Genomic DNA, 72,089 nt, shown 5'->3' with positions numbered 1-72,089 from the left:
TAAGCATGCTGAAGAAAATGGAATACTCTAAATATCAAGGTTTCTTTTACATAAACTTAATGGTAACCGTTCAAAAAAATCCAGAACTGAAATATATACTGTAATAAAAGAAGAAACAGAGGGAAAAATCATAGAATACCATCATACAGAAATAATAGACAACAACAAAAAGGTAAAGAAACAATGGAGACACAGTCTTACAAGAAAACTAAAGACAGAATGATAGGAAATCCTCACATATCAATAATCACCATAAATGTAAATGGACTGAACTGACCACTAAGAAGGCACAGAGTAGCAGATTGGATCAAAAATTAAACCCAACCATATGCTGTCTCCAAGAGATACATATTAGCATAGACAAGCATAGACTCAAAGTGAAAGGGTGGAAATTGACACTCTAAGCAAATGGTATCCAGAGAAAATCAGGTGTAGCCATAATGATATCAGATGAAACAGACATCAGCGTGAAAAAGGTAACAAGAGACAAAGATGGACATTTCATAATGGTAAATGGGACTATACAACAAGAAGACATAACAGTCATCAATATTTAAGCCCCCAATCAGGGAGCACAAAAATATACCAAGCAACTACTAACAGAGCTAAAGGGAGAAATTGACCAAAACACAATTATACTATGGGACTTAAATACATCATTGACAGCTATGGATAGATCATCCAAACAGAAAATAAACAGTGAAATAGCAGCCCTAAATGACACATTAGATGAAATGGACATAATTGACATTTATAGAGCACTTCATCCTAAAACATCAGACTATACATTCTTTTCTAGTGTACATGGAACATTCTCAAGGATAGACCATATATTGGGACATAAAACTAGCCTTAGCAAATTTAAGAAGATTGAAATCATACCAAGCATATTCTCTGATCACAAGGCTTTGAAATTGGATATCAACTATAAAAATCAGGAAAAACCACAAATACATGGAGATTAAACAACATACTTTTAAAGAACGACCAGGTCAAAGAAGAAATTAGAGGAGAGATCAAAAGATACATAGAAACAAATGACAATGAAAATACATCCTACCAAAATTTTTGGGATGCAGTGAAAGCAGTTTTAAGAGGGAAATTTATGTCATTATAGGCCTATCTCAAGAAACAAGAAAAATCCCAATTAAACAACCTCATGTTACACCTTAAAGAACTAGAAAAAGAAGAACAAAGGAAACCCAAGGTCAGCAGAAGAAAGGAAATAATAAAAATCAGAGCAGAACTAAATGAAATAGAGAACAAAAAGACCATAGAAAAAATTAATGTGACAAACAGCTGGTTCTTTGAAAAGATTAATAAAATTGACAAACCCTTGGCTAGACTCACTAAGATAAAAAGAGAGAAGACACTAATAAACAAAATCAGAAATGAAAAAGGGGAAGTTATCTCAGATGCCACAGATACAAAAGATCATCCAACAATACTACAAAGATTTATATGCCACCAGATTCAATAACCTAGAATAAATGAACAAGTTCTTAGAAACACTCAACCTTCCTAGGCTGAACCATGAAGAACTGGAAAATCTAAACAGACCAATCACCAGTAACGAAATTGAGTCAGTCATCTAAAACATTACCAAAAGGAAAAGTCCGGGACCAGATGGCTTCACTAGTGAATTCTACCAAACCTTCAAAGAGGATCTAATACCAATCCTGCTCAAACTCTTCCAAAATATTGAAGAAGAGACAGTATTCCCTAACTCACTTATGAGGCCAACATTACCCTGATACCAAAACCTGGTAAAGACAACACAAAAAAAGAAAACTACAGACCAATATCTCTGATGAATACAGATGCAAAAATCCTAAACAAAATTCTAGCAAATCTAATGCAACAATGTATTAAAAAGATTATTCATCACGACCAAGTGCGATTCATCCCAGGGGCACAAGGATGGTTCAACCTATGCAAATCCATCAATGTGATTCATCACATAAACAAAATAAAGGACAAAAATCACATGATTATATCAATTGATGCAGAAATAGCATTTGACAAGATACAACATCCATTTATCACTAAAACACTTAATAAAATAGGAATAGAAGGAAAACACCTTAACATAATAAAGGCCATATATGACAAACACTCAGCTAATCTCATAATTAACAGTGAAAAACTGAAGCCCTTTGCTCTACATTCAGGAACATGACAGGGATGTCCCCTATCACCTCTGCTTTTCAACATAGTGTTGGAAGTCCTTGCCAGAGCAATCAGGTAAGAGAAAGAAATAAAAGGCATTCAAATTGGGAATGAAGAAGTTAAATTGTCACTCTTTGCAGATGACATGATGCTGTATATAGAAAACCCTAAAGACTCCACCAAAAAGCTCTTAGAAACAACCAACGAATACAGTAAAGTTGCTGGCTACAAAATCAACGTACTAAAGTCCATTGCATTCCTATATACTAACAATGAAATCTCAGAAAAAGAAATACAAAAAAAAAAATTCCTTTTGCAATTGCAGCAAAAAGAATAAAATGCCTAGGAATAAACTTAACCAAGGATGTGAGAGACCTATATGCTGGAAACTATAAGACATTTTTGAAAGAAATTGAAGAAGACACAAAGAAATGGAAAGACATTCTGTGCTGATGGATTGGAAGAATCAACATAGTTAAAATGGCCATTATTACCCAAAGCAATATACAGATTTAATGCAATCCCCATCAAAATCCCAATAACATTTTTTAAAGAAATAGAACAAGAAATCATCAGATTTGTTTGGAACCACAAAAGACCCTGAATAGCCAAAGCAATCTTAAGAAAAAAGAGCAATACTGGCGTTATGACACTACCTGACTTTAGCTTGTACTACAGAGCAACAATAATCAAAACAGCATGGTAGTGGCAGAAAAACAGACACATAGACCAATGGAATAGAATTGAGAACCCAAAAATAAAAACCACATAAATATGGACAGATAATTTTTGACAAAGATGCAAAAAACATACAATGGAGAAAAAAGACAGCCTCTTCAATAAATGGTGCTGGCAGAATTGGAAAGTCACGTGCAAAAAATGAAACTGGACTGCTATCTGTCACCATGTACCAAAATTAATTCAAAATGGATCACAGACTTAAGCATAAGACCTGAAACATACACTGCATAGAAGAAAACATAGGTACTAAACTTAATAGATCTTGGGTTCAAAGAGCATTTTATGAATTTGACTCCAAAGGCAAAGGAAGTAAAAGCTAAAATAAATGAATGGGACTTTATCAAACTTAAAAGCTTCTGCACAGCAAAAGAAACCATCAACAATATAAAGAGGCAACTAACTGAATGGGAGAAGATTTTTGCAAACAGTGCCTCTGATAAAGGTCCGATATCCAAAATATACAGGGAACTCATGCAACTCAACAACAAAAAAAGACAAACAACACAATTGAAAAATGGACAGACCACTTGAAGAGACATTTCTCCAAACAGGACATACAAATGGCAAATAGACATATGAAAAAATGTTCAACATCACTAATTATCAGAGAAATGCCAATAAAAACCACAATGAGATATCACCTCACCCCATTCAGAATGGTTATCATCAACAAGATAAATAGTAACAAATGTTGGAGAGGCTGTGGAGAAAAAGGAACCCTCATACACTGTTGGTGGGAATGCAGACTGGTGCAGCCGCTATGGAAGGCAGTTTGGAGGTTCCTCAAGAAATTACGAATAGAATTACTTCATGACCCAGCAATCCTTCTCCTTAGTATCTACCAAAAAAATCTGAAAACATTTATACATAAAGACAAGTGTGCTCCAATGTTCATTGCAGCTTTATTTATGGTGGCTAAGACATGATAACAACCAAAATGCCCTTCGATAGATGAATGGATAATGAAGTTGCGGTATATATACACAATGGAATACTATTTGGTGGTAAGAAAAGATGAAATAGGACCATTTGTGACAATATGGTGGATCTTGAGATTATAATGCTAAGCGAAATAAGTCAGACAGAAAAAGCAGAGAACCATATGATTTCACTGATATGTGGTATATAAACCGAAAACAGCAAAAGAATAAGACAAACAAATGAGAATTAAACACTCATAGACGGACAATAGTTTAGTGGTTACCAGAGGGTCAGGGGGATGGGGGTGGTAGAGGAGGGTAAGCGGGATCAAATATATGGTGATGGAAGGAGAACTGACTCTGGATGGTGAACACAGAATGTGATTTATAGATGATGTAATACAGAATTGTAAACCAGAAATCTATGTAACTTTACTAACAATCGTCACTCCAGTGAACTTTAATTAAAAAAAAAAAAGTTGTACACTTGAGACCTATGTAGTTTTGCTGAACATTGTCGTCCCCGTAAATGTAATAAAAAATGAAATTACTGTTCCGGGGGGGTGGGTGGGAAATGGGAAACGGCTTAAATAGACAGTTTTTTAAAGAAGACATACATATGGCTAACAGGAACACAAAGAAGTGCGTAACATCACTAATCATCAGGAAATACAAATCAAAATTACAATGAGGAATTACCTCATACCAGTTAAAATAACTATTATCAAAAAAGACGAGATAACAAATGTTGATGAAAATGTGGAGGAAAGGGAACCCCGTGCATTTTTGTTGGGCATGTAAACCTGGGCAGCTATTATGGAAAATAGTATGGAGGTTTCACAAAAAATTAAAAATAGAACTACCATGTGATGTAGCAATCCCACTTCTGGGTATATATCCCCCCAAAAAAGATATCCCTATTTCGAAGAGATATTTGTATTACTGCCATATTCGTTGCAGAATTATTCACAGTAGTGAAGGTAGGGAAACAACCTAAGTGTCTATCAATGATGAATGGATAAAGAAAATGTGGTACATATATACAATGGAATATTATTTATACTTTAAAAAGAACGAAACCCTGTCGTTTGCAACATGGATCGACCTTGAGGACATAATGCTAACTAAAATAAGCCAGACAGAAAATGACAAATAGTGTGATATGACTTATATGAGGAATCTAAAAGAAAGGGGGAAAAGTCTAACTTATACAAAAGTAGAATGGTGGTTGCCAGGGCCCAGGGGCTGGGAGAAATAGGGAAAGGCTGATAAAAGCGTACAAACTCAGCTATAAAATAAATAAGGTCTGAGGATCTAATGTATAACATGATGACTATAGTTGATGATATAACTGACATTTGCTAAGTGACTAGGTAATCTCACCAAAAAAAAAAAAAAAAAAAGTGAATAATTGAGGTCTTGGGTGGTGGGAATCCTTTCACAATGTATACCTATATCAAAAATCATCACATTGCACTTTTAAAATATATTACAATTTTATTTGTCCATTATGCCTCAATAAAACCAAAAAAAGTGTTTCTTTGGCGTGGTGAGTGACTAAAGTTTGAAGGCATCATCAAATATTACGTTTGTTTGGCTTCGTTCGAGAGTAAACACAGCTGGCTAGCAGTTAGCTCATCCACTGATTTGTATAATGAATGCTGGAGCTCTTTAAGCAATGAAAGTGTGTAGAGAGACCCTCACTGGGCTGTATTGAGGTCATCAGCAGGTCTTAATCTGGTCCTGCAGATTGTACTGGAGGATTGTAGTGAGGCAGGTAAAATAAAATACTTTTGACAATACCTGTGTGTTCCTCATTTCTCATTAGAACTTAACAAGATAAAAATTATAAGAATGATACAAATTTGTTTTACTCTAGAATTTTCTTTACTTGTGAGATTGAATATAATAATCCTCCATGATCTTTCCCCAATGGTTAATGTTTTGAATTTAACTGAAATTAGCATTTGCATGCTAGAAAAAAACAATTTGTTTATGCTGATAAAAGAGCCCTATAAATGTGATTTGCCATTATAAAAAAATTAGAAATCTCTTGCAGACTTTTTCCAATTTTAATAAAATCAGTCTTAGATCAAGTTTTAGAAATTCATTATGTTCTGCTGTTTAATCTAGAAACTAACCCTGCAATTCAGCAGCTACATATTAATTGGTTGGCTTTTTATCTATGTATCTATCTACTGTATTGATTGTAAATTATAAAACCCTAATTCAATTTCTTTCATGGTTTTGTATATATGGAAGTTTTCTGTTTTTCTTCTTGAGTCACTTTTAGTAAGCAACATTTATATTTCCAAAAACTGTCCATTTTGTCTAAGGTTTCAAGTTAATGGCAGAAAAAAATTTCACAATATTCTTTTATTTTCAAAATCCCTGCAGCACTTGTTATATTCCTTTTTTAAGTTCAAGAGTTTTTATTTTTCCCCATTTAAAAAAATAAAAACCTGTCATGTCAGAATTTTACTTTCTCTCATTTTACTAGTCTTTCTATGCAACCATCTTGATGATAGTAAATAATCAGGAGAAGGAAAAGGAGAGGGAGAAGGAGGAGGAGAAGAGGGAGGAGGAGGAGGAGAAGAATAGAAGAAGGAGGAGGAGGAGGAGGAGGAGGAGGAGGAGGAGGAAGAGGAGGAGAAAAGAAAGAAAGAAAGAAAGAAAGAAAGAAAGAAAGAAAGAAAGAAAGAAAGAAAGAAAATGGGAGTGTTTCTTTCACATATTAGAATGCATTTTATACGTAGTACTGACATAAAAACAGGAATTTCAAATTGTATGACAAAGTGGAAAATCTACATATATTAATTACACAAAAATTTTAATACATAATGAAATGAGTATCATAAACAAGAGATATATGTATGTGCACAGATGTATTAATTATAAAATTAAAAATTGGAAAAATGCTTGAAATGTTCAACAGCAAAGTAAGTGGTTAGGAAAAGCATCATTTATAAATTGGGTTAAATATTGTGTGCTTATTAAAAATAAAAAAATTACATATATATACATATACATATATATATATGTATATATATATAATCTCTAACTCTCATAATTACTTTGCAAGTTAAGTACTTTATATTCTCAGTTCAGAGATTCCAAGTCTGGTGCACCATGAGATTATATCACTTACTCAAGGCAGCACAGCTAGTGAGTGATGGAGCTGGACCTTGATCCCATGCCAGTAGTGTCTGCCACACCTATGGCCCAGTCAAAAGTGAAAGGTCCTCTTCACAATTCCTGCTGAGGTAAAATCTTTGGCAGCCACCTTCTGAACTATGTGATTTCTTTACCACAACTGTCCTTCCTACTACCACCAGGGTTGGGGTCTCATTCAAGGGTAGCAAATCCAAGGTCAGGATAGCAGTTCATGATATGCTCTGCCATAGAATTCTCTGCTAGAGAAGAGAGGAATTATGTAAAGTCTCACTCTTACTGATTTTAAAAATAGTGAGCAAGTCAGGCAGTTTTTTGGAACTGAATCTGGGAGAATGTCAGATAAGTACAGAGGGCATTTAAGAACGCTCTCAAGAGCAAATGCTAAATAGGTGAGATAGAAGTACACTGCTAGATCACCTGTGCCAGAAAGTTTGAGGTGGGCTCAAATGAGGCAGAAAAATAATCAGAATATGAAGTAAAGGGAAACAGTAGTCAACCAGACTAAATTTTGCTAACAGTGTCTATATGTATAAAATCATCCTCATTACATAATCTAGTCCCATCATGATCTTGTCACTTCTCCAGCTTCATCTCTTAACTCCAACTAAGCCAAAAACTTGTGTGTCTACAAGTACACTATGCCAGTTATCAATTTATTGCCTCTCAGCTCCAAATTCACCCTTTGCCTTAACTAGTAAGTATATCTTGCTGTCCCCTTCCCAGAATGCATTTTTTTTTCTCTAGCTTGTTCTCTTGCATCCTCCAAGACTTGGCTCAAGAGAAACTGCCTCTAAGAACTTTCCACAATCTCCTCCATCAGAGTGAAGCCACTGAGCACAACCTCCACAGAGACTCTCTTGACTATAGCAGTATTATATCAGGAGAGGGTATTATGAGTAATGACCAATATGAATTACGCATAAGAAGAAAGGATTAAGTAGCTGCTATCACAGGGACTGACTCAGGAACCAACATTATACCAACCCCTAAATATGCTAGAGGAAAGTCCTCCCTCAAAAGGAAGAGGCAGACATTTTGGTTATATTCACAAATTTTAATTTTACCTCCTGAGTTAAAAAGAGGTATTTTAAAGATTATTAATTATATGTTAATATATGTTGTGGGGACAAAGCCTCAGAGAGCAGTTTCCAGGCTCTCAGCCTCACATAGAAAGGTGCTGGCTCGGTAGTAGATGGTCATCAGCTGTGACTACTTGGCCATCGGCTGTTACCGGTTAGCCATTAGCCACTGATATTAGCCTAAGCTAGTAAGATGGTGGTGTGTGGTGGTGTGGTGTGGTGGTGTGGTGTGGTGTGGCGGAGTGTGGATTGCAGATTGTAGAAAGGCGGATTGCAGTTAGCCAGTGAGGTTGTTTGCCAGAAACAAGTGGATGGCGGTTTGCGGATTGTGTGGCTCCTGCTTCCTGTGTCTCCAACCCAGCCTCCAGTGAGACTATAGTGGTATGACTCCCCTATCTATGGCTCCGTGGGTGTTCCTTTTTGGCCTCGCCATATCCTGCGTTCTTATGCGGGCAGCGGGACTAGAGACCCTGCATGACACCCTGCATGACATGTATATATAACTGAAAGCCTGAAGTGGACAGACTTTTTATCTATTTGTAACTGGAGCAAAACTGATCTGATTCTAAGTTAATGAGAATGACACACTATAGTAGCAATTTGTTTTACAAATGGTTCTTGAGGCAACTATCTGTACTGCACAAATAAATTTGTCTCTGAAACTGCAAGCCAACCTTTTCCCAGAATCCTACAGAGAATCCAGATGCAAATTTGCCTTGCTCACTGCCCTTGCTTTATCCACTTGACTTACCAATCTGTGAGCAAATTGATATATAAAATTTTTAAAGTTGGCTCAGGACTCTACTGTGAGGTGGGAAAATAATAAAAGTAATTTGAATTTATGTAAGTAGAATATTTGTCCTAAATGATCAGATTATTTCAAAATATTCTTTTATTTATACCATATTATGAAAAGCTGAGAAAGTATAAATATTTTTAAAGCATGATTTGGTAAGAAGCATTCCCAGCAGTTTACATTAGTTTGAATCAGAAATGGGTGTTGTGGTTGGCCCAGTGGCTCAGGCAGTTGGAGCCCCGTGCTCCTAATGCCAAAGGCTGCCAGTTCAATTCCCACATGGGCCAGTGAGCGGCGCCCTCTATAGCTAAGATTGTGAACAACAGCTATCCCTGGAGGTGGGCTGCCCTGAGCAGCCAGAGGTGGGTGTGAGCTGCCACAGGCTGCTATGGGCAGCCGTGTGCTACTGTGTGCTGCTGTGAGTAGCGTGAGCAGCCGACAGCTAATGAGAGATGCCGTGAGCTGCTGTGAGCGACCGACCAAGGACCAGTGACCGACTGCCTCAGCTGGGGGGAGCGCAAAGCTCATTATACCAGCGTGGGCCAGGGAGCTGGTCTGTACAACTAGACTGAGAAACAATGGCTTGAACAGGAGTGTGTGGAGGGAGCGGGGGGCATGGTGGAGGGGTGGGAGAAAGGGGGAAAAAATTAAAAAAATAATAAAAATAAAAAAGTGAACAGGAATAAGAGGTTCAAATTTCCAAATATGAAACAAATAAGTCATGGGGGTGTAATGTACAGCATAGGGAATATAGTCAATAATATTGTAATAGCATGGTACAGTGTCAGATGATTGCTGGACTTATCATGGTGATCACTTATTTAGTATAAATATTGAATAACTATAATGTACCTCTGAAACTAATATAATATTGCACTGCAGTGAGAACTGTGTTTCATGAAGAAATGAGGAGACTGCCTCTTTTTCTCACAGTGCTTCTCATTTTGTCACCTGGTCCTAAAGCAACATTGCTTCTATCCTCTAATTCACAGAAGTCTTTATAAAAACTTCTTCAGTTCCTGTGTTCAAACCCATAACATGGGATCACTGTTCCATGTATGGCAATCAGCATGGCCACAAATTTCTTGAAAAATTTATGCACTTTTTTATATGCCATAGAAGATGGTATAGGAAAGTGCTTAGAGTATGAGTTCTGATTTTTGCTTTTAAGATGGAATAAAAGGGACCAGATGTACCCTCCTGCCTGAAAAAAACCAAACACACAAAATGTATCAAAGAATGGCTTTCAAGACACTGGACATCAAGCAGGCAATGAGGGACAGTGTCACCTGAGAAATGAGAAACAAATGAATGAGCCAATGACTGCCCCAGTTTATTGATCTGAGAGAGTTTCTGGGCTGCAAGGGAGGGATAGAGCGCAGTAGACTCCCAGAACTTATGAGACAGAACTGAGAGTAAGGAGAGATCAAGTCAGCTAGAGTTCATGGACAGAGTACGGGGAAGAGAGAGCTACACAGAGAGAGAATCCCAGAGATCTCATGGGTCCTTCAGGTGATATGGACGACTCATTCCTGGGTGAACTGGTGTCATCTGTAAGATGACATTGGTCATATTAAGTACATGCATTCAAGGAAACTACCCAAGGCCTGGGGGAAAAACCATTTAAGAGGATTAGAGGGGACAGGGCCTAACAGTCACACAGGGCCAATCTACCGTGTTTCCCCGAAAATAAGACCTCGCCGGACAATCAGCTCTAATGCGTCTTTTGGAACAAAATTAATGTAAGACCCGGTCTTACATTACTATAAGACCGGGTCTTATATAACACAATGTAATATAAGACTGTGTCTTATATTAATTTTTGCACCAAAAATTAGAGCTGATTTTCTGGCTAAGTCTTATTTTCGGGGAAACATGGTATCTACCAGGCAACTCAGAATTCTTCCTCTACCTCTTATAAGTTGGGTGCCCTTTGGCAAGTTATTTAAATCCTCTGTGCTTCAATTTCTTTGCCTGTAAAATGGACACAAATAAATGCACTTACCTTAAAGTGTTCGTATAAGCACTTAAGAAGTTAATACACATAAAGACTTAGTGCCTGACACTTGTTAAGCCATTAGCTATTATTATTATCCAACATATTTGGGGTTGGTTGGTTAATTGAAAAAGTTAATTAAAGTGGGGAATCACCCAAACTGAAACATATACAGTGGAAGAGTTTGCTTGTTTCCCAATATCTGTTTTTCCATTCTTTCCTGAAGTACTTATGATAGCCTCTAAAATACTGCACAATGATGCCTCCTGGAGCTCAGGCCTTTGTGTAATTCCTTCCCCTTGAATGTGGGCTAGACCTAGTGACTTGCTTCTAACAAACAGAATACAGCAAAAGTGATAGAATGTCCTTCGGATATTAGGTCACAAAAAGATTCTGGCTTCTGTCTTGCTCATTCTCTTGTTTCTCCCTTGAGGGAAGCCAGCTGCCATGTTGTGAGCTGCCATATGGAGAGGCCCACATGGCAAGAAACAAATTTCTTTAGCAATAGCCAATGAAGATGTGACGTGCCAGCCACCACAAATCGAAGAGTACCTGAATGGGGGAGTGGGAATGAAAAAAGACACTCACACAAATGATGATGCGGCCGGTCTTCAGTGATCCTGATGCACCGAGTTTACTTTCCTTTACCAATTTATACCACCTGTGTACGTGCAGCTTAACAATCACGAGTGTGCATTACCTCATTGAAAGTAAAATTTTCAACTTTTACATATAAACTACAGAATCACTGAAACTTCCCCAAAGTCATTTTCTCATGACAAAGCCCACCAATTACCCTGATAATCATCAGTGATCTGTGTCCGGAAACTGGCCGTTCCCACCTCATTCCTCAGCAGCTTGTAAGCACCCTCCAGGTGCAGGCAGAGACAATGCCTTAGGAGCTAAAAGTGAGCCAGTCTGCAAGGCTTCAGAATAACAAGAAATCATGGCTCCCCACATGAAGACTTGATGGCTACCAATGGCCCTGTGGGTAAGCCTGGAAGTGATCCTCCCCAAATATAACCTTCAGGTGACTGCAGCCCTGGCCAATACCTTGACTGTAGCCTTCTGATAGATCCAGGGCTAGAGGACCCAGCTAAGCTAAACCCAGATACCTGACCCACAGAAACCATGAAGTAAATGTTTTTTTGTTTTATGCTTCTGTGTTTTGGGGTAGTTTGTTACAAAGCAATAGATAACTATTACAGTAATAGAAACTCTGATTTTAACTAAACAAATAGTCTACTGTTACGGATACCAGGACTGGAAAGAACCCAAGCGGCACTCAGAGAGTTAGGAGAGCGGCTCAGCGGGATCCTTCCCAAAGACTGAGCCCCTAGCAAGGTTTTGAGCAGGTTTTTATGGGTTGGGACTTCCTTGAGTGGGGGAAGGGCTAGGTGTCGTCTGGTGATTGGCTCGAGATGTGGCTTGGAGGGGGTCATGCAGAAGTGGGCTGGGGTGTAGACTGGGGACTTCTCTTTCCACTTGGGCCACCATTTTAGGTCAGTTCCACATGGCAGGGAACCATTTTAGGTCAGTTTCTCCATCACTACTAGAATAAAGACTATGTTTCTAGACTCCCTAATATTTAGATGTGGCCACGTGACTGAGTTGTAGCCAACAGAATGTGACAGTGATGTGTGAAATTTTCAGATCAAGTCTTTTAAAAGTGGTTATGTATGCTCTTAGTTCTCTAGTTAAGACACAGAAAATTATAATTGTGGAGCTACAACATGGTAAAACCTGAATCACCACATGGAGGACGGATCCCCACTAACCAGGATCATTCATTTGAACAGTTATGTGAGTGAGAAATAAGTTTCTACTGTGTCTGAGTCATTATAATTTGGGGTTTGTTATTGTAACGGTGACCCTATTCCTTCTATTTTGACTCTATTCCTTCTATTTTGAAATTTAAAACTTTGATGTAATTCGATTTGACTAAGGTTTGGCTTGGGACTTCTGAAATCTTTTTTTCTTTGCTTTCCTTCTTTCCCACCAAACCTTAATTATTCTGTTTACTATGTACCTTTACTATGCAATGTACCTTTAGCATGTAAACCAGTTCCAATGATTCTGTTTACTTTGGCCCCATGCCTGGCCCAGTGATTTACTAGAGGTTTTTGCATCTGTTTGGGATTCACTCCAGACCCTGGGGCAGACTAGCCTCCAGGAAGGCTTTTTCCTGGAGTTGCCTGGCCAACTTCTCCCTCCTTCGTTCTGCCCCTCCTTGCATGCCTATAAAACGTTTTGGCGTTATTAAGAGAAGGAAGGGTCTTTGTGACGTGGAGTCTACTGTCTAATGCTGGCATTTTGGAATAAACCTGCTTTTCTTTCCATCAAGCTAACCTCTCGAGTTTTGGCTTTCATGTGGTGAGCAGCCAGACATTTTGCATGGTCACGAATTGGCAACCATGAAGGGATAGGATCAGAACTGACCCAGAACTGGTGAGTTCAGTCCCCTCCACCCCACCACCACAGAGAGGGAGCGGGGACGGAGCACTGCAACCAGTCCAATCCACAGCTGCTTGTGGCAGGCTGGCTCTGGGGAAATGATTGTAGGGATGTCCTAGCAGCTGCCAAAAATTATTTTTATCTCGAGGCTTTTTCCCAGCTCTCCCCTTCCCAGCATTGGCTGCCTATAAATGCTTAAGCTGGTGGAAAGAAAACGGTTGTCTACTTCTGGAAACCATGGGGTAGGGCCTCATTTGAGACACATTTGTGATACTGGTTTGGGGTTTTTATACCATTTGAGGATTTTATGCCATTGGGGGTCTTTTGAGACCCATTTGAAGTCTGGGACTTGTCAGACTGGAGAGTGCACCAGAAATCCTCTTGTAAAGATAAATAGAACCCCTTAAAAGGGATTCTGGGAAACCTTGATCAGGAGACCTCTAAGCCCTGGCCCTAATTACTGCCTATTGCTTGTAGATACTGACCTCAATTCTGTTACTTCCCATCTTAACTTGAGAGGTTGTGGGGACAGAGCCAGGAGTGCAGTTTCCAGGCTCTCGGCCTCACGTGGAAAAGTGCTGGCTCAGGTAGTAAATAGCCATCAACTGTGATTGGATGGCCATAAGCTGTGGCTAGTTGGCTGTCAGCTCTAACCAGTAAGCCATTGGCCACTAATATAACTGCCATGGCTGCGCTAGCAGAAAGTGGGGCTAGTAAGAAGACGGTGGCTGAGCTAGCAAGTGCGGATTGCAGTTAGCAAGGCAGATTGCAGCTAGCAAGTGAGGTTGGTTGGCAGAGAAAAATGGATGGCAGATTGCGGATCATGTGGCTCCTGCTTCCTGTGTCTCCAACCCAGCCACAAGCAAGACTATAGTGGTGTGACTCCCCTATCTATGGCTCCGTGGGTGTTCCTTTTTGGCCTCACCATATCCTGCTTTCCTATGTGGGGGACGGGACCAGAGACTCCACATGACAGCCCGCATGACAGAGGTTTAGCAGGCACTCAGGAAACAGGGACCGCATCTCCCATAGGCCAACCCCTCTACACAGTGCAGCCCCCTAAATTTGGGACCAAGTACTATTAGAGGCCCAGAGTGAGGGGGTGTCTAACAAACCAGTTAGTTCCTACATGGAAGGGACCCTTTGCAATTTTTATGAGGACCCCAACTGTTGCTGGGCTTCAGAGAGTCAGTGGCTGGGTCCATTTCCCTTGAATCAAACCTGTTTTATTTAAGTCTCCGCAGACTCCCCCAGAAAGGAAAGCACCTGTTTCTGTGAACCAAGTGAAGATCTTAAGCTCCAATTCAAACAGGCAAGTCAATCTCCCAGAACTGATAAGCACTAATAACTAACCCCAGACTTCTGGAGCTGTTCTTTATTACCTCTCTCTTAAGAGCTCTTGTTTTCCTCTTTACTTGCACCACACCTGAGACCCCCTTTTCAATCTTAGGGATCCTAGTTGTGGTCCCTTCTCTCACCTTTACTAGTTCCCCACATTATTGTTTGTAGGTTACTTCTATTTGGGCCATGCCTCTTTAACCTGCTGGTTAAAATTTTCTCTTCCAGAATCAAGTCCATTAAATTGCAGATGGTACTCATCTGCCCAGATTTTCTGGGGCCTGGTCTTTCTACCATCTTTGACCAGCAATCTCGTAGTTAGGGACAGCTCTACGCCCCTGCCCAGCTCTGAAGAAATTACAGAAGATGGACCCTCATACCATTTTCCAAAGATTTTTCATTGTCAATCAGAGATGGGGGTATGTTAAGACAGGAGATTGTAATGGTGGCACTAAATCTTCTACTTTAAGATTTGGATCTCTGGTCTCTTTGAAAGCTTTCTTTTCTATCTTTGCCTCTTAATAATTCTGCTTCCTATACATTTACTATGCAGACCAGTTTCAATGTCTCTATTTACTTCAGCCCAGTGCTGGCCCTGTGACTTGGAAAAGGTTTTACATCTGTATGGCATCCACGTCTGGCTTCAACTAAAATCTATATAACACGTGCAAAGTTTGAGATAACCAGCTTAACTGCACCTTCTCTCCCATTCTAATGGACAAAGCTGAACTCAGTAGAAAGTTCCACCACAGGTCAAAGAGATTTACATCCTGGTTAGAAAATATACTGTTAAGCCAGGAGCAGAAACTGCCTTATACCTGGAGACACCACCTGGCATGTGCTGAATAGAAACTATTTTATCTTAGAAGCTATCTTGTCCTACTCCTTGCTTGCTTGTGAGGCATTGAAGAGGAATAACTTGTTTACCTCCCCCTATAAAATTCCATAACTCTCTTACTTGAAGAGGTTATGGTCTTTTCTAACCTGAACTTCTGCAACACTTGTTACTATTTGTCTTGTTGATGATAGCCATTCTGACTGGGGTGAGGTGATATCTCTGTGGTTTTTATTGGCATTTCTCTGATGATTAGTGATGTTGAGCATTTTTTCATATGTCTATTTGCCATTTGTATGTCCTCTTTGGAGAAATGTCTCTTCAGGTCCTCTGCCCATTTTCCAATTGGGTTGTTTGTTTTTTTGTTGTTGAGTTTCATAGGTTCCTTGTATATTTTTGATATTAGCCCCTTATCAGAGGCACTGTTTGCAAAAATCTTCTCCTATTCAGTTGGTTGTCTTTTTATTTTGTTGATAGTTTCTTTTGCTGTGCAGAAGCTTTTAAGTTTCATATAATCCCATTCATTTATTTTAGCCTTTACTTCCATTGCCTTTTGAGTCAAATTCATAAAATGCTCTTTGAACCCAAGTTTAGTACCTATGTTTTGTTCTATGCAGTTTATTGTGTCAGGTCTTATGCTTAAGTCTTTGATCCATTTTGAATTAATTTGGTACATGGTGACAGACAGCAGTCCAGTTTCATTCTTTTGCACGTCGCTATCCAATTCTCCCAGCACCATTTATTAAAGAGGCTGTCTTTTCTCCATTGTATGTTTTTTTCTTCTTTGTCAAAAATTATCTGTCCATATTTATGTGGTTTTATTTCTGGGTTCTCAATTCTATTCCATTGGTCTATGTGTCTGTTTTTCTCCCAATACCATGCTGTTTTGATTATTGTAGCCCTGTAGTACAAGCTAAAGTCAGGGAGTGTGATGCCTGCAGTATTGTTCTTTTTTCTTAAGATTGCTTTGGCTATTAGGGGTCTTTTGTGGTTCCAAACAAATCTGATGATTTCTTGTTCTATTTCTTTAAAAAATGTTATTGGGATTTTGATGGGGATTGCATTAAATCTGTATATTGCTTTGGGTAACAATAGCCATTTTAACTATGTTGATTGTTCCAATCCATCAGCACAGAATGTCTTTCCATTTCTTTGTGTCTTCTTCAATTTCTTTCAAAAATGTCTTATAGTTTCCAGCATATAGGTCTTTCACATCCTTGGTTAAGTTTATTCCTAGGTATTCTATTCTTTTTGCTGCAATTGCAAAAGTAATTGTTTTTTGTATTTCTTTTTCTGAGATTTCATTGTTAGTATATAGGAATGCAATGGACTTTTGTACGTTGATTTTGTAGCCAGCAACTTTACTGTATTCGTTGATTGTTTCTAATAGCTTTTTGATGGAGTCTTTAGGGTTTTCTATATATAGCATCATGTCATCTGCAAAGAGTGATAATTTAACTTCTTCATTCCCAATGTGGATGCCTTTTATTTCTTTCTCTTGCCTGATTGCTCTGGCGAGGCCTTCCAACACTATATTGAAAAGCAGAGGTGATAGGGGACAGCCCTCTCGTGTTCCTGAACGTAGAGCAAAGGGCTTCTTCTTTTCACCATTAATTATGAGATTAGCTGAGGGTTTGTCATATATAGCCTTTATTATGTTAAGGTATTTTCCTTCTATACCTATTTTATTGTTTTAATCATAAATGGATGTTGTATCTTCTCAAATGCTTTTTCTGCATCACTTGATATAATCATATGATTTTTGTCCTTTATTTTGTTTATGTGATGTATCACATTGATGGATTTGCGGATGTTGAACCATCCTTGTGCCCCAGGGATGAACCCCACTTGGTCATGATGAATAATCTTTTTAATGCATTGTTGTATTCAATTTGCTAGAATTTTGTTTAGGATTTTTGCATCTGTATTCATCAGAGATATTGGTCTGTAGTTTTCTTTTTTAGTTTTGTCCTTACCAGGTTTTGGTATCAGTGTAATATTGGCCTCATAAAATGAGTTAGGGAATACTATCTTTTCTTCAATTTTTTGGAAAAGTTTGAGCAGGATTGGTATTAGGTCCTCTTTGAAGGTTTGGTAGAATTCACTAGTGAAGCCATCTGGTCCAGGACTTTTGCTTTTGGGCAGGTTTTAGATGACTGATTCCATTTCGTTACTGGTGATTGGTCTGTTTAGATTTTCCAGTTCTTCATGGTTCAGCCTAGGAAGGCTATATGTTTCTAAGAACTTGTCCATGTCTTCTCTGTTATTGAATTTGGTGGCATATAGTCCTTCATAGTATTCTTGGATGATCCTTTGTATTCCTGTGGCGTCTGTAATAACTTCCCCCTTTTCATTTCTGATTTTGTTAGTGTCTTTTCTCTTTTTATCTTAGTGAGTCTAGCCAACAGTTTGTCAATTTTGTTAATCTTTTCAAAGAACCAGCTCTTTGTTACATTAATTTTTCTATTGTCTTTTTGTTCTCTATCTCATTTAGTTCTGCTCTGATTTTTGTTATTTCCTTTCTTCTGCTAACCTTGGGTTTCATTTGTTCTTCTTGTTCTAGTTCTTTAAGGTGAAACAAGAGGTTATTTATTTGGGATTTTTCTTGTTTCTTGAGATAGGCCTGTAATGACATAAATTTCTCTCTTAAAACTGCTTTCGCTGCATCCCAAAAATTTTGGTAGGATGTATTTTCATTGTCATTTGTTTCTATGTATCTTTTGATCTCTCCTCTAATTTCTTCTTTGACCCAGTCGTGCTTTAAAAGTATGTTGTTTAATCTCCAAGTATTTGTGTTTTATCCTGCTTTCTTTTTGCAGTTGATATCCAATTTCAAAGCCTTGTGATGAGAGAATATGCTTGGTATGATTTCAATCTTCTTAAATTTGCTGAAGCTGATTTTATGTCCCAATATATGATCTATCCTTATATTGAATGTTCCATGTACACTAGAAAAAAATGTATAGTCTGATGTTTTAGGATGAAGTGCTCTATATATGTCAATTATGTCCATTTCATCTAATGTGTCATTTAGGGCTGCTATTTCGTTATTTATTTTCTGTTTGGATAATCTATCCATAGTTGTCAATGATGTATTTACGTCCCCTAGTATAACTGTGTTTTGGTCAATTTCTCCCTTTAGTTTTTTTAGTAGTTGCTTGGTATATTTCGGTGCTCCCTGATTGGGGGCATAAATATTGATGACTGTTATGTCTTCTTGTTGTCTAGTCGCCTTACCATTATGAAATGTCCATCTTTGTCTCTTGTTACCTTTTTCACCCTGAAGTCTGCTTCTCCGCGGAGAAAACAGGCGGAGAGAAAAAACGCGGAGGGTTCCTTTTCTGGGGCTGCCAGGTGGCCCTGGCCTTGGCCTGTCTATTAACTGCAGCCGAAATTCTGGCCTGTCTCTGGCCTCATCTCCAGTCTCATTGTTCCTTTCTTCCCTCATTGTTAAAGATATTTAAACAAATTCCCTGTCCTTCTTTTAGGATTTGAGCCTCTTTATCAGGGATGTAACAGTGGGCTAGAAATATTATAATATCCTGATAATTTAGGGAAAACATCAGCCCATTCTTCCTTACATTGGCCTATGTTCTGACACCGAGGAGGGCACAAGAACTCTAGCAGTCCTGGAATATAGAAGTTTATATAATTATTAGGAAATCTTCGTTTTCAGATTTAGTTTTCTTGAGTAACCAAATACCTAATTAAGACAATATAAACATAGAAAATTATTGATGACACAATCTTTGCTTTTTTGGCAGAAAACTTTTTCATAGTATCAGTAGCAGACCGACAGTCTAATAAGCTTTGTCTTACTTATTAGCAGAGAGAGAGCAACTTCATCTCCACATGGTCATCCGACAGGATTCCAACTCGTCCCTCCTGAGGATGACAAGCTATGCCAGCAGTGGCTTGACCAATCAGCCTAGTTTTTTGTTTTTTCTTGCAGTTCCTCTATAGCCCCCTCCTGCTGTAATAAAATAGTAAAGAACTCTGGTGCCCATAAGCAGGGACCATGCCCACTCTCAGCAGGAAGTAGCAAGAGCTGTTGCTGCTCTTCCCCCCTCCACCCATCCCTGAATTTAAAAATTGTCTTAAGCTGTTTATAAAAAAAAAAAAAAGTAGTTGTTTTGTTTCTTCTCTAATCTAACTATACTTATTTTATAGAAATAAAATGAACAAAAGATAGGGGGGATTGTAATGGTGACCCTATACCTTCTATTGAAATTTAAACCTTTGACTGAAATTTAAACCTCAGTTAATTCAATTTAACTGAGGTTTGGCTTGCGACTTTTTGAAAAAATGTTTCTTTGCTATCCTTCCCTCCCACCAAACCTTAATAATTCTGGTTACTATACCTTCACTGTGCAAACCAATTCCAATGGTTCTGTTTACTTTGGCCTGTGTCCGGCCCAGTGAGTTGGGAAACGTTTTTGCATCTGCATGAGATCCACTCCTAACCCTGGGGCAGAGTAGCCTCAAGGAAGCACTTTCTCCTGAAATTGTATGGCCTACTTCTCCTTCCTTTGTTCTGCCCCTCCTTGCGTGCTTATAAAACCCTTTGGTGGTATTAAGAGAAGGAAGGCAGTCTTTGTGACAGAGAGTACATTGTTATCCCTTAATGCTGGCATTTTGGATTAAACCTGCTTTTCTTTCCACCAACCTGCCTCTGGAGTTTTGGCTTTTCTATGGTGAGCAGCCGGACCTTTTGTACGGTAATATTACCACAGACAACTATGTTAATTAACACTTTTATGTGAAAGAAAAATAAACTTTTCTTTGCAGTAAATAATGATTATTTTGAATCTCTGACACATGAAGCCTAGCTTACATCCATGTGTGTATGATGGGGAAACTGACCTTAAAATGGTTCCCTGCCACGTGGAACTGACCTAAAATGGTAGCCTCAGGGGAGAGAGAGGTCCCCAGCCTAAGCCCTAGCCCACTTCTGCATGACCCCCTCCAAGCCATACCCTGAGCCAATCACCAGACGACACCCACGCCTCCCCCAACTCAAGGAAATCCCCAACGCATAAAAACTTGCTCAAAACCTTGCTAGGGGCTCAGTCTTTTGGGAAGGATCTCTCTGAGCCCGCCGGCGTAATATAATAAAGCTGACTCTCCTAACTCTCTGAGTGCCGCTTGGGTTCTTTCCGGTCTTGGATTCTGCAACATGTATACATACATACAATTGATATATATATATATATATATATATATATATATATATATATATATATATATAAATGTATACACATTAATATATGCAGTCAGACAATTAAGTTCACAAACTCATTCTAGAAAAAGGGCTACATACCTCATTGCTGAATATCACTATGGTTAACTTTGAAGTACTCCTCTTGGGAAGCAATGCACTGATGCCAGCACCCAGTCCACCCTTCAAAGCAATTTTGGAATTCTTTCTGGAATGGCCATCATCATATTACCCTTGATGTCCTGAATATCATCAAAATGTCTCTGTTTCAATGTTTCCTTTATCTTTGGGTAAAGAAAGAAGTCATTGGGGGCCAGATCAGGTGAGTACAGAGGGTGTTCCAACACAGTTACTCGTTTACTGGCTAAAAACTCCCTCATAGACAGTGCTGCGTGAGCTGGTGCACTGTTGTGATGCAAGAGATAAGAACTGCTGGCAAAAGTTTAGGCAATCTAACTTTTTCACACAGCCTTTTCAGCACTTCCAAATAGTCAACTTGGTTAACTGTTTGTCTAGTTGGTACAAATTCATACTGAATAATCCCTCTGATATCAAAAAAAGGGTTAGCAACATCATTGCAACAAGTTTGCAAACTTAATTGTCCACCTTTGTATATATTAAGAATTTTATTTTTACCTATTTATTCCCCAGTCATTAACACCTTTCTTTTTAGTATGGTTCCTCTGACTGTAGTTCTGGGTAGTCTTTCTTGCATAATTATATCCCTAGTGCTTTGCATTGGATTTTCATTTTCATTTTGCTCAAAGTAGAGACAAGTTAAAGACTTGCAAATTAAATTGAATGCAGACTCCTTCTAGATTGGGAGCTTTTAAAAATTTCTCTAATCTTTTATAACTCCCTTGCCTACACCTAATTGAATGACTATTTTTATTAGCACTCATCTTGATCTGGTCTTTCCAAAGCATTCTTCTTGGTTTTCATAGAAAAAATTATTTCTCTTTGCTGACCCAAATTTTACCAACTTATGTAATTTAATTACATAATTATGAGGAGTATGATGGAAATAAATAGTTTGGAAACAAACACAGTTGACTCTTGGCAAGCATTCCACTCAACTGGTAAAAAGAAATATGTAGGGCTGAACCAAAGTGAAGGCTGCTAGCTGTGAATCTTCAGTATTTTATAGGGACCAGTTGGCATACTCAGAAAGGGAAATGAGAACTTAGTTAAGTGGATAGTGATTAGGTAGAACTTCCATCTTATGCACATGTGTACTTTTCTGGTAACAGAGACCATAGCTTTCATCTAATTTTTAGAAGGATCTCTGACCCTTAAATGTAAGTACTATACTATAAGTTAAAACCCAACTCATGGGGCCAGGTTGAGGAATTAACACCTTCTCTTCCTATGATCTGCTTTTGGACACTTATGTACCCATCTTTTCTTGAATACTCCTTTCCCCCTAAAAAAATAAATCCATTGAAATAAATGTTTGCCCATTTTTAAAATTGGATTGTTTGTTTTTTGTTGTTTTTGAGTTCCTTATATATTTTGGATATTAGCCCTTTATCAGAAGTATTGTTTGCAAATATCTTCTCCTATTCAGTTGGTTGCCTCTTTGATAGACATATCTCCAAAGAGGACATACAGATGGCCAATAGACATATGAAAAGATGCTCAACATCACTGATCATCAGAGAAATGCAAATAACAACCACAATGAGATATCACCTCACCCCAGTCAGAACGGCTATCATCAACAAGACAAATAATAACAAGTGTTAGAGAGGCTGTGGAGAAAAAGGAACCCTCATACACTGTTGGTGGGAATGCAAATTGGTGCAGCCACTATGGAAGTCAGTGTAGAGCTTCCTTAAAAAATTAAGAATAGAATTACCATATGACCCAGCAATACCCCTCCTGGGAATATATCCAAAAAATCTGAACACATTTACCCGTTAAGATTTATGCGCTCTGATGTTCATTGCAGCTTTATTTATGGTGACCAAGACATGGAAACAACCAAACTGTCCTTCGATAGATGATTGGATAAAGAAGATGTAGTATATATACACAATGGGATTTCTGCCATAAGATGAAATAGTGCCATTTGCAACAACATGGATGGATCTTGAAATTATTGTGCTAAGCAAAATAAGTCAGACAGAAAAAGTCAGGAACCATATGATTTCACTGATATGTGGGATATATAACTGAATGCAACAAAGGAACAAGACAAACAAATAAAGAAACAAAAACTCATAGACATAGACGATAGTTTAGTAGTTACCAGAGGGTAAAGGGGGAAGAGGGTGGTAGATGTGGGTAAATGGGATCAAATATATGGTGATGGACGGAGAACTGATTCTGGATGGTGAATACACAATGTGATATATAGATGACGTATCACAGAATTGTACACTTGAATCCTATGTAAATTTACTAACCATTGTCACCCCAATAAACTTTAATAAAGAAAAAAGAAATAAATGTCTGTAAGCCAGTGGCCCCACCAATTCACCAAAAACATTCAGACTCTGTATCTCAGTTTAGAATCTTGCAAATGAATGAGGTCCCCTTTTCCTATTTGGGTCAAATGTTCCCCCTTCAGAGATGCTGACTTTGACCATGCTGTCTAAAGATACAGCCCTCACCAATTTTGATCCCTTTATCCTTTTTCTTTTCTTTTTTTTTTTATCCTTTTTCTTTTGGTTTTGTTTTCTTCATAGCATTTATCACTATCTGACATTATACATTCATTTATTTGTTTCCTGTCTCCTCACTAGTATATAGGCTTCATTAGGCAGGACTTTATTTCTCTTGATCACCATTATAGCTCATGTGCATAGAGCAGTGTATGGCACTTATCAGCCATTCCATAACTATTCCATAAGTATTTACTGAATACATGATTGAATGGCTTGTAGCAATGTAGGCAAGAATATAGCTTATACCTGAATTCTTTGGCTAGCTAGTATGAAACTTTGCAAATAATAAACAAACAAACAAATAAATAAATAAACAAATAAACCTAAACATTGTTCCTGGACACAGAAAGCATACTGAAAAGCTGCATCCTATAATGCTCTATTAACACATTTAAAATTAATTTTTAAAAAAGATTATTCTCTTAGGGCTAATTTATTACTATTTTGGAGTGCCAGGAGCAGGTTGCATACTTTCAAACCTTGGGAACTACTAATATCAAGAAATAATGACCACTAATACATATTCCATGATAAAAATTCTCTCTATTCAGAACATTATATTTGAAGTTTGCTTAAAATTTCTATGTCAGATTTTCCAATCTTTCAAGAGAAGTCTGTTATTTTTAAATGTGAAATTAATTCAAGTAAAAGGGGAAAAATATATTTGTGGACTAAACAAACCACAAAGGCAAGGTTTATCCTACAGCAGCCACAAATATGGAAACTTTGTACTATGTAAATACCTTTGAAACCACATTTTTGTTTTCTCCAGATATGAATACAAAAATCTTAATCTAAAAAATTAAAGGATAAAATAAGAATGGTAACAAAGGAAAGAAAGGACAAGAAATGTGATTTAGAAAGTAGGAAGCAATTTCGCAATATATACAAATATCAAGTGGTGTATATCTGACACTAACATATGTTGACTTTTTTAAGGTAGGAGGCAAGCCACAGATATTTAAAGCAACAATGATATAGGAGGTTTTAATGATTGGAGTCTAATAACTACACCCCTTACATTGTAGCACTTCTCATGGTCCTATAAGGAAATAGAAATGATTTTTCCCAAACTTAGTCATGTTCCACTTTCCTGTATTTTGTTCTATTCATTACTCTAGAGAGAGCAAAATTAAACTAGTCAGATTTTCTTCTGATTGGTCAAGTTCACTAGCGCAGTGGTTCTTAAATTATCAAACATTAGAATCACTCCAGTGTTTGTTAAAACAGATTCCTGGGGCCCTCCCAGGGTTTCTTTTCTGATTCAGCAGTTCTGGTGTTTCCTGTAAATTCTCAGATGAGGTTGATGCTGCTGGTTGGACTCCGAGAACCACTACCCTGAGGCTCCCAGGAAGGTCGATTTACAGGTGTGACCACCGTAATTCACGTGTATAAAAGCTAAGAACCACAAAAACAAAAACTACACATGCACACAAAAGCGAAGCTCTCTAGGAATCTATAAATGTTCCCATCTAGTCTGCATAGGTTTGCTTTACTTGTACTATGAAAATGTTGCTGCCATTTAAACACCTACGTAACTGGTCCAGCCAGATTCCGGCCATTTAGTGTTCCATAAGAAGGGCAGACTCCGGGTTGAGAAATAGTAATATTAGCAATTAGATATTTGAGCCTCCTTCATTTGAGAGGGAAAAGGCCTCCGACATTCACCTCAAAGGAAATGTCATTTACATCCCCAACGTAGAGCATCAGTTTTGGGAATGTTTCCACAAATACGATAAACCTGCTTGGCACAAGACTCTGAGCTACCGAGGTCAGTGCCGGTTAAAAAGCAAAGAAACGAAAAAACCTGCGACTATTCTCCGTAGCCTCAGTACTGAATCAGGTTTCCGTACTTCCTTCAGTCAGGAGGAAAAGAGGGGCGTGACCGAGAGCGCGGTGCCCACGTGACCTGGGAGAGCCAGGCTCAGCCAGGTCGCGCGATCCGCCGTCATATCAGCTTATGCTACCGGCCCCTGATTGGCTGGCCGCTCCTGCAGCTCTGAGCGTAGGGTCTCGCTCCGCCTCTCCAGGCAGCGCCCGCTAGCAGACCAACGGGATTCACGAGCCCCTGCGGCCTGGGACCCGATCGCAGCTGAAACGGCGCCGGACCCTCACACGGTAGGATGGCAGGAGGGCAGGGAAGGAACCGGAATACACCTGAGCTGGACGGGAGAGGAGAGAGAAAAGATGGATGGAGAGAAACAGCAAAGATGGCACCTAGATGGGGAAGTTAAGAGTGCCCTAACACTTTTTTTTTCCGTCTTTCTTCAGACGTTTATTGAATGCCTGCTAGATGCCAGGCACTGGGCAGGCTCTGGCGGTGTAAGGGTGAAACTGACGGTAGGACTTCTGCGCTGACCACTAGCAGAGACTGACTGGTAGGTAGGCACCTGAAAACACAGGCTGCGAGGGCTGTGCTGGGGCGAGTGCGGGACTCAGCGGACTAACGCTGGCGGGGGGCTGGAGTGAGAAGGGTTTTGGCCAAACGGAGACAACTGGTTAGGGGCCTCTGCTCCGCTAGAGGAGATATTTCAGGCGCGGAGGAGGCCTGAACGTGAAAGAAAGTGACAGACACATGGATGGGCTGTGAAGGAAATATTTTTTGTGGGCTGTTGTGGATCTCTGATCCAAGGGAACACTAATGCTTTACTTTGCGCCAGATTTCCCTCTGTTCTTGGAGGGATTTTTTAAATTAGTTTCAGATGTACAAAACAATGTAATAGTTAGACATTTACACCCCTCACACAGTGATAACCCCTCTCCCCCAATCTACTAACCCTCTGATATCGTATATAGGTGTTACAATTCCATTGATTGTACTCCCTATGCTGTACGCAACATCCCATTACTATATATATGTGTATATATATATACATGTATATATATATATACATGTATATATGTGTATATATACACACAGAGGGTGCCAAAAAAGTGTATATACATTTTAAGAAAGGAAAAAACTATTAAAATTGTAATACTCAATATATACTGATAATGAAAGATGAATGCAAGTCACGGTTGACTTCTGCAATTACAAGAGGTGCTCAAAGTGGTTACCATTAGCGTCCAGGCACTTCTGATTATGGTGAACTACTGATTGCGCAATGTGGACCACTGGACCACTTTTTTTGTATACCTTTTTTTGCCCCCCCAACCCCCCACCCCAGCGTGTATTTAATTATAGTTGACATTCAATATTATTCAGGTGTATAGCACAGTGGTCAGACATCTACACAGCTTGTTTTTTAAGGGGTAAAGCAGTTAGTCTGATGCACAACTCATTATCTGTGACTTCTTGACCTTTGCAGTGCAAGCCCCAGTTACTGCAACAGTAATTTGGGTGGGGGAGGGGCAACAGTACTCAGGCAAGATAAAAATCTCATAGTCATCCTAGATTTCTTTCTCTTTCACATTTCAGTATCTAATCAGTTATTGAATCCTATGGTGTTTTTCAGTTGCTAAATCTCCAATGAATATTCTAAACAGCTTCTCTTACTTAATCTACCATAGAAACAACCGCACTAGTCTCCCTGCTTCTCATCAATACTCCATATTCCTAATGGAATGGTTTTTATGAAATGTGGATCTGATTATACCTCTTTCCAACTCAAAAATCCTTAGTTTCTCCCAATTGTGTGTGAAAGTCCAAATTCCTCAGCAGGGCATCAGATCCCTTCACAGTCTAACACCACTTTCCTTTTACCGAGGTTCATCCTTGAAGATTTTTTTTTCCCTCTGGTTCACCCCATCACACTGTTTGGCACCCACCAACCACAGTGAGCCATGAATATACCATGACCTTTCCATGCCTTTGCAGTTGTTATTGCTATTTGAAGTGGCTATCCCTAACCTTTTCTTTATGGTATGTTGTTCAAAGCCTCCCACTGTAAGCTGAGGTAGTTGTGTTGTCTTTTCTGATTTCGTAGAATTTACATATATACCTTTATTATAGAATGTGACATACTAATGTAATTATTTGTTTCTGTAGTTGCTTTACCTTTAAGATGGATTTAGATTATATCATTTTAATATACTCTACCTAGTGTAGTATTGGATAATTGTTATTTGAATGAATGAACAATGTATGGTGAAGGATATATGTCAACATCTGGCATTTGGTATTAATTAAAATTTTTCTTTCTGTGACAAATTGAGAAAAAAATACTTGAACTCATCGCAAACAAGGGGCTAAATGGTAATAAATAAAGAGTTTCTTGAATTTGATTTTAAGAGACTAAAAACCCAGTGGGAAAATGATCAATAGACAAAAACAGATAATTCACAGAAAATATATAAATTATTCTAAATATATGAAATGATGTTCAACCTCACTCATAGTAAGATAAATGTAAATTAAATATACACTGAGATATTTCTTTGCTATCAGATTGATGAATAGTCAAAAGTTTGAGATATTCTTTGTTTGTAAGTTTGTATGGAAATAGGCAGTATCCTACATTGCTATGGACTTGCAAAGTAGTACAGGTTCTATGAGGAGCAATTTAACAATATTTACCAAAGTTACCAGTGCAGTTACTCCTTGACCTAGGCCCTCTGCTTATAGAAGTTTACCAAGTAGGGTCATTGTAGCATTGTTTGTAATAGCAAAAGGTTAGATTCTATCCAAATACCTGTATACAGGTTAAATAAACAGCAGTGAGGTCACATAAAGGAACATAAGCCCACAGTCCCTTAGCCACAGTTTCAAAGTCTGGAAATCCCTGAAAACCAAAAAGTTTTTGTTTGTTTGTTTTTTAAAGTTTGGTATTCAAACTCATTTGATGACTAAAGCTTGATTCCAACTGGCTTAGGTGCCCATTGTGTCTTGGTGCATCTACCAGATACCTCTGCCTCTGCTGTTTGTTCGCACTATTTTGTTACTTTGGGTTTAGTCGCACGCGATAATATAAAAAATAGTTAAAGATAGCTCTTTGAATAACAATGAATGAAACATGCAGGATTAGTAATAGCACAGAACATGGGGCTATTCTAAGAGATCGTGAGGCCTCATACTAAAGAAGACAGCGTGGAAACAATCACCGCATGTGTCTTAAAGACAGATTGCTGAAGTTTTACACTGGCAGTGAGGACCACAAACAGATGAAATATAGGATACCATTGGGTGAGACAGAAAATGAAGATCCTAACCATGTTTTAATTAAGTGAATTTGACAACAAGGATGTAAATAAATGCCACTGATTGCTTTGTTGATCATGAAACAAACTAGAATATATCATGAAGAACTGCTGTTGAGATGACTGTTAGTATCAAGAAGGAAGGATTCAGAAATTTAGGACACAGTGTGATGAAAAATATCCAAAAGGCGGATAAAAGTTATTCTACTAAACATTACCTTGATGAATTTGCTAAGATAATATCTGTCGAAATCTAAGTGCTGAATAAATTTCCAGTGGTGATGAAATAGTTCTGTACTTGCTTTTCATTCCTAAAAACACCCAAAAAATGAAAAACAAAAAAAGTGACCACAGGAGAGAGATTTTAATACTAAGTAAAAGTTGATGACTATAGAAGGTGCCAATGTTCCAAACACATAAAAAATAATTTTAGTTGGCAATGATTAGAAAAGGCCAGCATCTGCAGTTTTTGAATGAGTGATAAAATACCTGGGCATATTTATGCAAAAAGTAACACTTATGCCAGTGGTACAAGCTCTAGACAGGCTAGACTGGAAGACAGTTGAAGATGTTTAATTATTCCTAGTTCATTCTTTTGTGAATTCTCCTCAACTTTTTGTTAAAATAATGTGTTTAGCATTTATTCTCCCCCCACTGTGACTGGAATACAGCTTTTTTTCACCAAAGTCTGTTACACTCTGGGAAAAGCAAGTATACTGCCTGCAATAGTTAGCAGAGGCCTAGCAATCAAAACTTCCTATAAGCGTTCAGTCACAAAGATCTTGTTTTCAAAATTGCTAATGCTTGAAATGATATTGGTCAATCAGCATTAATAAATGCTTAACATTTTAGCTGCCGATGAGGTTTGAAAATTAACCTGCAGATAAAGATGTTGAAACATTTTTTATCATCCGTGAGAAGATGATGCCTGACTTCATTAATTACACCATATATTTTAACAGTCAAAACCATAAATAAATCAGGGAAGGCTGACACTGAAGAAATGCTGAACACTGATCAGGATGCTTGTGTTATGCATTTCTTTGGTCATGAGGAAACTGCTGAAAGGTTGTTACACATATTTAAGCATGAGGATTGTCATAGATACATTAATGATGATGACAACATGGCTACATTTGAATGCAAATGGAAAATTGCTGACGGCATTTAGGGTAAGCAATTGCTTAGGCAGAAACTTGTTAATTAGGCAGATGACAAAGGCAGAAATCTTTTCAAAATGCTATCTTGGGTAGTGCTGGCTTTATCATTTGAGTGTCCTGATCCTGGCCCATCATCAGTGTCTAATTCCAACCTGATGTATCCTCTCTAAGATCCTTAAGCAACCAGATTTATGAATATTTATTACACGTATATGAATACATACATACACAGATATTTAACTTTGGTATGTATTTGAAAGTTTATTGAATATTTTCCTCTAAAAATAGAAGTAGTAAAGTACTATTAGGTCTACACCAATTCTACTTTTTATTAGTTTGGTACTACACATATAATCATATAAATTATTATCACACAAATGAACTGTACTAGTATTTACAGTATATCCCATTTAATGTGAATATTCATACATTTTCTAAACAAACATTTATGTGTTTAATATCACGGAGATGTTTTGAACTTTGAAAAATCTAGAAATTCTGAATTTCAAAATACATCTGAAACCAAATGCTTTATGAAAGAATGATAGACCTATACTATTAAAAAAGGAGGAGGTGATAACTTCCAGAACAGTAGAGTAAGAGCCTCTGAAAATCTGCTTCTCTATAAAAGCAACAAAATACGGACAAAAGTGGTCAAAATCAGCTTTTTTAGAACTCTAGAAATTAAATGTTTACCACAATCCTAGAAATGTTTATTCTAAAAAAAGTAGCTGAACCTCAGTGACAAGAGTAAGTTTTGTGTCATTTTAACTTTCCCTATTTCCATCTCCCTTTCCTCAGCTCTGTGGTAGCCATGAAAACTAACAGCTTTGCAGCGACAGTAACTGAAAAACAGCAGCCTAGCAACCGTGAAATGACAGGACAGGTTTGCAGTTCTCCAAAAAGGCCCAACCCAGAGAATTTTCATTATTTGACCCCTCTTGCAGTTCCCTGAAAAACTGTTCTGGGGGCTTATCTTTATTTGACCTGACTTAGAGCTTGCTTGGGGTGACTAGTTCTGTCCCCAAGGTTCAGACAATCAGTAGTGATTGTTTAACACCACTGCTACAGGAACCAGTAGCTGTGTCAACAGGTGACAGTTGGCACTAACAAGAGCCTGACCAAAAAACTTAAAAGGAAACACTGAGGAATATCCATAGGAGGCTTTGAAAAGCTCTGACATTTTATTGAGAGTCTGGAATGATTCCCATGAAAAGGGCTGTGCACATACCTAAGAAAGATGGGAGAAGGCCCTAATCTCTCACTTCTGGCCGACCTTGCAGGTCTGTGCAAGCAGGAAATGAAGGCTAAATCAGAGTTGTAAACTGCCTACAGAAGCACATATGGCCCAACACACAACATCTCAGCAAAGTCTGGGAGACTTATTGGTTTAAGGCATTTAAGGAAATCTGTCTAGTCATTTGTGAGCAGACTTTAGTAGGTGCATACAACAAGGAATACAGGTGTTACACAATTAGTCTGGGAAAGTCACTTATACAACAATAGCAGCATGAAATCCTAAAGGAGACCCCTGGGGAATCTGATTTCCAGAGCTGCCACATTATATAATTTAAAATTTTCCATTTTAAAAAAAATTATGAGACACACAAAGGAATAGGTAAGTGTGGCTTAAACACACGCAAAAATATCAGTCAATAGAAGCTATCTCTGAGAAAGCCAAGATATTGGATTTACTGGACAAAGACTTTAAAATCAGTTACTATAAATATATTTAAAGAACACCATGTCTAAATAACTAAAAGAAAATATGAGAACAATTCCCCACCGGATAGAGACTATATCAATAAAGTGATAGAATTATTATTTTTCTTAAAAAAAGAACCAAATAAAAATTCAGGGGTTGAAAGTATAATTGAAGTTTAAAGTGAACCATCAGGCTTACCATAAGATTTGAGCTGACAGACCAAAGAATGCAAGAACTTGAAAATAGGTCAGTTATGGAGTCTGAGGAGCAGGAAGTAAGAAGGAAGAAAAATTAACAGCGCCTCAGAGACATGGAAGAGTCTATCAAGAAGAACAACATAAGCATAATGGGAGTCCCACAATGAGAAGAGAAAGGAAAATGGGAAAAAAGGTTAGTTTAAGAAATAGTAGCCCAAAATTCCTTAAAATGAATGACAAACATTAATCCACACATCCAAGAAGCTCAAAAGTATGTAGTATGGGGTTTCTCTTGGAGGTGATGAAAATGTTCTAAAACTGGATAGTGATGATGATTGCACAACTTTGCAAATATGCTGAAAACTCCTGAATCATACTCTAAAATGTTTAATTTTAGAGTATGTGAATTATATCTCAATCAAGCTACGTATTTAATTAAAAACAGAAAAGGGGATGTTCTTTATATAATGATGATAAGATCTCCAAGATACATTGTTAAGAGAAAAGAATGTCGCAGTGTTTGTAATATGTCAATTTTGTAAAGAAGGAGGGAAATAAATATTTGTAGTTTGATCTTACATTTAAAAATATTGTAAGGATTCATAAGAAACTAATAAATATGATTACCCAGAGGGCTAGAAGTAAGATGATCATTGTGGTGTGCAGAGTCATGTTTGGAAGTGAGACTTCTCTCTGCATATCTTTTTATATCAATTATTTTTAAACTATGTATATACAGAGGGTGCCAAAAAAATGCATATACATTTTAAGAAAGGGAAAACTATTAAAATTGTAATACTCAATATATACCGATAACAAAAGATGAATACAAGTCGTGTATACATTTTTGGCACCCCCAGTATATGATACATAGTGATATATATATTATATATGTAAATATATATAATATATATTATTTTTTTAAAGACTTTCTAAATCCCTGTTGGAATTTAATGGGGAATCTAGTATGAGAAATAGGCTATAAATAAGTAATTAAATATTTGAAAAATTTTATTTTCAGTTTTTCTTTCCATTTTAATTCATAAGTTAATGTTTATTTATGTGGCTCAATAAGTAGCAGATAAAGGAAATTTGAATACCTGGAACTTAAAGTGGGTAGGCAATTTCCAGACTGGTATTTTGTTGTTGTTGCTGTTGTTCAAAAGTTTCAATTATAAATGAGAGCTGTTTTGGAATATTGGACACATTTTCCTCTATAAACAGTGCAATGAAGAATGAGGGAGTACATCATAAATGATAGATTCAATGGTCAGCTCACCAAAGCTGAACTATACAACAGGATCGTGATTATAGAATAGACTTTAAGTATTTGCTTAATTGACTGAAGTTTTTCAAAAGTTTAAGCATCTGGAACAGGAATTGGCAAACTTTGCCTTTAAAGAGCCTGATAATAAATATCTTAGGCTTTGTGTGCCATACTGTCTCAGTTGTAATGACTCGACCCTGTCTAGAGAAGCAGCCATAGACAATATATAAACATCTGGGCACAGCTGTGTTCCAGTAAAGCTTTTTTACAGAAACAGGCTTAGGGTTTGGCCCATGGCCACAATTTGCCAGCCCCTGATCTAGAGTACTGCTTAGGAGGAGAGCAATAAATGTGGTCTAGTTCTTAACATCAAGAATATGTCTCTCTTTGTTCTGTCAATAAGAGTGGCCTTTTCTTCTGTCACAAGAACAGTTAGTCCCTGACTTCTATGCTTGTAGTGGCAATGTAGATACCTTGTAGGGAGTTAATCTTAAGTTTCAGCACTGAAGCAAAAATCCCTGAAATATGAATTATCTTAGGAGAGAGAGGCTGCTGATAGAGTCAACTATTTGCCTGAATACCTGTGCCCGGTGTTCCCTGTTTTCACTTACTTGCCATGTTACCCTAGCGTATAGTAGAAAAGAACACTAAGATGGAATTAGATCTGGACTTATGCTAGACCTTAGAGAAAAAACTTCCTGGGCCTCCGTTTCTCTAACTGAGTTTTGGTGTCCTCAAGTATGATATGAAGAGATTGGCGTAGAGATGATATTTAAGATCCCTTCTAGCTCTAACGATGGCATTTAGGGGATGCTGGTAGGAGTAGACTTGCACTACTTATGCTTAGTAAAGCAGGAACTTCATATATAATTTTTCTGAAATATTTTTGCATTGAAAAACGTCAAAGTGAGGAGCGGCCACGTGGCTTAGTTGGTTAGAGCACAAGCTCTGAATGACAGGGATGCCAGTTTGATTCCCACATGGGCCAGTGAGCTGCGCCCTCCACAACTAGATTGAAGATAGTGAGCTGCCGCTGGAGGGGCAGCCAGATGGCTCAGGTGGTTAGAGCGGGAGCTCTCAACAACAAGGTTGCTGGTTCAATTCCCGCATGGGATGCTGGGCTATCCTCTGCAACTAAAGATTGAAAACGGCAACTGAACTTGGAGCTGAGCTGCGCCTCCACAACTAGATTGAAGGACAACAATTTGGAGCTGATGGGCCCTGGAGAAACACACTGTTCCCCAATATTCCTCAATAAAATTTATTAAAAAAAAAAAAAAAAAGTCGGGGCGGCCAGATGGCTCAGTTGGTTAGAATGCAAGCTCTGAACATCAGGGTTGCCGGTTCGATTCCCACATGGGCCAGTGAGCTGTGTGACCTCCACAACTAGCTTGAAGGACGACGACTTAGAGCTGATGGGCCCTGAAAAAACACACTGTTCCCAAATATTCCCCAATAAAAAATTAAAAAAAACAAAAAATAAAAAAACAAAAGCAAAAAACACAATGTAATTCTTTAAAAAAAAAAAGTCAAAGTGAGTTAATAATTGTTGCACATGTTTATTCTTTAGGGGCTAAGATGGATCTTGTACTCAATGCTGCAGATTATTATTTTTTCACACCATACATATATCCAGCCACGTGGCCAGAGGATGACTTCTTCCGACAAACTATTAGTCTCCTGTTTATAACAAATCTTGGTGCTTATATCCTTTATTTCTTCTTTGCAACACTGAACTATTATTTTGTCTTCGATCATTCATTAATGAAACATCCACAATTTTTAAAGGTAAGTGATTTTCTTAGCTATTTTTTAACTACTGTTACAGTAAAATAACAATGTGATGAATTTGTGAGATTTTCAGTTTAAACTGGTTATAACCATTAAATAAAGTTTTTGCAACCATCCCTAAATGGGTTAGACACTTTTGGTAGGGCTAATCCCACTTCTCCTTCCCTTACTTTAAACAAATAAATGAATCCAACTTTGTTTTTAAACCAAAAGTTTGGTATTTTGCTTGTTACATAAATAAGAATTTCTTTGCTAATAGTGATGAATGAATAAATGCACACATTTGTGTAGTTATCTTATGTTTGACTTTCATCAACTGAAATATGTTTTTACTATGTATATTTTTCTTGGAGTAGATAGAGGATCCAAACTCAATAGTTTTAGATTTGTTTACAATCATTTTTCTATTTCAGTTATTTGTATTTGTCAAATACAAATCTCAAATACAAGTCTCCGAAGACTGGGAAAAAAAATAGAGAGGGATAGGGGTGGAAGTTAATTATGACAGAAATGAATACAAATTTTGTGGGAAAGAGAAAAAGTTTGAGAATTTAAAATATTTAATGTTTTTTTGCTCAGTACAAAAGGAATGTTTTTCTTACACACCCATTCCTACATACTAACATTTTAATAGAAACAATTTGCAGGTAAGCTCCTTCATTTAAAAGAGATTTTAAAAATCCAATCTAAAACAATTTTATTCTACTTTTGCTTAATATAGATTTTGTGATTTTTTAAGTGTTGGAAATTTTGTTTTCAGAATCAAGTCTATCGAGAGATTATGTTTACTGTCCAGGCATTACCGTGGATAAGTATTCCCACTGTTTCATTGTTCATGCTAGAGCTGAGAGGTTACAGCAAATTATATGATGACATAGGAGAATTTCCAAATGGTAAGTAAATAATAAGAATGTCAGGCACAGATTGGTTTTTCTAAAGAACCAAATCTACTTCTTTTTTTAAAATAATGACAAATTGTTCAGTTGTTTTTTAATGTTCTGCTTTTATGCACATGTCTTACCACATATATACATGTGTTTAAGTTTATCTATCAATTTTAAAGTCTTTGTTTTAGATGAAATTGTGCCTCGGGGAAGATCGATGTGATCAGATATAGGCTTTCACATTCATTTCCTACCGTATTTCCCCGAAAATAAGACCTAACCGGAAAATAAGCCCTAGCATGATTTTTTCAGGATGACATCCCCTGAACATAAGCCTTAATGCGTCTTTTGGAGCAAAAATTAATTAAGACCCAGTTTTATTTTTGGGGAAACACAGCATTATCTGTATTGAATTCAAACTTCTAAAAAACAAAAAACAAAAACTTAAGTAATACATGACAATTACAGAAAACCAGAAAATATATTTCTCTTAACAATGTATATGCCCATATTTTCATGTGTGTAAGTATTAGCATTACATAGTATATTATGGTATCTCATTGTACATAGATAGCCATAGTTTATTTAAATGATCTCCAATTTTTAGACCTTTAGATTTTTCCTTTTTGTCTATTATAAACAGTCCTGCAGTAACTAAACTAAATTTTTGTGAAATTCTGAAATTATTTCATCCAGATACATTTCTAGTATCTGGTATTAGAAAGTAAGAATAATAGTTAACATTTATTAAATGTTAATAAGTACCAGCTACAGTTTTAAGCTTTTCACGTATATCAGACCATTTTATTCTACATCAGTTCTATGAGGTAGGGATGTTCATTATGCTCCTTTTATAGGTGAGTACATTAAGCATACAGAGAATTTCAGTAACTTGCCCAGGTTACTCCACAAATACATGGTAGATGTGGGACTGGAACCCAGGATTGCTGGCATCAGCACCCATGCTTTCTAAGTAACAGGTTAGTTAGTTAAACAAGGGAACAAAAATCATACACTAAGGTGATGAATTGAGTAGGCTTTGAAAAGTGGGTAGGATTATAAGTGAAAATAAAAGGAAGGGCATTCTGAATATGTGGAACGGTATGAGTAAAGGTATAGTGGTGATACTTTCAAGATGTTGGGAGGACATTGAGTAAACCGGCCTGGTTACTATAGGAACAGATAAGGTTGGAAAGATCGAAAAGAGTTAGGTTATGGAGTAAATGTTCAGCTTACGGTATTTAATAGAAAATAAAATTCTAAGCAGGGAGATAATATGTAAAGATATGTTTATGAAGGAAAATTAAATAGCATTATCCTCAGAGATTTAAATAATAAAGATGCCTCAGGGGTATTCTTTTTCTATCTTATTAATATCTTAATAGTTTAATTAAGAAATATTTTAGATGGGACACTTCCAAGTTTTTATATGAGAGAAGTGAGGAAATGAGCAGATTCCAGAGAGTCAAGGGAGATTAATTTATAATGTGGTGAATCAGCCAAAACAGATAGTTTATAGTGTTTGAGTTTAGGATCATATTTTGCATTTAGACATATAAAAAGTAAATGCTGACTCTTAATTCTGTTATATTCTTCTAGGTTGGTTTCAACTCATTGTTAGTATACTTTCCTTCCTGTTTTTCACTGACATGCTGATCTACTGGATTCACAGAGGCCTTCATCATAGGCTTGTATATAAGGTAAAGTCATTTGTAGGGGAAAGAAAAAAAATATTATACATTTTAGCAGTATATGTTTATAAATTCTGTTCTCTATGTCCAAGAATTTCCTCCAACTATATTAAATACTTACACAGCCATAGTCATGACACGTACCAGGTACATTTTGTTTGTGTTCTTTATGGGTTTGGAGGGTTTGTGTTAAAATTTTACTGTTTGGCGGTAAAGAGGGAAGGCATTTTATAAAGTGATTTGGCTAATTTCAAAGGGATTTTTTAGTTAGGTCATTTCATACATGAGTATGAAAAACCAAGTTGAATGTTGTGTGGGGTAAAATATGTGATGGTAATGGTGTTTTTTTTCTTATATAGCGCATACATAAACCTCATCATATCTGGAAGATTCCTACTCCATTTGCAAGTCATGCTTTTCACCCTGTGGATGGCTTCCTTCAAAGTCTGCCTTATCATGTATACCCTTTTATCTTTCCATTACACAAGATGGTTTATTTAGGTTTGTACATCTTGGTCAATATCTGGACAATTTCTATTCATGATGGTGATTTTCGTGTCCCCCAAATCTTACAGCCATTTATTAATGGCTCAGCTCATCATACAGACCACCACATGTTCTTCGACTATAACTATGGACAGTATTTCACATTGTGGGATAGAATTGGAGGCTCGTTCAAAAATCCTTCCTCCTTTGAGGGGAAAGGACCACTTAATTATGTGAAGAAGATGACAGAAGAAAAGTGCAAAGGCCATGCAGGAAATGGTTGTAAAAATGAAAAATTATTCAATGGTGAGTTTACAAAGACTGAATAGATTATTGCCCAATTATTAAATATTAATATTTTTAATAAGGAAAAATAATCTACATACAGCTGAGAGACATAGCGAGTAAATGATATCATTTGAAAATCAGCATTGTGGGTACTACTGAGGAATGATCATAATGGTAGGTCAAGGTGAGCACCATGATTTTAACCTCATGCTTAAAATACTAGATGTTGGCCTAAGGAACAACTTGTGTCTTTCTATCCAGCAGCTTTGTAATTTATGTAGTCTCAGCAACCATTTCAAAAAGATAGAGAATAAAGTATTGAGGAGACTAGGTTATGCCCTTTTGCCTTAGTCTACCATATCCATTAAGAAAAATTCATTGTGCTTATTAATACCAAGACTAAGTACCATAACAAAGAAATACTAATATAAAGATGGTTCCTTGTTTCAGGAATGATTACATCTTCAGTATTGGTATGATTTGTTCAAGTGGAAACATCATTGTGGAAAAAAATACTGATATAACATATTAGTGGCATTGTAAATGACCTGATACATAGCAGGAGTGATTAGATTATCACTTCCTATACATAGGAAGCTTATTCTCTGGGAACATTGTCAAATATTACATTTTCCTGATGAACGAGTAAATTGGAATTTAAAAAAAATAATTGATACTACCACAATTTAATCCAGATCTGGGGTTATTTAACTAAAGATTTTGATGGTTATTATACAAAACCATTATTTAATAAGTCTAAAAATATGTGAATCTGAATATATAGTAGTCTCCTCTTATTCATCGGAGATATATTCCAAGACCCCCAGTCGATGCCTGAAATTGCAGATAGCTCCAAACACTATATATACTATATTTTTTCTATACATACGTAGCTATGATAAAGTTTAATTTATAAATTAGGCACAGTAAGAGATTGACGACAATAACCAATTAACTGCTGTAGTTAAAAAGGGAAGTTTGATACCCAAATAATATATTTGACACTACTGATTTTTTAATTAAATTGATGCACCGCACTTTTGATGTTTCAATATTACGAACCTTTAATTTTCTATAAAAGGGAGTAATTGCCAAATATTTAGGCCTAACACTGAAGATTAGTTTTAAAATACGTATTATTCTCCTGCTTCTCCCTTCACTTTTCCCCACTTCCTCTGCAAAAAGATTTGACAAATATTTTTATAAAGAAATCTTGTTTGTTGTAACATAAATATATTGGAAAAAATGATTTGCAAAGACATTCTATAAACGATTTATATAAAATCAATAAATGTTGCTTATGTTATAAAGCTGTATCGGTTGAATATTGTAACAGCACAAAGTATTCTTTGTACAAATTTTATGTTAATTTGAAACCACAAAAATGATGTGCGTTGTCAAAACTGTTTTAGAATGTCCCCAAATGCTCAATGTCAAGAAGGAGAAAGAGAGAAGGAGGGTATCACATTCTTTTTATGTTTCTCATTTTTATTAGATTTGAGTGTTTTAGCAGGAGACCAGTCATAAAATTTAATGCTTGGGATCCAGAAAAAAATGTTTTTGTTTTCTCTTTGAATTACTGTTACAATATTTGTCTTACTTAAATATGAGAATCTGGGAAATGTGTCTGATTGTATAGCTGGGAGGACAGTTTCTTGAACCTTTAGCCAGTTTGCCATACCCATGTAATTTATTCCCCTGTTTTTGAGGGATCCCATAAAAGTATTGCAGAGATGAATGAACTCAAAAGTATTTCAAGTTATCCACTCACTGGTTGTCTTTGTGTCTTTAATTCCATAACTCCAATTATGAGTGTTAAAAGTTTCCTCTAGATTCTTCTTCCCGTGTAGCTAACAGAACAGAAAGGACATAACTGATGGAGACAGGGAAGCTTCCTCAAAGGTAATCAAACTGGTCTCTGCCCTGCTATACTTTTTCTTAAAATCTGGTCTTATTAAGCAGTATTATGTGAAACAGTCCTAACTTTTTTTTTTTTTTTTTTTTTTTTGTAGACTACCATCACATTTTCTATTTGCCCTTAGAGGAACTCAGAGAATATTCATGGAAGTGAAGATCTAAATTCCCCCCATAGGAATATCAAGTGAAAGACTTTTTGCAAACTTGGCTTTGAAACCTTTCAAACTTATAGGATAGAAAGGGAAAATCAAGATTGTATTTTGCACTTTTATGTTAGAAATTGGGAAATGGATGGAGGTTGTACAAAACCCAGAGACCTTTACTGAATCCTTGTCTTTCTCCCTATGTCTGTCTCCCTGTCTCCCTGTGTCTGAATACTGTGAGTTCCTCTTTCTCATTACCCTGTATCATGTTTCTTTTTCCTCCCATCTTCAAAGAGTCAGAGACAGATTTGGGAGGGAATTATGAGTTCAGTGTTAGTACATGGAGTTTATAGTGCAGGCAGGTTGTTTATATAGAGATGATGTCTGGGAGGAAGATGGAAAACAGGGGGACAAATCAGAACAAAGATATTTGGGATTAACTCAAGAAGAGTTTGAGGCCGTGAGATTCATTGCCAAGAAGAGCATGAGAAAAGCTGTCCAAAGAAACAAACTTTAAGGTTAAAAGAACTCCCTTTCCTTGTCTTCCTAACTTCAAACTCAAAACACTTGACTGGCAGTCTTATATCAGCATTTACTGCTTTCTTTCATCATTGTTATGTGTACCCTATTTATTCTAGATCCCAGATTCCTTCAAATTAAAAACCATGTGTGAATCATCATTGTATTAACCATGTGCCTTACAGAATGCTCATGATATGGTTGAGGTTTAATAAATACTTTGCTGAATGAATTACTGAAATGGAGGAAATGCTATTCTCTTCAATAAATATTTAATGAACTCCTACGTGTCACAAACTACACTGGGTGCAAATATTTAATCCCAGACTCTTTTTTTTTTAAGGAAGCTACTTTTTTTTTTTTTTTTTTAATTTTTAATTTTTACTGGGGAACAGTGTGTTTCTCCAGGGCCCATCAGCTCCAAGTCGTTGTCCTTCAATCTAGTTGTGGAGGACACAGCTCAGCTCCAAGTCCAGTCGCCGTTTTCAATCTTTTTTATTTATTTATTTATTTATTTTAATGTTTATTGGGGTGACAATTGTTAGTAAAATTACATAGATTTCAGGTGTACAACTGTATCACATCATCTATAAATCCCATTGTGTGTTCACCACCCAGAGTCAGTTCTCCTTCCATCACCACATATTTGGTCCCCCTTACCCTCAACTCCCACCCCCCTCCCCCTTACCCTCTGACCGTTTTCAATCTTTGGTTGCAGGGGGCGCAGCCCACCATCCCATGCAGAAATTGAACCGGCAACCTTGTTGAGAGCTTGCGCTCTAACTGGTTGAGCCATCTGGCCGCCCCCAATCCCAGACTCCTATTAAACACTGCTTTTTTTAGCCAACAATTTGTTTCCCATTTATTCACTAGCTGACATTTGCTGTGTGCCTTGGGGCAGTCACAAAGAGAACTAAAGGACAAAGATAGTTCCTACATCAAGGATAGACTATTTTTTTCTCATTCAAAGTCACAACCTTCCACTGGAAACAAAACCTACCAGTACTCTGGATTCAGACCACATGTGAATCAGTAATATGGGTATAGATTAGAGGGGTGAATGAATCTGGAGTAGTTATATAACATAGTGTTCTGGATTACAAAAAAATCCTCACAATTATTGTTTGATTACACAAAGAAATGACAAATCTAGGAGGATATAATCTATAACTTTGGCTGAAATGTAATTCATCTCAGAGGAACTGTAGAAGCGAAGAGCTTTGGAGTTAAACAATTTGAATCCTGCACTTGGCAGGTTTGCATGACCTTGGTCTCTCCATCTGTAAATTAATGAAAATACTACCAAACTAATAAGATTAAATAAATTAGAAACAAATGTCAATGGAGGCTTTTATTCATGTAAACTGTGCTTACTACCTCTTTCTAGGGTCAGTGATTATTGTCATTATTCCTAGGGAAGACCCTCAGTAGAAATCAATTGCAGGGAGAAAAGAGCCTAGATACTTTCACCTTAAAATTGGAGGGTGAGAAACACGAGGTGAACTAGAGATAGGGGCTACAGAGGAAAATCATATAAGTAAAACTAAAATTGCTGCATTATTTCCTGTAAGTTTTCTTTGTTGCTAAATAATTTTACTTTAAAAATGTGTTGCTATAAACCATGAGAGCAGTCTACAATATTTTGAGGTAAAGAGGAAGAAACAGCTTCCCGGAAAAGTAAAATAAATTTAAGAAAGTCAAGAAGGAAGTATTGTTTGAACCATATTGTCAATGAGCTTTACTGTCAAAGCAGGGTTGGGTAAGGAAAGAAAAACACTTATAAATGCTTGTTTTAATATTTGTTTTATTAAAATACATTTAAAACAGTTTTTCTTAAATCTCTAAGCTCAACTTGGAGATATTAAGATACAATTTGTATAAAAGTAAGAAATTTTTATTTCTTTGATTAACAACTCAAAATTGATGAATCAAATTCTAAACATTTAACATTAATTACTTACTTGATTAATCATTAATCATATTTTCTTAAACATTTACAAGAGATTTAATGTATTTGATTTCATTCCCCCAAAAAGGCAGACTTGTATACTTAATGGGTTTTTCTTAGCCTCCTTGAAAACTCATGATTCAAACATACTTTAACATACTTAAACAGAAAATAGTATAATGATAATCAAGTTAGTCATTCAAATATTGAAGTATTCATACTATAGACTTACTCACTTCTCGTGTTATTTTTCATGCCTTCGTCTATTTTAAGATTGTGATTTTACGAAGCCATTTACTTAGATGAAAACAGCCACCTGACAACACTATCAAAGAAACAAGTAAGAACCTAGAAATTTAGTGCACATTTTACTATTTGACAGCAATTGTAATGACTTTTGTCTGCCCCTTCATTAAGATCTTTTTTCTTTCAACTTAATGGAGGTATAATTGACTTGAGGTATAATTGACTTACAATAAAATGTACCCATTTTAACTATATATAATTCAATGAGCTTTGACAAATGTGTACACCATGTAATCACCCCAATCGATACAGAACATTTTCTTCACCAGAAAAAGTTTTATCTCCATTTGCAGTTTGTTCCCAGTCCTCTGTCCCCAGTCCTAGGTAACCACTGATCCATTTTCTGTCACTGGAGATCAATTTTGCCTATTCTAGAATTTCATATGAATGGAATCAGGTGGTAAGTACTTGTGTTTAGTTTCTTTAGCTTGCCATATTTTGAGATGCATTTATGTTACCACAGGCTCAAAGGGATCCACTTGCCTACATGCATCCAAACCCAAAGAAAACACAAGCAGGAGTTTGTAGCAAAGAAAGTAAAGGTTTATTTAAGGAGTTGGTGCCAACTCCAGAGACATAGGTGAGCTATTGTTCTCAAAATCCTGGCTCCCAGATGGCCTCTAGTGGTTAGGTTATACAAAGGAAAAATCATTCATCATGGTTACTGTGGGAACTAGGATTGGGGGCTCTACTGACAGGTCGGGCTCAGGCAGGGAGCAATTGATCATGGCTTCAGGTCCTGGTTTCAGTCATGTTATGTTCTGTCTGGTTTTCAGGGGATGTGATCCATGAGACTGTTCCACTCTCATGAGTCTGGAACGGAAACATAATTGAGGCCATGGTGTTAGCTTTGTTGTATTAAAACCTTATTCATTGTTTGAGATTTGGTTATTGTATTTTGGTCATGGTTGATAGACCTGAAGCTTTATTCTTAAAAGAATTTGATGTTGACCAGAACCTAATAACATAAGGGCTTAATGATTAAAAGGATTGGACGGACATACAGTGTATGTATAGGTAGGAAGATCTAGGGAAAGAATGCAAAGGGGTCGTAGTTCTACCAGGCTAAACAAAGCTAGCTTGGATTAAAGCAGAACGCGTGCTAAAGAAATGAAGTTCATGTACGGTTACGTTTATGCTGTTACATATGTCTATAGTTTGTTCCTCTTTATTCCTGAATGGTACTCCATTGTAATATCACAATTTGTTTATCTGTGTATCTTGATGGATATTTGTGTTATTTCTAGTGTGAATTTATTATGAATCAAGCTGCAACAAACATGTATGTACAAGTCTTTGTATGGATATATTTACTTTTCTCTTTGGTAAATACGTATTTGTAGAATTATTAGGTCCTGGGATCGATATATGTTTAATTTTACAAGAAATGGTTGAACTATTTTCCAAAGTGGTTGTATCATTTCACATTCTCACTACCAATGGAGAGAATTTCCATTACCTCCACATTCTCATCAGTCTTTATTTTTGGCCATTGTAGTGGGTGTAAAGGAGTGTCTCATTATGGCTTAATTTGTATTTTCCTATAACTAATGATTTTAAATACCTTTTATCCTGCTTTTTTTTTTTTTTTGTTTCTTTTGTGAAGTATCTGTTCAAGTCTTTTGGCCATTTTTAAAATTGTATTATTTTTCTTTGTATTATTGATTTATAAAAGTTCTTTATATATTGGCACAAATACTTTGTCAGATGTATGTATTACAAATGTTTACTCCAATTTGTGGCTTGCCTTTTTATTTCCTTAATTGTATTTTTGATTTTAAAAATTATTTAATTTTTTTAAGACCAATTTATCACTTTTTGTCTTTCATATGAACAATTATTGTGTTTTATGTCCCATTTAAGAAATATTTGCCTATCCCAAAGCAAGTCTGGAAATTTTTTTGAGATAAGAATTTTGATAATGAATTCAAATTCTAATACATTTTCATGTTTTTATTTCTTCCTTTGTCAGTTTTGATGCACTGTTTTCAAGAAATTTGTTCATTTCATTTAAATGATCAAATTTGTTGCCATAAAGTTGTAATATTCCCTTTCCCTTTCAATGTTTGTAGAATCTGTAGTGATGTTTCCTTTTTATTTCCTGATATTGATCGTTTGCATTTCTTCTTTTTCTTGGTCAGTCTAGCTGAGAGAATATCAATTTTATTGATTTTTTTAAGAAAACCAACTTTTGACTTTGTTGATTTTTCTCTATTGTTTGTCTTCAATTTCATTAATTATCTGCTTCTATCTTTTTATTTCCTTATGCTTATTTTGGATTTCAATTGCTCTCTTTTATCCCCCTAACTTCTTAATGTAGAAACTCAGATCATTGAATTTAACTTTTCCCTTTATAAATATAAACATTTAAAGCCACAAAATTCCCTCCAAAGCCTGCTGTAGCTGTATTCCACAAATTTTGATACCTTGTGTTTTCATTATTCAGTTCAAAGTATTTTCTATTTTCAGTGAGATTTCTTCTTTGACTAGTGGTATGATGGCCTTGTATTGTGTCAACTTTACTGAACCAGAACTATGTTTCCCAGAATAACTTCCCTGCATAGTTCTAGGTTAGCATGGCTACACAAGTCATTTTGTGTGAGATTTAGAAGGTAGAAGTAGAGCAGCAAACATGTTACTTTTTATCCTTGAGAACATGGAGCAGCCTGTGAAACATTTTTGCTGTTCACTCATGTTGTCACTTATCTACTGGCTCACCTGGTTGACCTAAGGCAGGACCTGAAGTGTGATTAACTCTATGAAGAAGGGTTCCAACCTCTAATTACCTCCATCTCAAAGTTCTGAGAGAATGACGGGGGTGCCAGTCTGCCATCATGAATTCCACTTCAACCTCCCAAGTTCTAGGTTGTCGTCACTCCCTTATACTCACGTCACATTACTCTCTTCTTCCTGATTTTTACTCTGCAAACTTTACATTCTATTACCAGACACAGAAACAATCCCCTCATATGGACTGTGTGACCTGCTTCACAGTTGTCTGTGGTCAAATCCCTGTTTCTCTGCTAGAACACTGATAAAGAATTTGGTTCTGAAAGTGGTTCCGGATGTCAGAATCTTAAGAATGAGTTCTCTGAATTGGTCCTGTGTTACCTGTAATTGGTTTGCTAATTAGATTTAAAGTCATTAATAACCTTGTTTCCAATATTAAAGGGGATACTGGAAGTCCATGCTATGCAATAGCAAAATTTACTTAAATAATCCCTTATAAATACCTGTAATCAAGTGCCTAGAGAAGGCAAGGCTTTGGAGGACCAAGTATTTGCTGCATAGACCATTATAGTGAAAATTAGGAGTATGACTGGGTTGGTTGATTACTTCTAAGTGTGCTGAGGAACTTGAGCAAAGAAAATGATGAGTTCCGAGTCCAACTAAGGAATCCCAAATCTTCTATTCTTGCCCTAAAACCCTTATTTCCTATAGTTGTAGGGCCAATTGCAATGTTTGGGGGGGGGGGCAAGGAGTACTTCGCCATACCAATAAGCAATTCAACACCAACTGGGTGTCCTACAATTTAACAATTTAACTAAATTCTGACAATACTCAGAGTCAGCATCAGAGTCCACTGGCTCAGTCCTACAAGACTGCCCTTCATTTCTGATGCCAAATCACAAGTCCAGGTTAATACCTGTGTTTCTGACTGACATTCTATAAATCAGAGCTTCCCACGATCACCTCCTTGGTTTTGATTAATTTCCTAGAGCATCTCATAGAACTCAAGAAACCTGTTTACTGACTAGATTACTGGTTTATTACAAAGGATATTAATTAAAGGATATGAGTCATGAGTTCAACCCTTTATTTGCATAAGAAGGAACAAGTCCAAAGAGATGTGGTGAATTATTCAATGTCACATGTGAGTTTGTAGGCTGGAATGATAACTCTGTTGAGAAGGTTAATAGACAAAATATCAGTAAAGCAGGTGTTCAACTCCCTCTGAAGCAACTATGGTAATATGCAGGGCAGCTCCAACTGAAGACTTTTCAGTGCTGGAGTTGTGAAAAAAGTAATCCCTTGATAAGTATGAAATCACTTATTCAGTATTTATAGATAATCCTTAAACAAAATCCTATCGTTTGAAGTATCATCCTATAGGAATTCAAGGAATTTGTCAACCTTCTGGATTAGGAGCTGGCATGGAACATTCCTACTCCCTTAAGAGTGCCAAGCTTCGAGCTATTTGGGTACTAATTAGAAATTAGGTGCTTATTGGTAGAGAAAGGCCTATGTTGGGCTCAACCTTAGAACTCAGTTAGGACCAAGAATGAGGACTAAAAGTGTTGTGGAAAGTTTACTATCTTTCTCTTCCTGTCTTCCTCTTTCTCTGTAATTCAGTCCTGAAGCCATTAGGTCAAGTAAGGAAGACTCCATGTCACTAACAGTGATGGTGAGAGCTGGAGCCCCAGCAGGTGGAAGAGGGCTTTGTGCTTCATATACTGTTCAGTGTATGCATTACATTTCAAAATAAATAAAAGTTTAAAAATACATTTAATGAATGTTTAAAAATAATGAATGAAGAACTCATGGGGTGCTGTTTTAGGTAAGATAGTTGAGGAAGCCCTTTCCAAGGGGTGACATTTGAGCAGAGACCTGAATGAAAAGAAAGAGCAAGCCATGTGGGTATCTGAGAAACAAGTATTCAGGGCAGGCAGTCTTTAGTGTGCTTGAGAAAGAATAACAAGGCTGCTGTGACCTGGTAAGACCTGCAGAGTTTATCAGATTGCGAGGAAGTTTGTAAGGATAGAGGTAAGGAAAGTGAGGAGGCCAGAAGACAGACAAGGTTCAGGTTGCATGGAATATAGAGGAGTGAATACTAAGACCTGAAAGGAGAAAGAATTTAATGTATAATGTTTGACAACACGACTACAATGTTGAGTGATTCTCAGAAGTGTAGAAATCTTCACCCCTATTTCTGATTGGCTTGGGTCACTATATAACCATGGGCAGCTAACTTACCTTTTCAGGTCTTGTTCCTCACTTGTCAAATGAAGAGTCAAATTTTTTATCTCTTCCTTTTCATGAGATGGTCTTACATAGTAGACATTAAATATATGAATGAATGAATACTGGTAACTGTGCAAAACACAGATATTAAAGTTACATTTCCTTTGAAAGCAAATATAATTTTGAGGGAATATTCTTTGTTATAGACTGAAATTTCATTCTTTAAAGTGGGTTTTTTTTCTCCCTTATTTTGTTTTGCTTTTCCTGGCTGAAGCTGAGTAGTTTCTAAGATCAGACTGTAGGTGGAGCAGTTATACTTTTTCCCCATGTTACAGAAAAAGCAGGAGCACTGACATTTTAGGTCTAGACAGAGGATGTGCATGGAATCATAAAAATCTTCAGACTCTGGAAAGGTCATCTACTCCCTTCCTCGTCTTTAGAAAATCCTGCTTCCCAACCAGCCTGGCAGTGATGTGTCCTTGCTGCTATGTTCCTTTTAACTGTGTTTAAAGCTCCACTGTTCTACTCCCAGCCATGTATTTTAGGCACAACGACAACAAAATAGACAAAACAACAACCCCCAAATAAATCCAACATGTGCATTTCACACACCCATTCCCTGTGGGACAACATACCACTGTTGGTGCTGCAGGATTTCAGAGTGTTTAGTAAATGTTATCTACAGATTCTCATGAAATATTTTGTTTGTCTTAAGTTGAGATTTATCAATGGAGGTCAGGGAACTATCTTCCTCAGAGAATAATTAGCCAAAAAGTTAGACAGCTGCGTCTGGGGGACAGGTTTTCAATACAGAACTGCCCAGAAATGTGAAGATGCAATGAGCTGTCCTCCTAAGTCCTGTCTAGTCCCAGAGCTCCAGGATTAATTTGCCAATGAAAATGTCAAACTTTTTCTTCCATAGAATGATATATGATGTTTTGAGTACATTCCGCACTCCTACCTCCACCTCCTTCTATCTGATTAAAAAGCAAAGATTAAATCACCAGAAGCAGTAGAAAGAAGGAATTTCTCCTAGAGTGATGAGGTTTTCCTGAGACAAGACCATGGGAGAAATAGAGGGAGTAGAAATAGAGGGAAACAGAGTGTCTGGGAGGGACAAGCCAATCCAGGCAAAAAGTGGGTGGATGGGACAAAATACAGATGCAACTGACTATAAGAAGCATCACTTTGCATTAATCAACAGGCATCAAGTGTAAACCAGGTCTCTACTTTTGAAAAGAATATACTCTAAACAAACTGAATTAATGTATTTGAAATAACTGGAGAACCATCCATTTCTAATGAGATAAGAGATCAACCTTGAATCAGAACTTATTTGTTCAAAAATATTCACTGAATGCCTACTCTCCTGGACTCCATTCTGGGTGTGAGGGAATGATACAGAAATGAGCCAAACAGTTCTAAATTGCTGCCCTACTTAGGGAGGCCGAAAATAAACAAGATAATTAAACAAAACAAATAGTATTCTAGTCAGTGTTGAGTGCTAAGTAGAAAAATAAAGCAGAGAGATGGATAGGAAATACCAGGGGCAGGAGTAGGCAGTTGCAATGTTTGAAAGAATAGCCAGGGGTGCCTCACTGAGAAAGACATACCTGAGTAAAAGAGTTGAGGGAAGAAACAAGAAAGCAATAATAAAATCTGCTACAGAACTCCAGGCAAGGAACATCAATGCAAGGTCCTCAGGTAGGAGTGAACCTGGTGTCCACTCCAGGCATAAGAAAGAGTGGAGACACTGGTATAGTTTAGTAGAATGTAAAGTCAGAATTATCAGGGGCCAGATTGTGTAGAACACTGAAAGGATTTGAAAGGATTTGGGCTTTCACATTGAATGAGACAGGAGCCATTGGAGGCTACTGAGCAGAGGAGGGACATTGTAACAGGATGGCTCTGGTGCTATGTTGGGAATAGCTTGTACCCCGGGAAGGCTGGAGCAGAGAGACCAGTTAAGAAGCTGTTGCAATAATCCAGGCAAGAGACGATGATGGCTTGGACCAGTGGTAGTAGTAGAGGTGAAGGAAAATAGTCAATTTCTGGATATATTAAAATTCTAGACCTTTAAAAGCGAAAAGGAAGACAAATCTCAGGGGAAGGAAGGAAAGCGTTTGCTAATTACCGGCCTCTCCCGTGACACTTTTGCCACATCTTGTCATCTCAGCAAAAGAACAGGGAGGCTGTGTTAAGACCGATGTGTGAGGGATTAACTCATGCTCCTCTTTGGTTCCCACTGAGAGTCGTATTAACAGATCACGTCCATTTCCTTTATTTGCAGGGGCGTGACCCATGTTTGTACCAAGTGCTGCACTGGGCACTTTGTATGGAGATAAAAAGCTTCCTGTCCCCAAAGAGCTCTTAGTCTAGTGAGGGAGACAGATGTATCAGCAACAATATCAATGTGATGGAATAAAGGAAGAGCCCAGGGTACAAGTAGGAGCACAAAATAGGACATTTTGCTCAGATTGAGCAAAGAAAAGTGGTTGGGGAGTTTTGAACGATGGCAGTTAGAAGAAACAACCACATGGAGAACTTTCTAGGCAGAGGGCAGCAGGTACAGATGTGTGGATGTGTGAGCTAGCATGGGGCATGCATAGGGCTATGTGGGCTGATTAGCCAGGTAAAGCCAGACACACCTTAATATAATACCATGTCAGTGATCCTTTCCGCTTCACTGTGCTTATGGTTACAGTAGAGATGAAAAGATTTCCTTTACTCCTAGAAAAATCAACCCATGGGATAAATCTTTACTTCTGACTTGGATCATCAATGTCTTTTAACATCAAATCATATCTGTGTGAAGCCTGGAGACCAAATATCTATAATAGCTTGAAGTGCTGTCTTTGTCACTTGTCTGACTATTTGCTACTACTCACTATTTCTGTGAGTCTCCTTTTGTTTATCTACAGAATAGGAAAAAAATATGTCTCATGAAAACCAAGTGGGTTATGTCTGCAAAAACTTTTCCTAAACTGTAGAGTTGTTCAAATATTAATTGTTATTTTAGAATTAACTGAAAAGAAACACTCTCTGCTGCTGACCTCTTCTCTTTCCATTGCTTTCATGCCCTCAGTGCCACCGTTAGTATTTCATGGACCACCAAATTCCTTGCTCATTCCATCGCACACAGTCTGCAGGGTCCTCCTGCCTTCTCTCTCTTCTCTAGCCAGGCCAATTCCAGTGTAGATCACCATTTTCTTTGTTACCCTGTTAGGCCTGGTGTTCATGACAAACCTTTACTCTCTTCTTAAGACCCAACACTCTCTCAGCAAATGACATTGCCTCCTATTTCATCAAGAAAACTGAAGTCATCGGCATGAATTTCTCTCCTCTCTCCCTCCAGCCGCCACCAAAAACAACATCAACAACAAAACAATGCCTGTCTCATTTATAAACACCCTTCTTTCTTTTTTAGGGTCTCAAGAAAGAAGGCATCTCTCCTGTTCAAGATCTTGTCCAGACACACACACACACACTTCCTACTTCCCCATCTCAGCTTTTCATTATCTCCTTTCCCTTTTGAGAACTTGCTCCATCTATAATTGTCTTTCTTCTCTAAATTTACTTTCTTGTTTTCTACTAGCTCATATCTCTCAGCCTATAAACACATCACAGTTTACCATTTGAGGAGAAAGTCTCTCTTGACCTCCGGTCAACTTCTCAACCAACCATCTTGAAAATAGCCCCTAGAATTGAGGTCTTCACTTCTCCACTTCTTCCACCTGGCTTCCAACCATATCACTCAACTCAAACTGCTTTCAAAAGCATCACTTCCAAATTGCGAAAGCCACTGGAAACTCCCAGCCTTAGTATAATTGAAACTTTCAGCTGTGTATGATTTTATTTCTCATTCAACTCTTCCTGCAATTCTCTACTTCCTTGACATCTCTCATGATTTTCCTTTTACATCTCTAATCATTGCTTTTTGTCCAATTTCACAGGGTCTTCTTTCTCTGTCAACTTCTTAAATATTTGCATTCCTCAAAGGTTTTCCTTCTGGGGCACTGTTTTTTCTTCCTACGCTATCCAACATAGTCATGATTTTAATACTTCACTTACTATGCTGATGGCTTCCAAATTTATATCCCCAACAGTGACATCACTGTTGGACTTGAGACTCCTATCCAACTGTAACATGATAGACATCTCATCTGGAGATCCCACATATGAAAATCAATGTGGCTCAAACTAAATGCATCATTACCTTACTTTTCCCAAATTGGATCCTTTTCCTGTTTCCTCTCTTGGTAGCTGACATTATAAACCACTCAGTTACTAAAGTCAGAAAACTGGACTCATCCCAAATTATTCTAATTTATCCCACCACAGCTGACCAATCATTAAATCTTATTCAGGTGGTCTTCTAGCCATTTGCTGTATCAGGCTCTCCTCTACACTTCCTCCCCCTGAACTAGCTCAGGATTCACCTTCCTTAACAACTTTACTTACTTCTAGATTGGTCACCCTGCCTTTCATCTTGTTTTTTTTTTTTTTTTTTTTTTTTTTTTTTTTTTTTTTAACTCTTCCCAACATCCATGCTTTAAACTGTTGCCAGATAGACTAATGTAGAATGAACTCTGAGTGGGTTGCTGTCGTGCAGGGCGACCTGCAGAGTCTGCTCCCGCTCCCCACATAAGAACGCAGGACATGGTGAGGCCAAAAAGGAACACCCATGGAGCCATAGGTAGGGGAGTCATATCTCTATACTCTCGCTGGCGGCTGGGTTGGAGAAACAGGAAACAGGAGCCACACAATCTGCAACCCTCACTGCTCCACTTGCAGGCTCAGCCACCCTCTTCTTGCTAGCCCCCATTTGCTGCTAGTGTAGCCACAGCTGTTATATTAGTGGCCAATGGCTCACTAGTTACAGCTGACAGACAACTAGCCACAGCCGATGGTCATCCAATCACAGTTGATGGCCATTTACTACCTGAGCCAGCACTTTTCCATGTGAGGCCGAGAGCCTGGAAACTGGACTCCTGGCTCTGTCCCCACAGTTGCTTTCCAGCTTAAAACCAAATTCAGAGGGATCCCATGGTGGCCTTTAACGTAATGGTATTTCATGACCTGGCTCTTCCAAATGTGTTGAATATCATCTCCTGCCTTCTCCATCTGACACCATACATTTCTTTTGTGTGGGTTCTAGAATGCCAACTGCATAGCAATTCTCTTCACTGATGAAGTTCTAAATCAATTAAGTAATAGGACAAGGAGACCACATGTGATAGAGCAACATATTCCCTTTATTATTGATAAAGTAGATGCTGGAGAAGGATCTTTCATCTGCAGACAAGGAGGTTTCCTCATTGTGAACTCCAGAAAGAGACAAACATGTGTTCCATGTCTATAGCTCATTCCCTTCAGAAAGAGAAGAGAGCTGAATCAGACACACTCAACTTATTCTTCTCAGATTTACTAATCAGAATTCACTCCATCCTGGAAAAGGGAGGGAGAGGGCAGGAATTTGTGGGAGCTCCCTCCATATGGAAATGAGCCATAGGAATGGGGCAGGTATATTCCCTCATACTGCCTCACATCTGTGTGCCCTTTCACATGCTGTTTTGACTACCTAGAATATCATTCCCCCACCTGTCTAACTTCTACTCATTGTCCTAGACTCAGGTCATAATTAACCTTCTTTAGAAGCCCTCCATGAATTCCAAGGATGTGCCCCTCTGTGCTTATGTCTCAGAGTATTCACCTTAGTGCAGTTAATGCCTACTAATTTACCCATTTTCCTTAAGGGAAATATAATGCCATTCAACCTTATATACCCCATGCCCAGTACATGACTTGTACATAGTAGGTACTTAATAAATGCTCGATGGATGGGCTAAAATCATTCAGACAAGCCTCTTCATATGATAAATGATCTTTAAAAAACTCCATTTTTTATTGGAGTGAAAAAGTTTCCTGGGCCCAATTCCAACTTGTGTGTGGAGTCTTCCCCATATCAACAAGCAATTCAACTCAATTCTCATACTATGTACCCAGAGATAGAATTAGATTTCACAGGTAAAGGGCTCAGTCCCATAAGGCTACCCTCCACTTAGATGGCAGTCATAAGCCCAGGCTGTTACCTGTACTTCTGACTGACGGGCTACATATTGGAGGTCACCATGACCCCCTCCAACTCAGGATGCCAATCATAAGTCAAGGTTGTTACTTGTACGTCTGACCCACTGGCTATAAATCAGAGGTTCCCACAATCCTCTCTTTGGGCTTGATTAACTTGCTAGAACAGCTCACAGAGCTCAGGAAAACCCATTTACTCACTATGTTACTGATTTATTCCAAAATATATTAAAGGATACGAATCAGCACCCAGATGAAGAACTACATGGGGGAAAGTTCCCAAATGAAAGACCTTCTGTCACCACGGAGCTTGGGGCCCAGCACAGTGGCATGTGAAAGCATTCTAGTTCCCCAACATGTAAGCTCTCTGAAAAAAGGCAGATGAGCTGTTCTTTTAAGATTTCATGGAGGTTTCATTATGTAGTCATGATTGACTAAGTCATTGGCCATTGGCAATTGAGTCAATCTCAAGCTCCTCTCCTCTCCCTGGAAATCCTAGTGGGACTGAAAATTCCATTCCTCTAACTACATGGTTGGGTCCTACTGGGAACTAACCCCCACCTTTAGGTAGGTCCAAATGTCACCTCATTAACATCAAAAGACACCATTGTTACTCTCCTCACTTAGGAAGTTCTAAGGGGTTTGGGAACTGTGAGCCAGGAACTGTGGATGAAGACCAAATATATCTGCACAATATATTTCATTCATCTGAATGACTATATATATTTTTAATAAATCACAATATTTCTGGTAGTATAACAGAGTAAGACTTGGAGTCAAGCAGTTTTTGTTTATAATTCTAAATCTACCAGTTATCAGCTCTGTGACCTTTCTCAAATCCCTTGGACTTTTTAAATCCCAGTTTTCTAACCTGTAAAACAAGGATAAGACTACCTTCCTTACCAGTTTTAAAGAAATGGTAGCTATAAATACGTTCGCACTGTTCTTACTGTACATTATACTAGATCTGACAATTAAGTTCTCGAATTTGTTGCAACGATGTTGCTAACCGTTTTTTGATATCAGAGGGGTTATTCACTATGAATTTGTTCTAACTGGACAAACAGTTAACCAAGTTTACTATTTGGAAGTGCTGAAAAGGCTGCGTGAAATAGTTAGGCAACCTGATCTTTTCACCAACAATTTATGGCTCTTGTATCCCAACAATGCACCAGCTCACACAACACAGTGAGGCTGTTTTTAGCTGGTAAACAAATAACTGTATTGGAACACTCTCTCTACTCACCTGATCTGGCCCCCAATGACTTCTTTCTTTACCTGAAGATAAAGGAGATATTGAAAGGAAGACATTTTGATGACATTCAGGACATCAAGGGTAATACAATGACAGTTCTGATGGCCATTCCAGAAAAAGAGTTCCAAAATTGCTTTAAAGGGTGGACTAGGCACTGGCATTGGTGCAAAACTTCTCAAGGGGAGTACTTTGAAGGTAACTATAGTGATATTCAGCAATGAGGTATGTATCACATTGTAGGATGAGTTCGTGAACTTAATTGTCTGACCTCGTATTTTATTGAAAAAAAAGTTTAGTTGAATGAATTCAGCAGTGAATGAAGGTATAATTCCCATCCTCAAAGAACTTAGAGTCTAGAGTAGGAGATTAAAATGGAGATTCTGTATTTCCAGGATAACACACAGAATTTTGTATTTCTGGATGTACTAGTCAAGGTTCTTCAGAGAAACAAAATGAATAAGATATAGATAGATGGATGATAGATGATAGATAGATAGGAACTGGCTTATGCAATTATGGAGGCTGAGATGTCTCATGATCTACCATCTCCAAGCTGGAGATCCAGGAAAGCTGGTGGTATAATTCCAGTCCAAGTCTAAAGGACTGAGAACCAGGAGCACCAATGGTGTAAATCCCACTCCAAGGGCAGGAGAAGACAGATGTTTCAGTTTATGCAGTCAGGCAGAGAAATAGAATTCTCCCTTCCTCTACCTTTTTGTTCTATTCAGGCCCTCAAGGGACTGAATGATGCCCATCCATATTGGGTGAGGCAATCTTCTTTACTCAGTCAGATTTGAATGCATATTTCTTCCAGAAACACTCTCACAGACACACCCATAAATGCTGTTTAACTGGATATCAGGGCATCCACGGTCCAATCAAGTTGACATAAAATTAACCATTACATTGGATAAATCTTTATATTTTTAAAAGATTATCTTTATCACTTGAAAGACTCTAGACTTCCGTCGGCAAAGTCATATCTCTATTCATTTACTTATAGCAAGTCTTTTTCTTACCCATTATTTATTGTCTATGTATAGAATAGGGGAGGTAATAGAAGCACAAGTTGTTTAGAATAAATACATGAATGAAAATAGATCCTCAATAACTACTTTTAAAGCAGATTAATAAGATTTTCATAATTATCTAAACAGTGTGGTCCACAGATTCACCTTATTTCCTGATAGTCCTCACTGTCACCCCCTCCCATCCATTCCGTTCCACACTGCCCTCTTGCTTCTTTTTACATGTCAGCAGGCCCCCCAAAGTCAGGCCTCTGGACTCAGCTGCTCCCTATGCTTGAAACATTCTTTATCTCAAGTATAACCATAGATCATTCCTTCACTTTGATCAAGGCTGTGCTCAAGTATCACCTTTTAAGTGAGTCATTCCTAGCCATCCTATGTTAAATGGAAACCTCCACTCTCCACAATTCTTATCCCCCTGCCCTACTTTGGCTTCTATAACATATATCACTATTTGACAAATCATATATTTTATTTATTTATTTGTTTGTTTATTGTTTCTTTATTTGTTCATTTGTTTACCCTTTGCCCTCATACCCAACAGAATATAAACTTTCTGAGGAAAATGTTGTTGGTTTGTTTTGCTCACTGCTGTCTCTTCAGTGCCTAGAACAGTGTCTGGCATATGGTAGAAAACCAGAAATATTTTATAAATTAATATGATTGAGATTACATTTCCCAGTCTTCCTTGCAGCTTAGTCTCTGTGACTAAATTTAGGCCAATGGTGTGAGCAGAAGTGATGAGCACAACTTCCAGTTCATTTCTAATTTAAAAGATAAGGACTTCTCCGGTCCTGTATGTAAGAGTCTTGGAAGTTGCCAATGTCTAAACAAGTAAAAAGCTGAACAAACTGAAAAATCAATAACTCTTCTTAGAGCCATCAGAAAAGTGCAAACCACTGCCCCTAAAATTGGAGAGAAAGACAGGAAGATATAGAGAATCATGACTTATTGGAGTAGAAACTTTCTTAGTAACCAGTGCCAGGGTAGGAAAACCTGAACTGTAATTGGTGAACTACTGGAGGCTCAGTGTGAGCAAGTCTGGCTAGTAAAAACTCCAGGGAAATCCAGGTTCTCATAGTGAAGACAGAAGAAAAATCCCCCAAGGCTTCCAGCAAGGGGAGGGGAAAAGGAACCATTTTGAAATATGCCAGAGTACTCTGTTCTTCTCAGCAAGGCTTGCCTTCAGGGGAAACTATTTTACCAGAACCTAATCTGCTGGAGTTTTTATTAGTACATAATATAACTGTAATATAACTGAGGGAAGGGAAATACCCACCTTAAGCCAATAGCCATCCATGTGGGGGAAGGAAAATACTCAAATCCCATTCCGTCTAGCCATTCTGTCCCATCTAAGAAGAGGAAAACCATGAGAAGCACTATTGAAGTTCACAGTTCAGGGGCACAGGCTGACCAAAAAACTGAAACCTATTCATAGGATTATAGAATGGTTCCCTTGTCCCCACACCTCACCACCACATCACTGCAGGCCTATTTGTTAGCGTTCCTTTCGCCCGGTACATTGTGTCCACCTTTCAACAAAAAATTGCAAGGCATACTAAAAGGTAATAATAATAATAATAATAATAATAATAATAATAATTCAGTTTAAATAGGCTAAACAAGCATCAGAACCAGAATCAGATACAGATGAAATGTTGAAATCATCAGGCCAGAAATTTAAAAAAAAAACACAAGGCTAATATGCTAAGAGCTTTAACGGAAAGAGTAGACAACATGGAAGAAAAGAAGGCTAATGTAAGAAGAGAGATGAAAATTTTAAGAAAAAATAAAAAAGAAATGCTGGAGACCAAAAACATTATAACAGAAATGAATAATGCCTTTGATGGACTCAGTAATAGACTGGAGACATCTGAGGAAAGAATCTCTGAGCTTAAGGATGTCAAGGTAAGAAATGTCCAAAGCTGTGGAGAATTTTTGTAAGAGTTTATAAGTATTTGAACCAAACTGAGAACATATGCCATAGAGCAAGATCCCAAATGCTCTGGAGAACAACAGTTTTGCAGCTTTTTTTATGCATTTGAAATTAAGAAGGGAACAAAGGAAGATTACATGAAGGTGGGAGGAAGCAACTTGGGATGCAATTACAGGATAGTAAGATTATGTGCTCTCTTGAAAGGTCTAAAATGGGGGCATTTCAAAGGTGTGTTAACCTAGCTACACAGAAACAATGGGCAGGGCTTTTTTAAGGCAAAGATAGCTTTTTAGGAAAGAAGTTGTATGCCTGGATTGTGACTACCCACCATCCCCTTTCCATTAAAGCTCTTAGGAATTTATGATCAGATCACCCCGTGAAATTACTTTCCAAAGAATACCTTTTTTTCATCCACGAGAATATTACAATAGAAATTTTCAGATCTGAGACACAAGCAGAATGGGGAAAAAAAAATCCACAACAAGACTATCCAAGAATGGTGTAAAAATTACCAAAGGTATAACATATGTATAATGGGAATACCAGAAAGAAGAAAAAATGAAAAAGAAATAGAAGCAATGTGTAAAGTAATAATGACCAAGAATTCCCCCAATGATGCAAGGGGCAGGAGGAAGGAATTAGAAATATTTTGCTTTTACAAGGTACTTACACTATCCATGAAGCAGTGTAGTGTTATTTGAAAGTGGACTTGTAATAGTTGTAAATGTATAGTACAACTCTAGGGTAACCACTAAAATAGGATTTAAAAAAAGTATAATTGAGAGAAAGTGGAATATTATAAAATACTCAATTAAAAACACAAAGGCATAAAAGTATGGAATACAAAAATAAAAACAGACCGAGGACAATGAATAGAAAACAGAAATATGGTAAATATTTATCCAACTATATCAATAATCACCTTAAGCATCAATGGTTTAAATACATCAATTAAAGGACAGAAATTGTCAGAGTGGATCAAAAAACAAGATCTAACTACATGTTATCTACAAGAAACCTTTAAATATAAAGACACACATTAATTAAAAGTAAAGGGATGCACAAAGTTATAAGTGCTAATACTTATCAAAAGAAAATGGGAATAAATATATTAATTCCAGACACAGCGGATTTCAGACATGTAAAGTTATCAGGGATAAAGAGGGGCATTACACAACGATTAAGGAGTCAATAACCCAAGAAGACATAACAATTCTTAATGTGTATGTGCCTAACAATAGAACATCAAAATATGTAATGCAAAAACTAATAGCACTGCAAGGAGAAATGGATGAATCCACTAATATAGTTGAAGACTTTAACACTGCTCTATCAGAAATTGCAGGAAATCAACAAGGGCATAGTTGAACTTAACAGCACCATCAGTCAACTGGATATAATTGACATCTATAGTATACTTCATCCAACAACAGCAGATTATGTGTATTTAAGCTCACATGGAACATTCACCAAGATAGAAACAACTGTGGACCATAAAACCCATGTTAACAAATTTAAAAGAACAGAAATTTTACACTATCTGCTCTCAGACCACAATAGAATTAAACTAGAAATCAATAATGTAAAGATGAAAATCCCAAAAACTTGGAGATTAAACAACACACTTCTAAATAACAGGTGTCAAAAGAGAAAACTCAAGAGAAATTTTAAAATATTGTCACCTAAATGAAAATGAAAATACAACTTACCAAAATATGTGGGATGCAGTAAAAACAGTGCTTAGAGGGAAATTTGTAACATTGAATCCATATATTTAAAAAAAAAAAAAAAGATCCAAAAACAATAATCTAAGCTAGGGGAAAAAAAGAGCAATTAAATCCCAAGAAAGCATAAAAAAAGAATTAATAATAAAAATTAGAGCAGAAAGCAATGAAATTGGAAACAAGAAATCAATATAGAATATTAACCAAACCAGAAGCTGGTTCTTTGAAAAGATCAATAGACATCAATAAGGAAGCATTAGACTTAAACTACACATTTCACCAGATGGACTTAAAAGATATGTTAGAGAACTTTCCATCCAACAGCAGCAGAAGGCACATTCTTCTTAAGAACACATGGAATATTCTCCAGGATAAATCACGTTAGGCCACAAAAACAAGTTAATGAATTTACGATTAAGAATCACATCAGATGTCTTTTCAGACCACAATGTTATGGGACTAGAAACCAATGATAAGAAGAAAACTGAAAAATTCACAAATATGTGGGGATTAAACAACATGATACTGAAAAACCAATGGGTAAAAAAAAAAAAAAATACTCTAGAGACGTCATCAAAATGGCGGTGTGAGGTGAGCCTCTGTAAAGCTCTCCTGGAATTTACAACTAATCAAACAACAATAACTCCACAAAGGACTCCCTGCACAGCAGACAGGCAAGACAAAGAGGCCCACTACTGAATTCACCTAAAGGTGGGCGAATTGCATTAGCGGCGAAGGAGGGATGAGAGAAGTGCGGAGCCGGAGCTGCGCGGGCACAGGATGAAGACCTACCTCAGTGCTCCGAGGTCACTGCATCCTGGAACTACCGCAGCTGCGGGAGAGGGAAGAACTCAGACTGCTAGGGCTCCGCTTATGGCCCACAGGTCTGAGGGGAGAGCATATAACACGGCTGAACCCAACGCTCACAGCAGAGACCTCGGAGCAAAGACTGAGGGAAGAAGGCTGAAAACGGTGGTTTAAGCCCTCACTGCTGAGCAGAGAACGGAAGCCTTAGGCACTGAGACTAGCCGCCCCCTCCCTACCCTCCCGTCCCGCCCCCACCTGCCCTGTGCTAGAAGCGGAACAGTAGCAGTGTCAGATCAAAAGAACAGACTATTTGCTGTTCTAAGAACTGTGGACCGCAGATACAGATTCTCCGCCCAACTAGTGCCAGCAGAGGGGAGTGAGCTGTGGAAGCAGGACCGGCTGTGGTGGTGATCGCCGCCATTGCTCTGGGCCACCTCTAACAACTCATCCCGCCCCTGGCCCCACCTATCTGGGCGGATCCCTGCAGGAGTAAACAGAACTGCTGAAACATATGGGCTCTGAATCTGGTGCAACAAGAGCTTTGGAACTTCAAAAGCTCTCCGCATACCCACACAGACACTGCTCCCTGTGACACAAGCGAACTATTAACAGAGGAGAAGCCCGTCTCCCAAGGAATCACCTCATTGTGTGAGAAGCTGGAATAGTGCAGAGAAAACATAGCACTACCATGTGAGAGAGAAAAAAAAGGCTGCAGTCGGAGAGAAAATAAAACATTCTACCAACAAGTACTGGAAAATGAAAGAAAGACCTCTTCCTATCAACCTGTTGCAGAAGCCACTCCTGTAGATGTCTAGGAAGAGAAATAGTAAAATAGTAATTGCCATGAATAACCAAGGCAACAAGACAGCTCAGAAAGAAAGTGAAAAGTCTCCAGAAAAGTAACTTAAAGATATGGAAATATGTGACTTAAACGACAGAGAATTCAAGATTGCAGTTCTGAAAAAACTCAACGAGATGCAAGAAAACATACAAAGGCAGTTTAATGAACTCAAAACACAATCAAAGAACAGCATGAGCATTTTACGAAAGAGATTGAAATTTTAAAAAAGAACCAAATAGAATTTCTGGAGATTAAGAACTCAGTAGAAGAAATTAAGAATGAAATAACCAGGTTAGGTAGTAGAATTGACCAGATGGAGGAAAGAATCAGTGACATCAAAGATAGAAACCTGGACATCACACGGATGGAAGAAGAAAGAGACTTGAGACTTAAAAGAAATGAAAGAACTCTACGAGAACTTTCTGAATCCATCAGAAAGAGCAATGTAAGAATAATAGGTATACCAGAAGGATAAGAAAGAGAGAAGGGAACAGAGAATGTATTCAAACAAATTGATGATGAACACTTCCCAAACTTGTGGACAGAACTAGATCCTCGAATCCAAGAAGCAAATAGAATACCTAATTTCCTCAACCTCAACAGGCCTTCTCCAAGGCACATTGTATTGAAGCTGTCTAAAATCAATGACAAAGAAAGAATCCTCAAGGTAGCCAGGGAAAAGAAAACGGTAACCTACAAAGGAAAGCCCATTATGTTATCATCAGAGTTTTCAGCAGAAACTCTACAAACCAGGAGGGAGTGGAACCAAATATTCAAACTATTGAAACAGAGAAATTATGAGCCAAGAATAATGTATCCAGCAAAGATATCCTTTAGATATGAAGGAGGAATAAAGACCTTTCCAGACATACAGAAGCTGAGGATATTTTCTAATACACGACCTGCACTACAAGAAATACTAAAGGAGGCTATTCAACCACCATCAACGGGTACAATTTGTGGCAACCAAAACATAAAAATGGGGAGAATAAGGCCTGAACCGGAATATGGGAATGGAGAAAGTAAGCGTGCTAAAGAAAATGGAATACTCTAAATATCAAACTTTCTTTTACTTAAACTTAAGGGTAACCGCTCAAGAAAAATCCAGAACTGAAATATATACTGTAATAAAAGAAGAAACAGAGGGAAACATCATAGAATACCACTATACAGAAATAATAGACAACAACAAAAAGGCAAAGTAACGATGGAGACATAGCCTTACCAGAAAACTAAAGATAGAATGACAGGAAATCCTCACATATCAATAATCACCTAAATGTAAATGGACTGAACTCACCAATAAAAAGGCACAGAGTAGCAGTTTGGATCAAAAAACTAAACCTAACCATATGCTGTCTCCAAGAGACACATGTCAGCTACAAGGACAAGCATAGACTCAAAGTGAAAGGGTAGAAATTGACACTCCAAGCAAATGGTACCCAGAGAAAATCATGTGTAGCCATAATGGTACCAGATGAAACAGACTTCAGGGTGAAAAAAATAACAAGAGACAAAGATGGACATTTCATAATGGTAAAGGGGACTATACAAGAAGACATAACAGTCATCAATATTTATGCCCCCAATCAGGGAGCACCAAACTATACCAAGTAACTACTAACAGAACTCAAGGGAGAAATTGACCAAAACACAATTATACTAGGGGACCTAAATACATCACTGACAGCTATGAATTGATCTTCCAAACAGAAAATAAATAACGAAATAGCAGCCCTAAATGACACATTAGATGAAATGGACATAATTGACATATATGGAGCAATTCATCCTAAAACATCAGACTATACATTCTTTTCTAGTGTACATTGAGCATTCTCAAGGATAGACCATATATTGGGACATAAAATGAGCCTCAGCAAATTTAAGAAGATTGAAATCATACCAAGCATATTCTCTGGTCACAAGGCTTTGGAATTGGATATCAACTGCAAAAAGAAAGCTGGAGAAAACACAAATACATGGAGATTAAACAACATACTTTTAAAGAACGACCGGGTCAAAGAAGAAATTAGAGGAGAGATCAAAAGATACATAGAAACAAATGACAATGAAAATGCATCCTACCAAAAGCTTTGGGATGCAGCGAAAGCAGTTTTAAGAGGGAAATTTATATCATTACAGGCCTATCTCAAGAAACAAGAAAAATCCCAAATAAATAACCTCATGTTACACCTTAAAGAACTAGAAAAAGAAGAACAAGTGAAACCAAAGGTCAGCAGAAGAAAGGAAATAAGAAAAATCAGAGCAGAACTAAATGAAATAGAGAACAAAAAGACAATTTAAAAAAAATAACGTGACAAATAGCTGGTTCTTTGAAAAGACTAACAAAATTGACAAACCCTTGGCTAGACTCACTAAGATAAAAAGAGAGAAGACACTAATCAACAAAATCAGAAATGAAAAAGGGGACGTTATCACGGACGCCACAGAAATACAAAGGATCATCCAAGAATACTATGAAGGACTATGTGCTACCAAATTCAATAACCTAGAAGAAATGTACAAGTTCTTAGAAACATATAGCCTTCGTAGGCTGAACCATGAAGAACTGGAAAATCTAAACAGACCGATCACCAGTAATGAAATTGAATCAGTCATCCAAAACCTTCCCAAAAGCAAAAGTCCGGGACCAGATGGCTTCACTAGTGAATTCTACCAAACCTTCAAAGAGGACCTAATACCAATCCTGCTCAAACTCTTCCAAAAACTGAAGTAGAGACAATACTCCCTAACTCATTTTATGAGGCCAACATTACCCTGATACCAAAACCTGCTAAGGACAACACAAAAAAAGAAAACTACAGACGAATATCTCTGATGAATACTGATGCAAAAATGCTAAACAAAATTCTAGCAAATCGAATACAACAATGCATTAAAAAGGTCATTCATCACGACCAAGTGGGGTTCATCCCCGGGGCACAAGGATGGTTCAACATCTGCAAATCCATCAATGTGATACATCACATACACAAAATAAAGGACAAAAATCATATGATTATATCAATTGATACAGAAAAAGCATTTGACAAGATACAACATCCATTCATGATTAAAACACTTAATAAAATAGGTATAGAAGGAAAACACCTTAACATAATAAAGGCCATATACTACAAGCCCTCAGCTAATCTCATAATTAATGATGAAAAACTGAAGCCCTTTGCTCTACGTTCAGAAACACGAGAGGGCTGTCCCCTATCACCTCTGCTTTTCAACATAGTGTTGGAAGTCCTTGCCAGAGCAATCAGGCAAGAGAAAGAAATAAAAGGTATCCACATTGGGAATGAAGAAGTTAAATTGTCACTCTTTGTAGATGACATGATGCTATATATAGAAAACCCTAAAGACTCCACCAAAAAGCTATTAGAAACAATCAACGAATACAGTAAAGTTGCCGGCTACAAAATCAACATACAATAGTCCATTGCATTCCTATAAACTAACAATGAAATCGCAGAAAAAGAAATACAAAAAACAATTGCTTTTGCAATTGCAGCAAAAAGAATAAAATACGTAGGAATAAACTTAACCAAGGATGTGAAGGACCTGTATGGTGAAAACTATAAGACATTTTTGAAAGAAATTGAAGAAGACACAAAGAAATGGAAAGACATTCCGTGCTCACGGATTGGAAGAATCAACATAGTTAAAATGGCCATATTACCCCAAGCAATATACGGATTTAATGCAATCCCCATCAAAATCCCAATAACGTTTTTTAAAGAAATAGAACAAGAAATTATCAGATTTGTTTGGAACCACAAAAGACCCCGAATAGCCAAAGCAATCTTAAGAAAAAAGAACAGTACCAGAGGTTCACACTCCCTGACTTTAACTTGTTCTACAGGGGTACAATAATCAGAACAGCATGGTATTGGCAGAAAAACAGACACATAGACCAATGGAACAGAATTGAGAACCCAGAAATAAAACCACATAAATATGGACAGATAATTATTGATAAAGAAGCTAAAAACATACAATGGAGGAAAAACAGCCTCTTCAATAAATGGTGCTGGGAGAACTGGATAGCCACATGCAAAAGAATGAAACTGGACTGCTATCTGTCACCATGTACCAAAATTAATTCAAAATGGATCAAAGGCTGAAGCATAAGACCTGACACAATAAACTGCATAGAAGAAAACATAGGTACTAAACTTATGGACCATGGGTTCAAAGAGCATTTTATGAATTTGACTCCAAAGGCAATGGAAGTAAAAGGTAAAATAAACTAATGGGACTATATGAAACTTAAAAGCTTCTGCACAGCAAAAAAAATCATCAACAAAATAAAGAGGCAACCATCTGAATGGAAGAAGATTTTTGCAAACAGCGCCTCCGATAAGGGGCTAATATCCAAAATATACAAGGAACTTGTGGGGACAGAGCCCCAAAAAGCAGTTTCCAGGCTCTCGGCCTCACATAGAAAGGTGCAGGCTTAGGGAGTAAATGGCCATCAACTGTGATCAAATGGCCAGCAGCTGTGGCTAGTTGGCTGTCAGCTGTAACCAGTGAGCCATTGGCCACGAATATAACTGCTGTGGTTACGCTAGCAAAAAAAGAGGGGGAGCTAGCAAGAAGATGATGGCTGAGTCTGCAAGCGGCACAGTGAGGGTTGAGAATTATGTTGCTTCTGGTTCCTGTGTCTCCAACCCAGCTGCCAGTGAGAGTATAGTGGTGTGACTCCCCTACCTATGACTCCGTGGGTTCCCTTTTGGCCTCACCATGTCCTGCGTTCTTGTGTGGGGAGCGGGAGCAGAGACCCCATAGACCCCGCAGGCCGCCCCGCACGACACTTGGCGTAGTCGGCAGGATCCCCTGCACTACAGAACTCATGCAACTCAACAACAAAAAAACAAACAACCCAATTGAAAAATGGGCAGACGACCTGAAGAGACATTTCTCCAAAGAGGACATACAAATGGCAAATAGACATATGAAAAAATGCTCAATATCACTAATCATCAGAGAAATGCAAATAAAAACCACAATGAGATATCATCTCACCCCAGTCAGAATGGCTGTCATCAACAAGACAAATAGTAAGAAGTGTTGGAGAGGCTCTGGAGAAAAAGGAACTCTCATACACTGTTGGTGGGAATGCAGACTGGTGCAGCCGTTATGGAAGGCAGTGTGGAGGTTCCTCAAAAAATTACGCATAGAATTACCATATGACCCAGCAATCCCTCTCCTGGGTATCTACCCCAAAAATCTGAAAACATTTATCCATAAAGACATGTGTGCTCCAATGTTCAATGCAGCGTTGTTCACGGTGGCCAAGACATGGAAACAACCAAAATGTCCTTCGATAGATGAATGGATAAAGAAGTTGTGGTATATATACACAATGGAATACTATTCGGCAGTAAGAAAAGATGATATAGGAACATTTGTGACAACATGGATGGATCTTGAGAGTATGATGCTAAGCGAAATAAGTTAGACAGAAAAAGCAGAGAACCATATGATTTCTATGATTTCACTGATATGTGGTATATGAACCAAAAGCAACAAAAGAACCAGACAAACAGATGAGAAACAAAAACTTATAGACACAGACAATAGTTTAGTGGTTACCAGAGGGTAAGGGGGGTAAGATGATGGTAAAGGGGCCGCAAAGATCTTTTCTTTCTCCGTCTTATGCTGGATGGGGAACCGTTCTGGTCTTTCCACCTCTCCACGGGGCTTGAGCTCTCCAGCAGCGGCTCCTCCTGGTCTTCCTGGGACTGAGTGTTCATACGCACAAACTGCTCCACCGCCCTTTGGAGAGCTTTGGCCGGCACCATACCCTGCTTGCTGCGCAATTTGTCACACAGGGTGGCATGCGGAGTCTCAGCTCCCGCTCCCCACACAAGAACGCAGGATGTGGTGAGGCCAAAAAGGAACACCCACGGAGCCATAGATAGGGAAGTCATGCCACTATAGTCTTGCTGGCAGCTGGGTTGGAGACACAGGAAGCAGGAGCCACACTGTCCGCAACCTGCTATCCTAACTGCAATCCGTGCTTGTCAGCCACCATCCTCTTGCTAGCCCCCATTTTCCTGCTAGCTTAGCCACGACAGTTATATTAGTGGCCAACGGCTCACTGGTTACAGCTGACAGCCATCTAGCCATAGCTGATGGCCATCCAATCACAGTTGATGGCCATTTACTACCTGAGCCAGCACCTTTCCACGTGAGGCCGAGAGCCTGGAAACTGCTTTCTGGGGCTCTGTCCCCACAGGTATATAAACCAAAACAACAAAAGAACAAGACAAACAAATGAGAAACAAAAACTCATAGACACAGACAATAGTTTAGTGGTTACCAGAGGGTAAGGGGGGAGAGGGGTGGGAGATGCTGGTAAGGCGGATCAAATATATGGTGATGGAAGGAGAACTGACTCTGGGTAGTGAACACACAATGGGATTTATAAATGATGTAATACAGAATTGTACACCTGAAATCTATGTAATTTTACTAACAATTGTCACCCCAATAAATTAAAAAATAAATAAATAAACCAAAAGAAAAAAAAAGGTTAATGTCTTGAGACAAATGAAAATATAATATGCAAAACTTACGGTATGCAGCAAAAACAGTTCTAAGATGGACATCCATAGAAATAAATGCTACATTTAAAAAAATGAAAGATCTCAAATAAACTAATTTTACACCTCAGGGATCTAGAAAAATAAGAACAAAATGGCCCAAAATTAGTAGAAGGAATGAAATAACTAAGATCAGAGTGGTAAAATAGAATAAAATAAAATATAAATAAAATAGAAACTAAAAACCCAATAGATTGATGAAATTAAGAGCTAGCTTTTTGAAAAGGTAAACAAAATAGAGAAAACTATGCCCACACAAAACCTGCACACAGATGTTTATAGCAGTTTTATTCATAATTGTCAAAACTTGAAAGCAACCCAGACCTCCTGCAGTAGTTGAGTAGATAAATACACTATTACACATCCAGACAATGGAATATTCACTCCTAAAAAGAAATGGTCTATGAAGCCATGAAAAAACATGAAGGAAACTTAAACGCATAATATTAAGTGAAAAAAAAGCCTATCTGAAAAGGCTACATGCTGAAAAGTATGCAAAGACTACATACTGTAGAGTCCAACTATTTGGCATTCTGGAAAAGGCAAAACTAGGGAGATAGTAAAATGGTCAGTGGGTGCCAGGAGGTAGGGTAAGGGATAAAAAGGCATAGAACAGAGAATTGTTAGGTGAATGTAACTATTGTGTACAAGACTACAATGGTGAATAAATGTCATTATACATTTGTCCAAATCCATAGAATGTGCAACACCAAGAATGAACTGTAATGTAAACTGTGGAGATTGGATGATAATGATGTGTTCATGGTTCATGGATCGTAACAAATGTACCATTCTGGTGCAGGATGTTGATAGTGGGGAAGTCTATGCATGTGTGGGGACAGGGGGTATATGGGAACCTTCTCTACTCTCTGTCAATTTTTCTGTGAACCTAAAATTGCCCTAAAAAATAAAGTTATTAATTAAAAAAAAAAAAAAAAAGGTAAGTGTTTGCCCTGGAATTCCTCTGTCTCACTTTTCCACAAGCTAAAACTCAGACGTGTTTATGGTTCTCCTTTGATCATGCAATGACATCACCCCATTAGATGTCAGGCCAACAAGACTTGGGAATCTGGTTCCTCAAGGAACTCATGGGGCAGAATCCCCCACTCATCTGCCAGCCTGGGCCATTAAGGCTGGGAGTGTGTACAAGAAAGAAAGGAGCTACACATTTTGTTACAGTAGCTTACCCTTTACCCAATCCATAGAATAAGTGAATGAGTGGATGAATATAGGAGATATAATAGAAATATATGGTGAATGTTTAAATTTTAAAAATGTATTCCAGTAAAAGACACATTGCCATTAATCCCTGTGGGGACAGAGCCCCAAAAAGCAGTTTCCAGGCTCTTGGCCTCACATAGAAAGGTGCTGGCTCAGGTAGTAAATGGCCATCGACTGTGATCTGTGGATAGTTGGCCGTCAGCTGTAACCAGTGAGCCATTAGCCATGAATATAACTGCCATGGCTAGGCTAGCAGAAAAAGGGGGAGCTAGCAGGAAGATGGTGGCTGAGTCTGCAAGCGGCACAGTGAGGGTTGAGAATTGTATGGCTCCTGTTTCCTGTTTCTCCAGCCCAGCCGCCAGCGAGAATATAGTGGTGTGACTCCCCTACTTGTGGCTCTGTGGGTGTTCCTTTTTGGCCTCACCATGTCCTGCGTTCTTATGTGGGGAGTGGGACCAGAGACCCCGCATGACACCCTGCATGACACATGGCGCAGCGAGCAGGGTACGGTGTCGGCCAAAGCTCCCCGAAGGGCAGTGGAGCAGTTTGTGCATATGAACACTCAGTTGCAGGAAGACCAGGAGGAGCAGCTGCCTGAGAGCTGGAACCTCGTGGAGGGGTGGGAAAAGGTGGACGGTTCGGTTCCCCAACCAGCAGAGGCCTGAGAAAGCGAAGGTCCTTGCGGCCCTGTGGGCTGGAAAGTGCTTGCTGAGGCAGCCGGGACGCAGGACTTGTAGTCCCAGGAGGAAACACTTGCTGAGTCCTCCGTGGGAGCTGAGGGTGAGGTCAAGGTCATCCCTCACCCCCAGGACAGCCCTGGTGAATGACTATGGACTATGGGGAATTGCCTTCCATCCCTAATTTAATGGACCACTTGACTGTTTGTTTGGGAACATACCACCATGTAGTGGAACTGGCGGATGTTTGCTTTTGTGTCGTGACCGGCCACCATTGAGAATATGTAAGCACCTTGACTGTGAGCCGCTGTTGTTCCAGCACGGTACCCTGAGAGGCCCAGAGAGAGTGGCAGTGCCCTGAGAGCCCTGGCTGAGCCCAGGAAGTCTGGCTGTGCCCAGAAGTACTGGTGGTACCCTAAGAAACCCTGGCTGTGACCAGAGAGCTTGGCTGTGTCCAGGAAATAGCATTCACCTCCAGGCTCCTCGCACAGGGCCCCTCGCGGAAGACGCTTGTCGCGTAGATTGTGAGGCGAGACCCTGTAGGGGTGGAGTGTGGGGACAGAGCCCCAAAAAGCAGTTTCCAGGCTCTCGGCCTCACATAGAAAGGTGCTGGCTCAGGTAGTGCATGGCCATCAACTGTGATTGGATGGCCAGCAGCTGTGGCTAGTTGGCCGTCAGCTGTAACCAGTGAGCCATTGGGCACTAATATAACTGCTGTGGCTAGGCTAGCAGAAAAAGGGGGAGCTAGCAAGAAGATGGTGGCTGAGCCTGCAAGCGGCACAGTGAGGGTTGAGAATTGTGTGGCTCCTGTTTCCTGTTTCTCCAGCCCAGCCGCCAGCGAGAATATAGTGGTGTGACTCCCCTACTTGTGGCTCTGTGGGTGTTCCTTTTTGGCCTCACCATGTCCTGCGTTCTTATGTGGGGAGTGGGACCAGAGACCCCGCATGACACCCTGCATGACACATGGTGAAGTCGGCAGGATGCCCTGCATGACAATCCCCCTCAAAATACTCTCCCTCATTTTGAACACACTTATACTATTATTCTTGCCACTTTCTGAAGCAGTTCTGGAAGTCCTCTTTGATGAGGACTTCTGGTATACAGCAATTTCTGTCAAATAAAAACACTTCTGTGTGTCCTTATCCACCGTATTCACCAAATCTGGTACCATGAGACGTCTGGCTCTTCCCCAAAGTCAAAATGATTCAGTATATCGAGACAGCCATGACAGCGCAGCTAAAGACACTCATGAAAGACTTCTAGAACTGCTTCAGAAAGTGGTAAGAATGATGGGATAAGTGTGTTTGAAGCAACAGGGAATATTTTGAGGGGGATTAATGGCAATGTGTCTTTCACTGTAATAATTTTTTTAATTTAAACATTCACCGTATTGTTTGATCTCACCTTGTATGTCATACTTCAGCATAAAAGGGTGTCTAAGGTGGATTACAGTAATTTGTGAGGTGAACTGCAATACAACGCCACATAAAGGTGGACCAAGTATATAAGACATTATACACCAGGAGCAGAAGTAGTATTTCAAAGTATTAGATAGTCACTGCATTTAAACAGAGAGTTTAATTCACAAATGCCTGGAAAGTAAGGCAAAAAGATAAATACATATCCTAACTCATGTCTGATGAAAAGAATTATACATTTTCTTCTATATAATTTCAGTATATTCCAGGATTATGTATTTCCAGGGACTATGCATTTATAGCCATACGATCCTACAATCACTGGGTGGGGTGGGGTTCAAGCAGTAAAAAAAAGTGTCAGAAAGACTATAAGCACCTCAGGGACAGAAGTGGTGGTTTCTCCCTTTTTTGGATGCCTCTTCCTTCCCTCTCCTATCTCCCCCAACTCCCACTACCTTCCCATATTTCACCGTAGCACCCAGTCTCACCATGTAAACTGCAACTCTGCCATTTTCCCTGGGGACTAGGAACTGCTGTTCCCTGGAAAGGAGAGAGTCAATGAGGTCAGCACTTAGGGGAAATAAAAATTGAAGCCTGTAAAGCTGTGAGGAAATTCTGTTAATTATCAAGTGGTAACCTCTTGGTAGAGGAACTCACTCAATCTTTTCAGCCAACTCTGGGAA

The 72,089-nt window shown here is 38.1% G+C and overlaps 1 protein-coding gene across 2 annotated transcripts; it reads left to right on the top strand.

Moving 5' to 3' along the window:
- The first annotated feature begins 25,371 nt into the window (after positions 1-25,371).
- SC5D (sterol-C5-desaturase) lies at positions 25,372-40,808 on the top strand. 2 transcript variants are annotated; one of them, XM_033098140.1, is made up of 7 exons: positions 25,372-25,507; positions 25,661-25,767; positions 34,428-34,645; positions 35,409-35,541; positions 37,132-37,232; positions 37,583-39,899; positions 40,010-40,808. In XM_033098140.1, the coding sequence occupies exons 3-6, from the start codon at positions 34,436-34,438 to the stop codon at positions 38,036-38,038; spliced, it is 900 nt and encodes a 299-aa protein (XP_032954031.1). In that variant the 5' UTR covers positions 25,372-25,507; positions 25,661-25,767; positions 34,428-34,435; the 3' UTR covers positions 38,039-39,899; positions 40,010-40,808. The 2 variants fall into 2 exon arrangements, with proteins under 2 accessions (XP_032954031.1, XP_032954032.1); XM_033098141.1 differs by lacking the exon at positions 25,661-25,767.
- Positions 40,809-72,089: the final 31,281 nt, after the last annotated feature.

This window comes from Rhinolophus ferrumequinum, chromosome 25, assembly GCF_004115265.2.
Source record: "Rhinolophus ferrumequinum isolate MPI-CBG mRhiFer1 chromosome 25, mRhiFer1_v1.p, whole genome shotgun sequence".
In the NCBI taxonomy this organism is placed as follows: domain Eukaryota; kingdom Metazoa; phylum Chordata; class Mammalia; order Chiroptera; family Rhinolophidae; genus Rhinolophus; species Rhinolophus ferrumequinum.
Note: the sequence above shows the minus strand (reverse complement) of the source record. Positions and strands in the feature narration are given on the sequence as shown.

Excerpts from the sequence above, each read along its gene's own strand:
- SC5D (XM_033098141.1), top strand. The coding sequence starts at position 34,436 with ATGGATCTTGTACTCAATGCTGCAGATTATTATTTTTTCACACCATAC. Across the intron at positions 34,646-35,408 it reads AACATCCACAATTTTTAAAG|AATCAAGTCTATCGAGAGAT; the intron begins GTAAGTGATTTT and ends TTTTGTTTTCAG. Across the intron at positions 37,233-37,582 it reads ATCATAGGCTTGTATATAAG|CGCATACATAAACCTCATCA; the intron begins GTAAAGTCATTT and ends TTTCTTATATAG.